A 62,226-nucleotide genomic window follows, 5' to 3' on the forward strand; every position below is an offset into this window, starting at 1 on the left:
TATGGTATTTGATGGAAGAACAAAAAAGGTGAGATATAAAGTTATGATATGGTAGAATGGGAAGTGAAAAAAATGGAAAAAATAAGGTAACAAAAATAAATAAGCCCATGATTTTAGAGCTTATACTTTTTGCTTATTTTTTAATAAAAAAAAAAGTTGAGTTTATAATTTTATTTGATTTTCAAACATATATATTTTATTTTTCAGCTTATTTTTCAAAAAACAAGCATAAGCTACAAAAAAAAATAAGATGAACCGAACATGCACTTATATGCCCAATTATATGATTTATAATCTCTATAAATATTGGATTGAGTGTTGTGAATAAAAAAAGGCTTTTGCATAAGCCTAGCTCCTTAAATAATTTATATTAGAGCATTCACAATAGTGAAAAAACTAAGTTCATAGTTAAATAAGAATGTTTTTCTTCCAATTTTATTATTAGAGAAGAATAGTTATTGTGCTTATTTCACAACAAAGTGATCAAAATAGGCATCGTTGTTATAGTTGATATAACATTAAAAATGAAAAAAATATATTAGAAGAGAGAAGAAATCAATATTAAATAAAATAAAATAAAAGTGAAGAAGAAGAAGATAAATGTGAGATAAGTTTGTAGGGTTCATTTAAGAACAGAAATAAAGTTACACCATTGGAGATAATTTTGACTTAAGGTGCTTAAATTGTTGAAATGTGTAAGCAAATACAAAATGACCAGTACGACTCATTTAAGAATAGAAAATGGGTTGCACTATTATGGATGCTCTTAGTTTGTCTTGAATTAGTTAGGGCCCAGTAAAACTTATGGGGTAGATTTTTTTAAGACAAACGTAAGAATATTATAATCTCTCAAAATAATCAAACCCAAATATATTATCCCTATTGAAAATCCGTATCATGATTATATTCCAATATTAGTTATAATTGTTAGTTGTTTCTTTCTTATGTAAAAAAAATGGGAGGTGTTACTTTATTAAATTAATTGAACTGGTAGGACAAAGACATGAGCATTGAAGAAGTGTTTTTTAATCAGAAATTCTAAATAATGCATTGAAACGGTCATATATCTATGATTTTTTATCTCTTATAGTAGTTTTTAGGTTTTAAGGAGGCTGGTATTAAATCTCACAAAAATATTATATGCTCAAACTCGTGAATGAAGATCATTTGTTTCATTTTTTGTGCTTCAATCCAATAAAAAGTTAGTATCTACTTAAAAAGAAAAATCATAAAAAAGAAAATAATTCTTTATATAGATTTTTGGCATATTAAAATTTTGAGATAGTTCATTTGTTACATAGATTTTTTTTAAAAAGACAATGTGTTTTTTGTAATGTGACATTTCTTAGTATTTGCAAGTCTCGTAAACTAAATCTTTCATATTTTCCCTATGTAACTTTATTTACCATTATGTATGCAAATATTTAGATATTTATATTTTGTGTCATGTCTCTTTATCTTTTTTTAGAAAAAATTCATAAAACTCCCTTCAACTTTATGTGTTTTTTAAAAAGACACTATAAACTATTTTTTGTTCCTAATTATCCTAAAACTTTAACTAATGGTGAAATTGATCCCTACATACATAAAATTTTAAATTACTAATAATGAAATTGGGAAAAACAAACAGAGCGAAGACACATGTGAAGAACCATTCAAGCTTAACAAAAGATGATGGCCATGACTAAGGAACAGAACCAGAAAGTAGTAGTGAAGACACAGGTGAAGAACAACCTATGCAACTGTGATTCCAACACAGAGGAAATTAGTCAAGAGAATGATGTTTGTTTTCCACCTCTGAAGGCAAATACAAATTGGAGAACAAACACTACAATAAATTTTGTATTTAGTGGAGGTTTTTTTGCGATTAGCTGAAGTTTTTAACCTCCACAATTTAATTAATGGAGATTTCAAAAACCTCAACAGTTATGACCGCTAGAAGTGTTTTGCGGAGGTTTTAGAAAACTTCTGGAAACGACAAATTTGCAGCGGTTTATTTGTGGAGGTTTTTAACCTCCACAGTATGATGAGGTTTTTGTAGTGTTTATCATGGTGGCTTTAAGCCTCCACTATTTATAAAGGTTAATTATGGAGATTTCAACATTGACTACTTGAAATAACATATGAAGACCTACTAGAAGGTAACTATTATATGTTTCAAGATGATTTTAACCTCAATTTAATTTCATAATTTTCACAACTTTAATCTCATTAATTTATAATTATTATTTAAATATACAATACTAAGTACAAATGTTCTTAGCAATAATAAAGTTTCATTGCAAATAACTAGGATAGTGTAATAGAGTTAAAAGAGCTATAATTCATCCTTCATTATAAATCCAAATACACCACCCATATGACATTTTCAAAAACAAAATACATAATAAATATCCTGAATGTTGTTGGCTTCAGATGATCCTCTTGCACCCCAAGGTCTATAAGACATACTTGCATCATCATTTGTCTAAAATAATAAAATAAAAATATTTAGTTAGAATAATAAAAAAACATCAATTATCACCGCATCATTATATACATAAGCATATAAAATAGCAATGAGGGGTGAGTGCAACAGGGGGTCATTATGAAAAACCTTAGTGGTAACAAGTGCAATTTCCCTTAAAAGTAAATTTGTCCCTTGAAAATAAATTGAAATTATTAGTTACCTGTGTAGACTGATATCATAGCTGCAATTTAAGACAAGGCTGAAAAAATAGATCCAGAGAGGAATAAAACTCAGATTTTTTTCCAACATAAGTATGCTATCTGAAAACAAGGCTTCCATTCTGCTGCAACTCAAGTTTTCTACAAGTGACTGACATAAAGATTTTAGTTCCTTAATATCATTAACCTACAAAAAATGAAGTGAAGCAAAGCAAATATTATGGCTCATGCATGAGGTATTTGATGGATGATTCAGTTGTGTTATGCATCCTGAGATAGTAGATATATGCCGACTTACGGTACCATATCTAAGTCTTGACTTCTTGTGATTAGAAAATGCTATTTTTCATATTTTTTCTTATCACACATTTCTTACCTATTAAAATGCGAAATTTTATATTGATAACTTGTCAATATATTTAACGTGTTGTTAATATAGAGAGCAATTTCATCTTTTACAAATGGACATCAAGAAGGTTAAAAAACAAGAATGTAAAAGCAAAGAACAAAGTTACACAAGTAAAATCATTCAAAGTCAATATTAGACAATACCAATCATGAAAGTATGGTATTCAAATATACATGTCCAACAGCATGAAAGCTCAACTGTTCAAGCAGACTCAAGTGAGGTGAAGTAGCTTTTGAAATCAGAATATTATATTTTCTTAACATCCCAAAAATTGAAAGTGAAAACAAAACAGTGACATTAATAAATAGAACTTCGATTAAGGATTAATATGTCAAATGAGGTAAGGTAACAATTTGGAATAGAAACTTACCATTTCTAAGGCTCCTCTAATGACTCCACTTAGGATGTTACAGTAGTAAAGACCTTGACAGTTATCAGGAAGCCCAACAAAGTCTACGAAAGGATTATCCTCCAAAATAATACTACAACATGTTCCATCATCATCCCAATTGGTCACAGATGCAGTAATACCAATAAACATTTTAAAACCAACATGTATAGTACAGGGAAAAGAACATGTAAAAACACCACTATGGTTGATGAAGTGTTTTGATATGAAAAGTCGATCAACATTCTTAAAGAAAATGCAACTTTGGTCAATTTGACAAGGAATGGAATATACACATAAAGGAAACTGTCATTTTATCAAGTATTCAAATGCTTCATAACTCTGTTAGATAAAATTTTACAACTTATGAAATAATCAAATAATGTTATAAGGAAATAGGCTAATGAGAACTATTACAAAAATTAATTATAACATTTTTACTAAGCCACAAATTTTTAATAGGTTGATTGATAAACAAAGCACATCTAGCTCAAGTAGCAAGTTTGACTATCCTTGCAGGCTACATGTTAACCAATACAACCATTATCATATTGAGAAGCCAAAATCTCAAAACAAAATAAATCAAAATAAAAGAATAACTAATCAAGCAAATTAAGTGGACAATGGAAATTAACAGATTAAATGGAGTAGATAATTTCAGACAATTGTTTTAGTAACATGTAAACCAATACCTTTGCAATTACATCAATGGCCTCTCTGAAATCAACACATGTTGATACATTAGATTTAGCTAAAAACTCATCAATCAAATGGATTCCAATATTATAACCCTAAAAAAAACAACCAAACATCAAAACTTAAATTGATGAATATAAGTTACTTAAATATGAACATGCATTGAATCATTGAACTAAAATTCCCAAATTAGTCATAACAATTCAAATTTAATGACATTGAGTAAGAATTCTACAACTTGAAATAAATAACAGAACTCAAAAAATTAAGAAACTATAAAATTTACATTTGACCATGCTACTTATTAACCTCATCAACTTCTTCCAGGTCGGTGAGCAATTGACACATGATCGCACCATATGTTAAAGTAAACAATTCTACATTCTAACACAATTCAACTATGAAGTGAATAACGATTCCACAAACACACAAAAAATGAAATAGAGAATGAAGAGAAATTGTTTGGTTACCACGCGTTCGACATTGGCGAATATTGCATCTCCAGTTCGAGGAGCAACGAGAGTCATTGACAGAGTTCACTGAAATTTCGCTGAGATAAAGGGAACTAGAGGGGAAAATGCAGTTGGGCTTTAAGAGAAGAAATGGAGAAGATAGGTGTTACCTAAGACTATGTAAAGAAATAGAGAAGAGATAATTGGTTAGTGAAGGTTTGGAGAAGAGAGAGGAGTGAATGCTTTTTGGAATCATGGAGAGTTTTGAGAATAGGTTTGGGTGTGAGATATTGGGGAAGAAATAGAGAAAAGAGAGAGTTTTTTGTAATGGGAAAGTAGTGAATATGCAGTTTTTTCTCAAATTGATGGGGGAGATTGAAAATCTCCCTAAATTAAATAAAAACCTCTCATATATATTTAGGTAGTCATGTGACTTGCCTCATTTAATTTAGTTGGGAAGGTTTAAATAACCTCTACTAAAAACCCTCAACAAAATGCAAGATTTTTTGTAGTGAAAATAAGGTGCATGAGAAAGACTAAAAGTATATATGATAGCATAGAACTCAATTGATGAATCAAGCTAAGGATAAAAGTGTTTATGTTGGCATTCTTAACATCTCATGTTGACCTCTCTTATGAAACTATTATTTTGGAGGAGGGAAATTAATAGTAGTTTATTGAATACTTACATGATTTAATGTCTTAATTCCAATTTTATTGTTAGTAATTTAAAATTATATGTATGTACGAAACAATTTCACAAATAGTTAAAATTTAAGAATTAATTATAAATAAAAAAATAGTTTACGGTATCTATTTACAAAATACAAAGTTTAAGGATATTTTGTGAACTTTTCCTTTTTTTTTATTTCCTTATCTTATAATTTGAATATCATCACTAGATGTGATATCTAGTGGTTGTGTTAGTATCAATATACTTCATAGAAGGGTTGTTTGTGGTTCATTTGGATCCGACAAAAAATGATCTGGTCCAAACACGTAATTAGCATGCGGTCTTGTCTGTTTATATTAAGATTCTGATCCAATCTGGTCTAAATATTTTATGCGGTTTCGGTTCGGTTTGGATCGGTTTTTAAAAAATAATATTGAAATTGCACTTACATTCAAAACTCACAAAAGTAACTAAATATTAAGCATAAAGCAACAATAAAAATATTGTCCAACAACATTAAAATGTGTGCAACTATAATATAAGTAAACAACATCATAAAATAGTAAGACAATAAAAGCAAAAAATGTCAACAACAAAACATCGATAATAACAAGACAACAAAACAACAAGATACCAATAACAACAATATGAACATTTGCAACGTAATTTTAACCATTAGAATGTTCCACAAATGATTAATAATAATTATACTTTCGCAACAATAAAATTGATAATAAAACATCAATCAAAGTCAACACTTGAATCCTCTTCATTTGGTTGTGAGATTGATTTAAGTTCTAAAAAATGTATCAATTATAACCAATATGATTTAAAACAATAGCAACATATATATGTATATATGTGTCTTATAGAATATAACAAATAAAATATAGGTACAACTTTGGAGTTGAGACTTAATATTAAGTTTGGAAGACACTTAAAAGTGTTACACACTTTACTTTACATACTAATTCGGTACGGTCTGGATCCAAGCGGTAAAACCAAAATCCAGACCGGACCAATGAGTCTTTAAAAAATATATCCAACACGTCGATTTTTGCAGTTCAATCTATTTTGGATCGATTTTCAATTTTATTTTTGGATCGGTCTGGATTTAAACATCTCTGCTTCATATCATATCATGCTATCCAAATTTAATTTATTCCATTCCTAATTTTGTTTTGTCGTGGATTGATGTTCTTGGTATTATTTTAGATATCAGAACTAAATACAATTTTTGTTATAATAAATTAGGGAATTTATTCTTATTTTGTTCTGGGAGCAAGAAAATGTCAGAATCGAAGTTGATGATTTAATTTGGTGTTGTTTCTCTCAAGAACAAACAACTCATACACTGCAATGAATATGGTAAATGGGCATGATGAAAATGCAATGGAACTCCCATACATAACATCATAATATAAATACATCTTCATACCATTACATCATGACAAATGAAGGAAAATCTAAATAGATTGTAATATCCACACACATATACACGATCAATACATTATATAATAATTTTATTTGTATCATTAAATATTTAATAAATATTGCTTATGTAATAATTTTATTTATATCATTTAATTTAATAAATATTGCTTATTAAATATGAAGAATGAATAATTCAATCCTATGTAAAAAAATTATACGGTCGTTATATATATATTTTTGATGATGTAAATATATAATATAATGAATTAGAGTAATATTATATATTTTTGTGACATATATTATTTATAAATCAATTATTAATATATAAAATATCATATTGTTATTATATCACTTTTCTATGGGTAAGAGAATTAGTATGAGATGTAATAAGACATATATAATTTTCCAAAAGATTAATAACCCTATAAAGGACGTGGCTTGCACGGAATGTAACAATACCAAAACCACTATCTAGCTGTCATTTGCTTGTAGTTTCGATGCATGGACCTGAACACCATTAAATTCTCATAGTAACATTTTCTTAACTCTTCACCTACCCTTCACTTGTTCCTATAAATAAGTCCCTTTACACTCTCACAAGTCACAACCCAAGCTTCATGCAGTGAGTGTCACTCTTAATAATTACCTTACCTACATCATCACAATCATAACGAGATCTACTTCTTCTATTCTCTATTCTACACTTTGAAAGCAAAATGAAGCTAGTATTTGCAACTGTGCTACTTGTGTCCCTTGTTCTCAGCTCTTCTATGTTTGAAATCTCAATAGCTGGTCCTGGTATGTCACAAGGTTAACATAGTGTATGTATGGTTTAGCGTCTGCAAAATTGAAATTGACTTAAATTAGAATTAAGTTAAAAGGCAAGTGATTCATGTTGGAATGGACTAGAACTATTTACAATCCATTCGAATCTAAGAAACTTAAATCATCTAAATTCATTCATTAAATTTAATGCATTTAAATACATATTACCTAATTGATCATTTTAATATTATATATATATATATATATATATATATATATTCAATCTATTATATCAGGTGTATATTTAATCCTTCCAAAAATAAACACTCACACATGTTGTCTTTTATTTTCAATTTCTTTTATCATCTTAACTCTCACTTTTGTTGTTGTGCTTCTTATTTCCACTCTCATTTTAGTTTTCTAATAAATAAAGTTCTCATATCGATCCACATTTATTTTTTTGGTAGAATTATTCATATGATCGTGAGATCAATAATAGAATATATGGATGAGTTAGTATTAAAAGCTTGTTTTTGTAAGATATTTAACATTACATGTTTGTAAATTGTTGCAATTTTTTTAAAGTGTTTTTGAAAGTGATTTCTTTGGAAAAAAATTGTTTTAAAACAATGATTTTCTTTAAAAAAATATATACTTGTAGTTATAGTTAACAAAAATAAAGTTATTGGATTTCCATTCAACCAATCCATTAGAAATTTAGAATGGATTGATGAATGATTTGGGTATGTATCAAATGAATAATTTAAAGCGGATGACTTTATATCTATTCTAAAATAGTTTTGTTAGAGAAAAAATAGTGAAAAATAATCAAACATATTTACCCGAAATCCAAACAATACTTACATCTTTAAACCTCATCCTAGAGGCTCCAAATGCAATATAAAATAAGCATAATATCACTCTGTTAATTGCAACCATTTCTAAATGTAGCTTCAATTATCGTTAGTAGAAATGTATTTTGCTTATATATATATATTCATGTTACTAAATTTTTTATACTGTACACATTAACTAATGAAATGTTATTATAAATGTGAATGGAAATAGATTTTTGTGGCTCAAAGTGTTCGAGCAGGTGCTCTAAGGCTGGGAGGCAAGATAGGTGTATGAGGTTTTGTGTGATCTGTTGCGGTAAGTGTAAGTGTGTGCCATCTGGGACTTATGGGAACAAGCACGAGTGCCCTTGCTATAAGGACATGAAAAACTCTAAGGGCAACCCCAAATGCCCTTAAATCTTACAACACTTCAAGTTCCAACCCTTATATGAATGCATGTATCTCCACCTTATGAGATATATTGGTATGGACCCTTGTTACTTTGTTATGTGATTAAGATGGTGTTTATTATGTAATAAAGTAAAGTTTTCATTCTCGTGATAGTATTTGTATGTAAATTGTAAACTGTATCTCTTAGTTTGTGATTTGTGAAGAATAAAAGTTTCCTTTATCTAGCTGGCTTATAAAATTGGCCTTTTTCGTAAGTATCTGTATTCGTGCAATGCTAAAATTACAGGTCCATTTTTCAAGAACTATTTTCGTAAACATTTTATTTATAAAAAATAATAAAATTGTTACGTACTCTCCTGTATGCAAATGATATTTCCAATTCGTTAAAGTATTATTTAAGCTCTACGGGATAGAGATGATTTATTCTAAAATGTGTCTTCATGTATTGAACCAATCAAATATTGTTACATAAATAATAAATAAACTTTTGAAAACAAAACATAACAATCTTATATTATTTTTTAAAATCTGATTTGGTCCGAATAAGACATTTTTAGAAAGATGAGGGATCCACTTATTTCAAGAGTAAGTTTTTTAAACTTAATCCACATTCTAGCCATTAATTTATGGATATCTAATGATTTAGATCTACTCACTAATTTAAATCATTGAATTTTTTTATAATTGATAACTAGGATAAGGAGTAACTTACTTTTAGAGTAAGTAGTTTTTATGTGATCTGTGTCCAACCATTTTGATAAAGAAATGCTGCATTCTCTTAGTACTATTTAATTTCAGCGGACAAATATTATTATCACATAGATAGATGAGATGTGTTAGTAAACTATAATATATCTGATGATTTTCAAGCTTATCATACTACACAAATTCTATTCAATATGTAAAAAAAGAGAGTTAAATATAGGATTAATTGGTTAGTTTATCGTTTAAGGTGCAAGAGATCCAAGTGAGAACAAGCTCACATGCTAGTGGAGTCATAGTATGTAAATGAAAAGGATGCAGCTTTACACGAGCCAGACTCAAATGGAGGCATGTAGATCTCTTATACCTATTGGTGTCCACAATGGTGTATGAAAACAATTAAAATACTTAATTAAAAAAATTATTTATAAAAAACATAAATTAATATTTTATATTATTTTGATAAATACCATTGGTTAAGGATACAAGGACAAGGTCGTCTCAGGACAGAGGATCTTTATCCCAAATAGAGACATTAAGTGTTGTAGAAAACTACTTATAGACGTGTTATAGAACACTAATTATCCCACTAGAATTCTACTTATAGACGTCTACCCCTTAGAGAAGCAAACCCCTTCCATTTTTGTCTCGTTAATATCATTTTTTATCATAAGCAAAGAAAACCCATATTATTTTTGTCAACCTCCAATGAGTCACTAGTACAAACTGCTTCGAGTGTCAATTGTGATAAAAACATATCAATCAAGCTTAAGGAAAATTTCTATCCCAGCACAATAGCATTTACAATGTTATATGAGACTAAGTGTTAAATAATAAAATTATGTATCATATATGAGATTATTACATTGGATGAGTAAAAACAAGATATGATTAGAAATGAGTATATTAGGAAGAAAGTTGGAATAATCCCTATTATAGAAAAGATGCTACAGTCGTACCTTAAGATGGTCTGGACATCTGTGGAGGAAACCGGTAGATGCCTCGTAAAGAGAGTAGATCAAATGGAAGCTAATTCAATTTCTAAAAGAAGAAGATCAAGAAAAAACGAATGGGAAATGATAATGAAAGACGTAAACATCGATACTTTAACAATTAACATGATTTATAATAGAACAATATGATATTGTACTATCTATGTACTCAACCTCAATTAGATAAAGGTTTGATTGTTGTGATTGTTCTAATATAGCAAGCTTGACACACAAAACAAGTAAATTCATCCTCACAAGTCATGATTGGTTTATTGGCCACAAAACAGAGTAATAAACAATGGAACCACAACATTAAACTTGCAAAAATCACAAATCATGTCTAATACCAAAAATAAAATCCAGAATTTGTGGAACCCATTTCAGCCCCTCCTGCAAGGATCATTATATAGCTAGGTCCTATACAGCTCATTGTTCACTACAGTCCAATCTCTTCAGTCCCAGTACCAAGTCCTTCCAAATTCCAACCCATACATGTCACAAAAAATGATAGAAATTACAACAAACACACAACAAATGACATGGGGATGGTTATGAAGAAGAAACCAAAAACAATGTAACTCCTGAGAGGTAAGTATGATCTGGGAAAAATATATAGAAGCTATAGACAAAACATGTCTACATATGCCGAATTTTTCCGCTGTCAACCCGATCGAGTAACTTTTTGCCATAGATATTGCTACGCATCATTGCAGAATGCAGCTGAATCAGCTCCAGTATGGCATTATGAATGGCACCCTGATATTACAGAAAAGGGTTAATGCAGCATATTTGACATATAAAGAAAGTGTATTTCTTAAAGAACTTACATGTGATACTCAGCATACTATGAAGCATGGATTCGTCAAACACCCTAATGTGTCGGTGTCCGACACAGATACGCTCGGATTCGCGAAAGATACGTATCCATAGAGTATCCAAAAATTAAAAAAATAAAATAAAATAAATAAATATTAAGACACGTATCCGATTCATTTTCAATAAAGTATAGGATATATGGATTCATTTTTAGTAAAGTATAGGATATATAGATTCGTTTCCAATAAAACAGGATAAGATAGACTCGTTTCCAATAAAACATGATAAGATAGATTCGTTTCCAATAAAACATGATAACAGATTCGATTTCATTAAAATAGGATAAAATATATTTGTTATGGAGGACAATGATTTTAGGATAGATTCGTTTTCATTAAAATATAATAAGATAGATTTGGTATGGAGGGCAGTGATTTTAAATTTCCATTATATTTTTTACTTGTATATTTTGATTCACACTTATAATTTTATCATATTTTATATATTTTTATTATTTTATACGCGTATCCCTGAACGTATCGTATCTTGTATTTTGGAAAAAATACGTGTCGACGAATCAAATACGTATCGTACCCGATACACGTATCAGTATCCGTGCTTCATAGTCAACATATACTAATGCTTTAGTAAATATTTTTATTAGGCCATGTAGTTCTAATTCTGCAGATGATATAGGACTATCCTCTTTGAAAAATTCACTACATAGGAATTTTATGATACGTGCAATCGCAGCAGTATCCAACAATTCATCTCATTGCAATTTTAAGCCTTTTAAAAGAGATCTACCCAGTAGTTATATTTTGGAACTAAACAAGAAATAATAATAATGGGAAACAAGTACCCTCTTCAAGCAAATTGATTCTGCTAATCAAAATATTAAGTATTCATCAAAAGTTAGAGAGAAAAGCCATTTGCAATTTGGCCTTGGTAACATGCCTATTGCCTGAACTAGAATGACTCCACAAAATTAAAATTCTAGGTGTTGTTTGCTATAAGGAATGTTTTTAGCACATTCCTATAGCACATTCCTAAGAATGAAATGATTTTAACAATGTGATGCATAGGTAAGTTTCATTCCCATTTGCAGTGTTTAATTGATGTAAAACATGACTGATTTTTTCAAAATGCACAAACATAAAAACTGAACAAAACCAAATGTTGGACTAACCTTGGACACCATGAGTGCAGTTTTGGTGACATAATTTCCGAATGGATCAACAAGTAGTCTTGAAACATTTGGATTGTGAAGCAACTCCAAGATTATGCGCGCAGAATATTGTTCTTCTGACACTAGAAAGATCCTCTCCACGACATTACTCCCGTACTTATTGCATGAAAGCAATAGGAACTTCCCTTCAAGCTGTCTCAGTAGATTTTCTGTAACTCGTGGTATTTTCATAGTCACTAAATGTTGCACCACATAGTTTCTGCGGATGAGTAAACCAATTATGCAAAAGATAAAAAGTATAGTCAAATGTTGATTAGAAAAAGAGACAAAATTTGAATGCAAATACAAACCCATAACAGTCTTCTGATAAGAGTGAAGCATTCACTATGATCTCAGCCATCAGTAACTCTTTAGTTTCTCCCTGAGCATAATCAAGGCAATGATGCATTACACAACACCCGCTCTTGTCTGTTGCAATTTCAAAACAGTTGTTCGCCACGACATTTAGAAGATACTGTAATGAAAGTCTACAATCAGAAACTGTAGTATGACAAACTATATACAATTTCCAATAGGACTAGTGATTTCTTCTTTTTGATTTCCTTAGACAAACAGAATGGTGAATATTGTATAAATGATTTATCATTTTCATTGCTTCAATAAAGCTTAATCGAACAACAGCAAATAATGACAATTCTTTTACTTCCGAGCTATACACAACGAATAAGAGGAGTCAATTGATGAACATCACAGCATTATACCCTTAAACTAAACTTTTGTTAATTTGAGAATCAGTGAAGTAGATGAAAGCACGGAAAAAATTAATAAAAACAATGAGCAAAGTAAAAGTTGGAAGATACAATCCAATGCTGGTTACTCAACACAGGGCTGTATCAATTTTCAGGTTCAGAAACTTAACAAAGATTTAGCAGATTATAATTTCGTTTCTTGAGGGTATAAAACTTCACAGCACTTCCAAATATCTAAGTAATGAAAATTCTGGTCCATGTACTGCTACCAAGGTATCAAAACTAAGAAAGCTGAGGTTAAAATGTAATTAATCCTGAAGAGGTGAGAACTGCATATGTGTAGTAAAGAGTAAATACTAAAATGTCATTTTGGTCCCTGAAAGATTGGATGGCCACCAACTTAGTCCCGCAAAGATTTTTGATACCAACTTAGTCCATGAAAACATCAAATGGGCACCACTTTCATCTGGAGACTAAAGTGACATTCCAGATACTATATAAATAGACTAAAGATGCAGACTAATGAATTTTTCACCCTTCATAGTCCATAAATACAGAATATATGTGTATATATATTTTAAATTCGATGTTGCGGTTCCTCATCTTATGTAATGTACTATTGTCTACTAGAATATGCAATAAGAGCAACTCAACATGCAAGGCTCCTACCTCTGTGTGGAGTCCGTGACCTCCAAATCACAAGGAAGCACTTTATGGTTGTGCCAAGTCTTACCCTCTGGAGTAGGCCTTTCAAATGAACTCCCCAAGTACAAGGAGAAATGGAGATTGTAAAATAAAAAAGCTATATACTTATTGTTGTGACTGACTAAAAAATAAATTCCACCTTGAAACTCAAGCTACTGATTTGTCAACATTAGGCCATTAGACAATAGTTATCCAAAATGAATATAAGGAAATCACAAAGTGATGTACATATATTACCCTATTATCTTCATTTGAGAAATGTTTTAGACAATGCTCCACCACATGAATACCATTGATATCCTTGGTCAATGCAACAGCACCCGGGCTTAGTGCTGACATAATAAGAGATCGTTGTTCCTGTGTGGTGACATGTTCCAATAATTTCTGTACAGCACGGGTCCTGCCATGAGAAAAATAAAGAAAGCCATTGTATCAAAATTACAAAAATTACTAGTCCAAGAACAAGATTTCACCAGTGATACCATTCGACACTTTCAAATGCAATAGTTAACAAATTAGCTACAACACAGCCACTGATTTAAGTTGTAGACCACAGTACTGCAATCATGCAGTAATTGTGGTGTGCCGCAAAATTACAATGATTTAAAGAACATTTTTTTAATCACAAAATTATTCATAAACATTGTCACAATGGCGATCACTATATAAAACATTGAACACACGTAAACTAGGGAATAAGCAAATCCAAATTCTTGAAAAGTGGTTCATACCCATGAATGTCAAGACACATAGTGACAAAATGAAAATCAGAATTGGTGACCACTAAAATAATGTGAGTCCTCTGTTGTTCAGAGCATATTTCCACAAGCTTTTGAAAAACATAATTTCCAAAAGGGTCCATCATCAACTCCATCACATTATTTATCAGCTCCACAAAAATGAATGAAATCTCTTCCTCTGATTTCAATCTCTTCATAATTTCCTGCAAAACCCGACACCCACCTTGTTCCATAGCCAAAAACAGAATCCTACCCCGAAAATCGTAGATAGAACGATGATTCAAATTCTGTTGCTGCAGCCACCTTTGATTACGTCTAACATTGTTAGTAACATTCAACCCGTTAGTGTTATTTCTCAACTCATTCAAAGCATCACCACGAAATTTTCGTTGTAACTCAGCACTGCATAATAATTCTTCATTAGAAGAAAACCTCTGAAATTGTTTTTGACTCACAAAAGGAGAAGCATCAGCATAACCAGAAGTATACCCACGATTTTGCGACGGAATTGCTCCAACGTCGCAACGATTAGAAAGAGGAGGTAATCCATAACCATTGAAACCCAATGGCGTGTGGTTGAAAGAGAGATGAGAAAAAGCTTCTTCCAACGAGATTTGATTCATCTGAATGGGGTTTTGGTTTAGCCACGATATATCAGAAAATTCGCCACGGCTATAAGGAACATCAGAAAAAGCATTACTCGACATAGCTGAAAATAACAAACTAGGATTACGAGAGTGTTACGAAAACAACAAGGGTTTAAAGTTTAGGCTTAGATGAAGGGTTTTTAAATAGTAGGTAGAGAAAAGAAAGGGTGATTATTTTAATTAATAGCTTTTATGATTGTTTATTTATTTGTTAAATAATAAGTTATTGTTAAAGAATCAAATAGGGAAATATTAGAGAAATAAATTAAAGGAGTGCGTTAAGTTTTTATAGCAAAAGTGGAGATAGTAATAGGAAGGATAGTGTTTCTGTGAAAAAATGATTCTGCATGCAATATATGGTAAGGTCACATGCGATATGCCGAAACTGACGATAAAAGTTTTGTGTTTGTTACGTTTTAGCGTCAACGCGCTCAATTGTCTCTTATGTTGAGTCAGCAAGTTGATCAAATTGAGTCAAAAAGATTAACACTTAGTGGTTATAAATAGAGACTATATATATATGGTTATATATTTAAATCTAAAGTTTACTAAATTAATTATTTTTATCATTAATTATAAACAGTTAGATATACTTATTAAGATGGACAATCATATATATTAAAAGGATTATTTCCTTAATCAAATGGTGACAAAATATTTATGGTAGTACCAAGAATATATCATAAGTCTAATGGTATGGCATAAAGAATTTTCCTTCTATTGCAAAAATTTCAACATAAAAACTGTCTTTTATAACCAAAACAACAAATAGTCTATTAGTAGATTGTTATGGCAATTATATGTACATTTAATAATGACAAATTCTTTTTTCATTTGAGAAATTAATTTTCAGATCGCTTCTTTTTTAGAGAGATGACATATGGTAGAGTGGAAAAGTGTTGAATTAGGCTATGCATTGACATTGGATAGCATTATGTGTATCTATGGTAAATATTTATTATATGGCAAATGTTAAGTGTATATTAGTGTAATATCTATATAGTATTAATGTAAATATTTATATATAGTTAATATATCATTTATTATTTATTTGTACTTTTTTTAAAAAATTAATAATGATTAAACATAAATAATGCAATAATAAGTTATAAATCTCATACACGATATATTCATTTTTTACAAAGTTGATACCAGATAGGCATTTCCAGACACAATCATGTATAAAGTGGTGTTTAATTTCAATTTGATTAGTCTTAGAATGTTGAATGTGATTCCTAGTTAAGCATATAACACACCAATTATTATCCCACAATATATATGTTGGCTAAAAAGAATATAATAGTCCTCAAGTTTTTAGAAATTTAGTTGAAGTGATTTAATTTTATAAGTAAAAATTGTTACAAATAATAAAATTATAAGTTCAAATAATAACTAAAATGATAAACTTAAATTAAAGATAAATTTAAATAAAGTAAAACTAATAAATACTAGATAATCCTATAATCATATAATCCTATATAACTATAATTAATACATTCCAGATTAAGTTGAATATTATAATAAATATAAAAATTATAACATGATGCAATAAGAATCATTCTAATTATCTAAAAAATATATATTTAATGTCATAAAATAAGAATGTGTTGGCAAAAACGCTAGTATATCTATACTATATATAAAGCCAAAACATGGTATAACTACTACCATGATATAATTTATATATTCCTATTTTGCCCTTCACATTATTTAATTTTTACAAAAAAAACCATATAATCTTAATTAATCATCACTAACATATTAATTAACCACATCACTCACCTTGAACTATATATTATCATAAACACACAAAAATTATAATATAAAATACACTGAAGAAATATATTCTAATTATAAAAAATGAAATATATAATACCACACAATATTGTTTGACAGGCACTTCGTGCCTGTTAACGCTAGTAATAAATAAAGTTAATACTTTATCCTTCACAGTTGAGAAAAACTTGCCGTGGAGGTGTATCCTGCTTGTATAGTAGACAGTGCAATTGATATCTGCCTTTTGCTTGATAACAAATATTAAATTTGATCCAATGAAGTGAAACCCTCAAATAATGCATTTCCATCAAGTTTGTCTCTATCAAAGTTAACATCACAAGATTCTACTAATTTGTATTCATTCGAGCTTAAATAAAATAAAACAAATATTACTAGTCCCAAATAAATATCTGAAAATTCTTTTCATAGCCTTAATAAGAAATTCTCCAGGATCAAATTAGAGTCTAACACATAGACATGCACTAAAATGAAAGGGATGTATGTTTGATATTAAGTAAAATAGATTGCCAATAGTTCCTATATAGACAAATTTGTCTATCCTTTTTTCCTTCCATGTCTTTGCTTAAATTTGCACTGGGTTGCTGCATTCCCAATTTAATATTTTCCATGTAGTTCCTCTATTTATATTAGTTGATGAGTGTACATTCCATCATTTTCATGTTCGAGTAGAAGAGGAATAAGAATTAGTTTGAAAGTTAGATTTTTGAGAGGAATGAATGGAAAATGGAAGATTAAGAGTCATCTCATAAATGTATTTTATGGTTCCAGACTTTTCTTTTCCATTTTTCCCCCTCCAAAATCCAACTCTCAAACGCACTAATGAAGCTAATTCTCCCACATGCTTATCTTAAACTAAAGTTCTCATTAATAGTTTTAAAATTAATATCATCAACCCATATTAGAGTATTATGAAATGTAAATGGTATTATATTTTACCGTGTAAAAAAGTATGGGTGAACTATGGATCCAATCGTGTTATATTGATGGAGTCAAAAATAGTTAATGTTTTGAAACAATTCATTTAACAATAAAATATTAATTTAGTGGTATAAAATTCATTAAATTATTAAGATAATCAAAATCTAAATAACTCAATTATTGAAAATAATATTTTTTAAAGATATTTCACATTTGAAAGGCTGAATCAAAAATATTTTTGATAATACCAAAAACACAATATAATCAGATCCATTCATTGCATATGCGCGATTATAGTACAAACCAGTGAGACACCAATTCTTAATTCTCTTCCCTCCCTAAAACCCCCAAAATCCTCTGAGCGGGAACACTGAAAAAATTTCACTCCAAATTTGGAAGAAAAAAAACTATTCCCTTCCACTGTTAAAACCTTTATTCCCCTTTCCCATTCAGTCTACACTCTTTCTTCATTCTCTATTTCCCTACAAACCCCACTCGCAACCCACTCACGCGCCATGCCCGACAAAGGAAACCGCGTGCTCCCCCATCGCAATGCAAAACAGAGAGCCGCAGCTGCTATTACGGGAACAGCCAAGAAGAAAAAGCGCGTCGCGTTAAGCGCCATCACTAACCTACCACCGGAGAAACCCGTTTCCGGTTCCGAACTAGGCGGTAATGACACCACCAAGAAGAGAAAGCGTGTCCCGTTAAGCGAACTCACTAACATTCCACCGGAGAAATCGGTTCCCGGTTCAGACACTGAGAACAACCGAGTCAGAAAAAGACCCACAAAATCAAAACCCGTGACTGAGTCCAATAATAATACATCGGATCCTCAATTGTGTGCGCCTTATATTTCTGATATTTACGAGTATCTTCGCAAAATGGAGGTATACTACATAACACTAGTGTTTTAAATCGTGTTTGCGGGATTGTGGTTGCGGTTACTGTGGTTGTTGTGATGCATATTGCGACCCTTGCGGTCGTCTTATTTTGTGAGTAAAAAAATATTTTTGATATCTATGTGGTCTGATGCGACTCAAATGCAGTCCAATGCGGTTATATCATTTGATTTAGTGTCATACCACAATTGTGGTGTATGCGGTTCTGGCGGTTACCACAACCACAATATTGCGGTCGCATCATATGATGTAGTCCCCAATTTGAAAGATTGTATAACACTATCATAATTATTATTGTTATCATTATTGCTATATCATGAGTAATTGTTAAATTAGGGTTTTGTTGTAAAATTGTTGAAATGGTGTTATTTTTGTTTTAAGGTGGATCCGAGTAAAAGACCCTTAGCGGATTATGTACAAAAAGTTCAGAGTGACATGAATGCGAATATGAGGGGTGTTTTGGTGGATTGGTTGGTGGAAGTTGCTGAAGAATATAACCTTGTTTCAGATACTCTGTTTTTTTCTGTTTCGTATATAGATAGGTTTTTGTCTCGCAATGCTTTATCCAGACAGAATCTGCAGTTACTTGGTGTTTCTTCCATGCTCCTTGCCTCGTAAGTTTCCAGTTACATTTATTTTCTTCACGTTTTTATTGTTTTATTGTAATGCACATATATATTGTATACTCGGATTTGTCCCGGAAAGAAATGAAACAAAAATCCAAACTATGTCCATAAAAATGGCATATACTGGGCAGGAATTGTTTTGAAAAGGATTATTTGATTGATGTTTAAGGTGTTTAGAGATTGCAGTATGATTTTTCACTAAATAGGGGGAATGCTTTTTCAAATATTAGTTGAATTAGTTCTCTATAGGACAAATTTTATGGAAATATTAGTCTCCATTAGTTCTTATTTTAATGGCATTTGAGATATTTTCCGAGTTGGGTGTCGGAGGTTACGAAAGCATGAAATACACTTGGAAGATTACTTCAAAGCCCCCGTTTCCATTATTTCCCCTCTAAAATCCAACTCACTAATGGATTAAATTGATATTTGTCATAATCTGGGGACTAAATTGGATGGCACATTTTTTAGGATGAAATTGAGATTTGAGTTTTTTTCACTAATCTAATACTGTTACTTTGCTTTGTAACAGAAAATATGAGGAAATTAAGCCACCTGAAGTAGAAAATTTTTGTTACATTACTGACAACACATACAACAAAGAAGAGGTGATTGTTGTTTCTTATTCTGTCTTATGTTTGTGCATAATTAGTTTTGGTTTTAAACTAATTGTGATTAACATTTTTAGGTTGTGGAGATGGAAGCTGATATATTGAAGACCTTGAATTTTGAATTGGGTGGACCTACAGTGAAGACATTTCTAAGGCATGTCTGCATAGAAATTGAATAATTCTTTTTTTTTAAGTTATGAAATTTTGGCATGTTTTCTCACTGTATGTTTTACCTACATGCAGAAGATTCTCTAAAGTGGGTCAAGAGAGTAATGATGTAAGTTAACTCTGTTTTAACCTATACTTGTCACAGTTTTGAAAAACTGAAGAGTGAATTTTCCAAAAAAGCATTTTGCCCAGTTGCTCAGTTGAGAACTCTATGCCTAACATTATAATCTCTACGCACATTTCCATGGCGACAAACATTTTCAGTTATCTGGTGTGCCAAATATGGTGATTTTATCATTTGACTAATATTCTGTCTTCTGATGCAGACTTCTAACCTGCAATTTGAGTTCCTCTGCTACTACCTAGCAGAGCTCAGTTTATTGGATTATAATTGTATAAAATTCTTTCCGTCTTTGGTTGCTGCATCTGTTGTATTTCTAGCCAGATTTATGTTAAGCCCAACGACACATCCTTGGGTAATAATGTATTATTATTACTGGTATTTGATAACAAATGTGGGGGAAATTAGCCAAATACTCAATCATGTAGTATTCATTTGCAGAACTCTGCGCTTTATCAACTCACCAGATATGAACCTGCTGACTTGAAGGAATGTATTCTAAACATACACGACTTGTACCTCAGTAGGAGAGGAGCCACTTTAAAAGCTGTGAGAGAGAAATACAAGCAACATAAGGTAACCTTATTACACTTTTTTACCATTTATTGTTGAATGGATGCTATGACACTCAATTTTTTTACATGGTAGGGTCAAAACAATTCACAATCGTTAAAAATAAGTTCATTTATTTTTTACCATTAAAAATAAGTTTTAAAGGATTATATTGATACATAAAAGATATACTAATACAAAATGATGAAAGATGGTTGTGTTTGATATTTGAATTGTTCCCTTCGTATTTTCATAGTATAAAATATTTTCTTCTTTATGCATGAAAGATTGTTTGTTAATCCTGCGGGATGTATGTTTCAAAAATAAATTAGATAGATTTACACATATCATTACAAATTTATCTCATCATATGGGGCAAGTTTAAAAATATATAACAAGTAGAAGTAAAAAAGTAACCATCATGGGTGATATAAATTTCCATGATTGATGGGAGGCATGTCCCCCACATTGTTACAAGTTGGTCTGTCCCTAAATGGATGTAAAGGTGAGTCTTGGTGCAATGTTAAGGCTATTATCTTGTCATCTAGAGGTCATAGGTTGAAAATTCTGGATATAGTCTGTATCCTAATAAGAGTGGAGCTATCATACGTTCAATATTTGAAAATAATAATTCCGGAAACATTTACCTTCCTAGAGCCCACTAAGTTAAATGGATGTAATCTATCATATAAAGTTTTTGCCTTGTGATTTGGAAATCATAGGTTCAGACGCTAAGTGAGGGCCTCGTGTGTCAGACTACCCTTATTATTTCATCCACATGTCACAATTGTGAAAGTTATGCTAATTCTAATTGCATGTTTTTTGGTAACAGTTCAAATGCGTGGCAAATACACCCTCGCCTCCGGAGATCCCGCTTTATTTTTTTGAGTTCAGAGTGGCAGACCTGAGGAAATTGTAACTTGGCTTTTCTTGCTATAGCTTTGGTTTCAACTTGTGTGAGAGACACAGAAACAGGCTCCCCAACACTAGAAGATTAGAGTTTAAGTTGCACTGGCTGATGCTCCTTGAGGCGTTTGCTGTAAAATGTTATGTCACTTATTGAATCAATGCTGTATTCACTGACTTCATAAGTTCATAGCTGAACCTGTGTATGACTAGGAATCCCACTAGTTAGATTCGACAACTAGGTTTTCATTTTTTGCAATTTCAATCTCTTTGAAATTGTTACTTCAAGACCTTCCTACAAGTTTGGGTTGGTTAAGACACTCATTAGCACTGGATTTGTATATGAATGGTCTGGGAAAATATCTTTGATTGAATATTTAACCATTTGCTCTTACTTAGCTTTCTGCTAGTTATCATTTCTTGGCAGCTTATTCCGGTAATCACAGGCAAGGAAAGGCACATTATTTTAAGTGTTGTTAGGGAAGAAAGAGGTATTGCATATTTCCCTTCCTCTCAGTAATTTTGTTAGTATGGACTAAGGTATTGGGAAGCTCAAGCGGCGAATCTCCCTCTCCACTTGATCGAGCTCCGCGACAAGGTCGGAGAGCTCGTCTCCGGAGCCAGGGGGAAGGTTGAGATCGATATGCCCCCGGCGCTGCGAGGGACCGGCGCCGCTTCCACCCTCCCCTCTTGCTGGATCTTCCATGTTGTAATAGGTATAGCCTCCCAGGCTAGAAAGAATACAAAGAAGAAGAATTAGGGTACCGGGACCGACCGCCTCCCCAATAAGTCTAATAAAAAGGAGGCGGAACGACCTTACCAGTAGCATGGATTGGACTTTGACTACAAAAATAGTCCAATCCAAGCCGAGTAGAATACAGACTAAATAGGTCACGGCAAAAACTATGAAAAGTAAAAAGACAAGTATGGCTATCTTACGTGGAGCTGAATTTGGTTTTTTCGGTGTTCTCGTTGAAAGACGTGGGCCTACTCCTTTCTTCTGGGGACATTGATCCGAAGCTCGAGTACGGTCCGTGCGCCGTTTTTCTTCTCTACCATGACGAATCAATTGATTGAATGTAGGCATCGCTCTTTCCTTTGTCCTTACTCCCTATTTTTGCCCTATCACTAGTGATTACTCCCGATCCGAAGCACCCCTTTTCCATTCATAGAGAGATCCAATCGTCAAAATAAATAAAAAGGCCATCATAGACCAAGATCCAAACGGATCAATCTTGTTGGGAGGTACTGCCCAAGGAAAAGAAAAGGTTACTTCCGGATCAGGAATAATAAATAAAATTGAAACAAGATAAAATCGTATATCGAAACGACTTCTGGCATCACCGAAAGGATTTTTTTTTTTTGAATAATAATTTGGTTGAGGGGCAGGACTACTAAATGCAAAAAAAAATTTATTATAGACTCCATGGTTTTCGACTATGCCATTGATTGGAAGGTGTACCTCAAATTCTACATCCTTGTCTCTGTTTTTGTTATGTTAGATTATGGGATGCTGTCAAATTTTATTATGTATCTGGGTACATGAGAAATCAAGTGGAGCCATTGAAATGCATTTTCTTAAAATGGTGTTAGATTGATGTGTGTATGTATGACCTGTCTATTTTTGCCATTTTTCTTGAATCAAATTTGGTACTTTTGGAGATAGGAGCAGAAAGAAAAGGATCTTATAAAAATTGATAAGGATAAAACAAAAAAAAGGTGAAGGTGGAGGGGTGGTGGAATTAGTGGAAATGAATAGGAGATGGACGTTTTGATTATAATTGCAAAATTGCCAACATATCTTTTTGAAAAATGGTGGAAATGGACTTTTCTTCTTCATGTCTCCAACATTTTTGGAAAAGAAAACACACTTGGTTCTCTAAAATTAAAAACATAACAACCCTCACACTTTATTCATTAATACTTTTTTCTCTTCTACCCACACCATCCTTTCTTATTCACACTTCCAATTCTGAAACCCTCCCCTCCCATTTGCTCCTATATCCGGCAACAATGAGTCCTGTGATTTTGCAATTTGGTATGTTTTGTGTTATTCGTTAGTGATTCTGAATTTTTATTTCTTTTCCGAATTATAGTTGCATAAGCTCTACATAAAACTCATTGGATTGGACAACAAACCTTTGGAGTATATGGCCTAAATGAACAAAATTACATAACCTACCTAAAGCTCAAAATTAGCTCTTGGGGGTCAATTAATGGGCTTTCATTGGGCCATGATGTCCCATACATGGAAGTGGTTGAGTAGGATGCTTTGAAGCTAGTTAGTGCATGCTCCACAAAGGTTTTCTACCATTGGGTTTAACTAAAATTTCACATAAAAGTTACTATCTTAACTCGAAATAAACCTACAAATCATTTTATATCATAAAGAGTGACATATATTACAAATTGTACTCCTAAATATACTTCGTGACAGATGCATTTCTTATATTGTAAGAGAATTTGTATATTCATTTTATAGGAGATATTACTATATTTTTTATCTAGCTCCAATAAAACAGAATACTTTATCGAACAACAAAGGAATCCTCTTTAAGAAGCAGGGGCGTACAAAATAGGACAAATGGAACAGGCCACAAAAAAGAAAGAGAGAATAGGACAAAGGGGATGGGAATAAAAGGAAATTTGCAAGCACTCTAATATAGTACCATCTTTTGCTACAAGAACACTCTCATTATGTACTCAGTTATGCAATCTAATATTGAGTTCACCAAAAAACAAACATACTTATAAAAGAAAGCTTACCCATACACACACATATATAAAATAAAGTTTACACATGTTTCACATATGTAGATATATGTTATAAATATGCACCTTGTATAGCGTGGACAAATAATATTTCCAACTATAAATGCCTATTTTTTTCATTTTTAATAAAGAAGAGTGATATAATTTTAAATTTCTGTTATTTATATAGTTACATACGATACTCATCTATTGATTTTCTTAAATCGAACGAACTAAATGAGTGAGTGAAATAATTGATGAGAAAGAAAAAGATGAATCCTATATGGCATTTAAGTTTTACCTATTTGAGCCTTAAATTTAAGAAAATCAATGAATAAAATTGAGTTTAACTAATGTAACTTAACATGGTGTAAATAGATCTCTCCTATATATATATATTATATTTAATATGTGGTATAACTATTCTAACCACTTTATTACAATTAATCAGTGTTATTAATACCGTACCAGTCATCAAACCGGTTAGAGTATTGATATAATGGTATAATGGTTCAACTGGTGGTTCACTAATTAAACTGTATATTGATTAGATAGAGAAGGTTGAAGCTTATAGGTGGTGCCCTAAGCGCAAAGAAGCTCCCATCATGCTACTTCCACTATATGCTTAACACATGCGAGTCGAACACGCTCTGTAAACAAAGGTCGACCATTCTTATCTAATCGAAAGGCTAATTCGCGATAGACGAGTGGGCGAGACGGAAATGGGGGTCGTGGAAGAATTGGGTTCGAGTCCCATAGCCCCAATGTGTCGAAATAGAATGATTGGGTCGACCAGGCCCAGATCATTTTTATTTGTTTTCCGGTATACCGCTCCGCGAACAAGGAGCGAAAGAGAACTAAAAAGTTCCTATGGTTTTCTTCCTAATTCTGATTTTGGTTTTCGTATCATGGATCTTGGTCTATGATGGCCTTTTTATTTATTTTGACGATTGGATCTCTCTATGAATGGAAAAGGGGTGCTTCGGATCGGGAGTAATCACTAGTGATAGGGCAAAAATAGGGAGTAAGGACAAAGGAAAGAGCGATGCCTACATTCAATCAATTGATTCGTCATGGTAGAGAAGAAAAACGGCGCACGGACCGTACTCGAGCTTCGGATCAATGTCCCCAGAAGAAAGGAGTAGGCCCACGTCTTTCAACGAGAACACCGAAAAAACCAAATTCAGCTCCACGTAAGATAGCCATACTTGTCTTTTTACTTTTCATAGTTTTTGCCGTGACCTATTTAGTCTGTATTCTACTCGGCTTGGATTGGACTATTTTTGTAGTCAAAGTCCAATCCATGCTACTGGTAAGGTCGTTCCGCCTCCTTTTTATTAGACTTATTGGGGAGGCGGTCGGTCCCGGTACCCTAATTCTTCTTCTTTGTATTCTTTCTAGCCTGGGAGGCTATACCTATTACAACATGGAAGATCCAGCAAGAGGGGAGGGTGGAAGCGGCGCCGGTTCTTCTCAGCGCCCGGTCTTGGATCTTAATCTGCCGCCTGGCGGAAGGGACGAGCTCTCCGACCTTGTCGCGAAGCTCGATCAAGTGGAGAGAGAGATTCGCCACTTGAGCGAATCCCGGATCGAATCGCCCGAGGAGGGTGAGGCGCGCCAATTTAGTTTGTCTGGCCTCAAGACCCTCGGTGGATTCGATCCGGGATTCGCTCAAGCGGCGAATCTCCCTCTCCACTTGATCGAGCTCCGCGACAAGGTCGGAGAGCTCGTCTCCGGAGCCAGGGGGAAGGTTGAGATCGATATGCCCCCGGCGCTGCGAGGGACCGGCGCCGCTTCCACCCTCCCCTCTTGCTGGATCTTCCATGTTGTAATAGGTATAGCCTCCCAGGCTAGAAAGAATACAAAGAAGAAGAATTAGGGTACCGGGACCGACCGCCTCCCCAATAAGTCTAATAAAAAGGAGGCGGAACGACCTTACCAGTAGCATGGATTGGACTTTGACTACAAAAATAGTCCAATCCAAGCCGAGTAGAATACAGACTAAATAGGTCACGGCAAAAACTATGAAAAGTAAAAAGACAAGTATGGCTATCTTACGTGGAGCTGAATTTGGTTTTTTCGGTGTTCTCGTTGAAAGACGTGGGCCTACTCCTTTCTTCTGGGGACATTGATCCGAAGCTCGAGTACGGTCCGTGCGCCGTTTTTCTTCTCTACCATGACGAATCAATTGATTGAATGTAGGCATCGCTCTTTCCTTTGTCCTTACTCCCTATTTTTGCCCTATCACTAGTGATTACTCCCGATCCGAAGCACCCCTTTTCCATTCATAGAGAGATCCAATCGTCAAAATAAATAAAAAGGCCATCATAGACCAAGATCCAAACGGATCAATCTTGTTGGGAGGTACTGCCCAAGGAAAAGAAAAGGTTACTTCCGGATCAGGAATAATAAATAAAATTGAAACAAGATAAAATCGTATATCGAAACGACTTCTGGCATCACCGAAAGGATTTTTTTTTTTTGAATAATAATTTGGTTGAGGGGCAGGACTACTAAATGCAAAAAAAAATTTATTATAGACTCCATGGTTTTCGACTATGCCATTGATTGGAAGGTGTACCTCAAATTCTACATCCTTGTCTCTGTTTTTGTTATGTTAGATTATGGGATGCTGTCAAATTTTATTATGTATCTGGGTACATGAGAAATCAAGTGGAGCCATTGAAATGCATTTTCTTAAAATGGTGTTAGATTGATGTGTGTATGTATGACCTGTCTATTTTTGCCATTTTTCTTGAATCAAATTTGGTACTTTTGGAGATAGGAGCAGAAAGAAAAGGATCTTATAAAAATTGATAAGGATAAAACAAAAAAAAGGTGAAGGTGGAGGGGTGGTGGAATTAGTGGAAATGAATAGGAGATGGACGTTTTGATTATAATTGCAAAATTGCCAACATATCTTTTTGAAAAATGGTGGAAATGGACTTTTCTTCTTCATGTCTCCAACATTTTTGGAAAAGAAAACACACTTGGTTCTCTAAAATTAAAAACATAACAACCCTCACACTTTATTCATTAATACTTTTTTCTCTTCTACCCACACCATCCTTTCTTATTCACACTTCCAATTCTGAAACCCTCCCCTCCCATTTGCTCCTATATCCGGCAACAATGAGTCCTGTGATTTTGCAATTTGGTATGTTTTGTGTTATTCGTTAGTGATTCTGAATTTTTATTTCTTTTCCGAATTATAGTTGCATAAGCTCTACATAAAACTCATTGGATTGGACAACAAACCTTTGGAGTATATGGCCTAAATGAACAAAATTACATAACCTACCTAAAGCTCAAAATTAGCTCTTGGGGGTCAATTAATGGGCTTTCATTGGGCCATGATGTCCCATACATGGAAGTGGTTGAGTAGGATGCTTTGAAGCTAGTTAGTGCATGCTCCACAAAGGTTTTCTACCATTGGGTTTAACTAAAATTTCACATAAAAGTTACTATCTTAACTCGAAATAAACCTACAAATCATTTTATATCATAAAGAGTGACATATATTACAAATTGTACTCCTAAATATACTTCGTGACAGATGCATTTCTTATATTGTAAGAGAATTTGTATATTCATTTTATAGGAGATATTACTATATTTTTTATCTAGCTCCAATAAAACAGAATACTTTATCGAACAACAAAGGAATCCTCTTTAAGAAGCAGGGGCGTACAAAATAGGACAAATGGAACAGGCCACAAAAAAGAAAGAGAGAATAGGACAAAGGGGATGGGAATAAAAGGAAATTTGCAAGCACTCTAATATAGTACCATCTTTTGCTACAAGAACACTCTCATTATGTACTCAGTTATGCAATCTAATATTGAGTTCACCAAAAAACAAACATACTTATAAAAGAAAGCTTACCCATACACACACATATATAAAATAAAGTTTACACATGTTTCACATATGTAGATATATGTTATAAATATGCACCTTGTATAGCGTGGACAAATAATATTTCCAACTATAAATGCCTATTTTTTTCATTTTTAATAAAGAAGAGTGATATAATTTTAAATTTCTGTTATTTATATAGTTACATACGATACTCATCTATTGATTTTCTTAAATCGAACGAACTAAATGAGTGAGTGAAATAATTGATGAGAAAGAAAAAGATGAATCCTATATGGCATTTAAGTTTTACCTATTTGAGCCTTAAATTTAAGAAAATCAATGAATAAAATTGAGTTTAACTAATGTAACTTAACATGGTGTAAATAGATCTCTCCTATATATATATATTATATTTAATATGTGGTATAACTATTCTAACCACTTTATTACAATTAATCAGTGTTATTAATACCGTACCAGTCATCAAACCGGTTAGAGTATTGATATAATGGTATAATGGTTCAACTGGTGGTTCACTAATTAAACTGTATATTGACGAAATTAGATATGCATATATAATATATTAACATTAATGTTGAAAAACCAATAAAACCAATAATTTTTATTTTCATTAAAAATTTAATTTTAAATAAGAACCCGCCAATATGACCGATATGACCCGGTACAGTTCAATTGAAAATCGATTTGTATGACCGATTTTAGCTAGTTTTAATCGGTATGATTGCATGACCAATATAATTATTGTACCGTATTGATATTGGAATCGGTTCATTGGTTTACCAATTTACCGGTTCAACCCAACTAGTATGAAACAGTTTTAACAACACTTACAATTAAATATATGCCCCATCATACATGTATTGTGTTTAAGATTGATTTTCTACAATTGTTTGCATGTCAAAAGAAAAATTGTTGGAGGGAGATGCCTCCACCAATGAGAAAGAACAAGAGATGAGAAAAAGGTACCAAATAATTATGACTCACGCAAAACTATAAGTTAGAATATTCTCCCCATTTTTCGATAATCTTTCTTTCTCACTGTTTAGTGTACTCGCCAACGGGTACCTGAAAAAACTTCAAATGTCCTGTAACCATGAAAGTTTGAAGGATATGCTTAGTAATAATGGCAACTTTTGATAAAACAAAACTAAGATTTCTTCTAATCTACATGTACAGTTTTTCTTCCATATTTTCTTCTGATATGAGGAATTACTGTATGCTTTCTAACTAATAGTTTCAGATTTATCTATGTAGCTAATTATGCATTAATATATTAATTTTATATGGGTTAATAAATAATTAAAGATTTAGTTGTGTTTGATATATATGGTGTATATAGAATGAGGGTGATGATTTTATCTGTTTTCCTTTATCCTCATTGATTTGGAACATACTTTGAGACATTAGATTCTTGTTCGAAGAATAGATTCAACCTGCCATGAACACATGTTTGGACAGAGAACCAAAACTGAGAAATTGGCCATGCTTGCCTGCTTAGTGCTAAGGTTCCTATAGGTTTATATAATTAAGAAACATGATAAACATTGCTTTGGGAAAACACCACCTGTCACGGTAGCACACTAGAAAATCAAAGTGTCGAAAATTCCATGAATTTTAAAATGTTTTATATCCACAATCAAGCCATTTATTCAGGCACTTGGTACAATCTGTTTAGTTGATTAGTCTTGCGCATGATATGACCACTCAAAAACATCTACTTTAAGGTTCAAACAATAAATAAACAATTCTAGCTTTTAAGAGATTCTGCAACATTGGACTATTGCATTTGCATGCGAAAAGTGTTGTGTTGGAAAAATGTTATTTGTATAATTTTTCAAGAGTTTTTTATAAGTAGTCTTATGGGTCAATGATAAGAATATAAAAGCGGAAATTTTGTATGAAGAAAGACAACATTCATCACATAAAAAATAAAATGTAATAAACCCTTTCAACATTTTCACCTTTTTATCTTTAAAATGTAATAATTATACAATATAAAAATTTATACATAATTATTATATTGTTCACCATTCATTTGTGTTAATAATAGACACTACATGCAATATCATGTGATTGATGTTTTATTTTTTGTCTCATGATGTGTTAAGATGAAACAAATATGTTAAAATATAACAGTACTATGCTTTCTTGTGTGAAATAAAAGAACTATATTAATATTAAGAACATTTGGTGTACATAATATAACTATTTTTTGTTAACAATAATGTCATACTTACATGGATATTGCATTGAAATATGATTGTTATCATGTATTAAATTAGAACAAACTCACAATATTTGTGAAATATATATAAAACATGTTCTATTTAAATGACCCATACTAAATTTTTAATTAAAATGCATGCGTGCCATGCAACAGAAAACCCTGAAATTAAAAAGTCCCTGAAAGAATGAGAGGGCAATAATGGATGATGGCTAAACTCAGACAAGGACACCCTCCTATAACTATTATATTATGCTTAGCAAAACCAAAAAGAAAAAAAAAGCTGAGGCAAAAGAGACTCAGAACTCGAAACCTAAAGAAAGCTGAAGCAAAAGAGACTCAGAAGTCAGAAAAACTTGCTCATTTCTTAGGTCATAACCAGTGATTCACAGTTTCCTGAACTTAGCAGAAATACCTATAAGAAGCAAGAATTGGCTGCTATATAAAGCAGACAAGTAATGTATGGACAAGGAAATAAAGAAAATCACAAGAGCCAAGATTTGAATGCATATATAAGCCATTTATTGAATTGGACTGACCCTTATTTTGGAGAATGAAAGTGATATCATAAGCAGGACACAGAAAAAATATTCAATATTCTCTCCTGTTATTGGATATGTTTTATAAAGAGTTAAAGACACAGCTGGGTTTGAATATAACATTTACACTTTGTAATCATTCATGATAAATAAATTAATGTTTTGGATCAATTATTTTCATTTATGTTACACAACTTTTACTATCATGTTATATTAAGTAATTTATGTACCCAAAAATTATTATATTAAATTCTGTATGCTTAAATGTATTTCTTTCTCTCTTAAATTTTGTTCATGTGCAAATCTTGTTCCTTGACTTTTTTTGGTAATCAAACTTTTTATTATGAAATGTTAGTCTCTTTATTTATTTTCTAAAAAGATTATGTGGTTAATGGCTTGCATAATCACACCATTATCTTTTGTTAGTTTTTGGATGAAAATTCAATAAAGAAACTAACGACATAACCTAAAACGTTTGAGGTCATAAATTGTTTAAAAAAAGTCAAGAAACAAACTTTGCACATAAGCAATGCATTTAAGCCAAATCTTTATTGTCTACAAATCTTTTACACTTTCTAGAGCATCCTCACATTCATATATGAGAGGTTTTAAGTATTATAAAACATCAAATAAGACTTCTCCTATTATTGTTTTCTCCTTCCTTTTACACACATAAACTTATATATTGAACAACATATTATGCTAAAGAAACCTAAACTCTCTCCAATTCAACCAACACTGAAATATGTACAATCTTATACAAAATTTGAGGCATAACAAAATTTGTATCTTTCTCTTTGTAATTGAATAATCCTATTATAGGATAACCAAACTAAAAAATAAAAAGTTCTCGTGAACACACAGAATAATACATTAAAGCAAAAGTTAGAAAAAGCCATATCGTTAGATGTGCCCCTTGTTTGCAGGGTGTACTCAAACAACACACTGGTCACCTTTTTCCTTCTACACTTCCCAAACAAAGCCTATTAGCTTTTCCTCTCATATCTTATATCATCAAGTGCCTTTTATATGTATATAGATCATATACATTCATTATCAATTTATTTGCATTACTTTTTGTTGGGTTTATTCAAGCCACATTGGTTATGGGGGAAGAGCAAAAAAATTGATAAGTAGAAAAATCTCATGAAACTAATGGTTTTGATTCAAGACGTGACGTCTTACTTGTGACTCTCCACTCTTCTCATACCCTGGATAACAATGAGATTCCTCAATGGTTTGAGGCTCCCTGATCACAGTTTGATTCAACAAGTGGTATCATAGCTATGGTTTAGCTGAGACATGGTGGACTTAAGGAGGATCAGACCAGAGACTATGCGATACCCATACTTGAGGGGAAATTGTTGGGTTTATTCAAGTATGAAGTCTTACATTGGATATGCGAGAAGGAACGAAATAATTTATAAGTAGAAAAGGTGTGGTTGGAGAGCTCCCCAATTGCAATCTGATCCAACACTTTTTTTAAGATTTAATACATAAATAATAGATGATGTAATAACGTATATATCTCCTATACCTTTAAGTCCATAAAATCTTTTATCTTATAGTTTTCCCTAACTTTATCCACCTCTTCATATCTGCACCCATTATATGAGTGCTTCAATATCCCCACACCCTCTTCTGAAGGTATCAAAACATGCACTTTCATCACTGCTCTCATGTTGGGGGGTTGAAAAGGGTAATGTTATTTGTTTTGTTAACATTCTTAGTCTCTGGAGAAAAGAAAGAAGCAGTTTTTGGCCTAAGCAACCAGAAACCAAATATACAAGAGAAGCAATGGAGGCAAAGGAAGCAGTTGCAGCATAAAGAACAAGTTCAAAAGTACCCATTTGATGTTTTTGTTTCAGAGAAGAGGGAAGTTCCTAATGCATCAGACCCTCTCCATAATCGTTGAGTTAAGAATGCTTCATTTACTTGTTGTTTAGTTACTAGGTAGTTACAAGTTGTGATCATCTAGATCAAGCAAATATCCCATAAGAAACTCAATTATCTACCCATTATCTTAAGTCTTCCACCTAATCTCTTTTACGGTGTCTGTTTGATCCTGCCAATAAATGTCGCTCTCAGGAATCGATTCACTGATCTCTTGATCTTTTTAGGGATCTAATAGGACCTTACACCACTAGCTTCCCTCATACATCTACCAATATAAAAACTTGTAACTAAACGTTAGCTAAACATTATAAATTTTTATATTCTTCATAGAATGAGCAAGTTAGAATAGATGTTTGAGGTTTGTTTACTTTGGAGAGTTGGTGTCAAATTCTTTGATGCAGTAATTGGTCAACCATGCTTGCTACTTAGATAGTTCATTAGTTAGCAGTTCTTTTCCTCTGTGTTTTGTACTGCAATGTATACAGGGTATGTAAATTTTGAACATATAGAGTGAAGAAAATGAGTAACGTTTACAATTTCTGATTTATCCGTTTCTACATGTTTTTATTCCTTTCTGGTATACTTTCTCAAAAAAATTGGGGTAACTTTTCCGCACATTTTGGAATTGGTATGGAAAATGGGAAAATTTTGGCTAAAAGGTTGTAAAATGGGAAAGTTGGAAAATTTGGTGTAACTTTCCTTATTAGTTTGGCACCATTTCATCTAAAGAAAAATAATTGGAACTCAATTGTGGATATTTCTATCTGTTTGCACCTCATTCTTTAGGTGTTCACTCATTAATTTTTCATATACATAAGATAACTCTACTAATTTGAATTATATTTTTATTTATGTTATGTTAATTATTAATAGTAGCTTTATTGATCTAAATGACTATAATAAAAGTTATTATTAGTGATTTTAATGATAGTAAAGGCATTAAACTCTATGGTGATGAGACAATGTATTAGAGATCTTCATCCATGAGCTATAACATTTTTCACAAGCTAAGTGAAAGAAGCTTATAAGTAGGTTTGTTGACTTCTTCATTTACAATTGGAATACCCAACGGAACATGATGCATTGACTTCTCATCAGGAAGACTTTCAACACAAGGATCCCTTGCGGGTCTATCGACTACTTGTCACTTCAATACTTTATTGAGTCATTGAACCATCGGCTTTGATACCACTTTCTGGGAGATCTTCATCTATAGACTATAACATTCTTCTATTGGCTAAGTGAAACAAACAAATAAGTCGGCTTGACATCACATCTTGACCAAAAACCTTAAGACATTAGGTCTATAAATCAATCCACTTATATGCTCTTTAACTCATCCACTTTTGCACAACGTGAGACTTCTCCATCACACTTGGAATACACAACATCTTCTCCTCAAGTGTGAGTTATTCTCCTTCGAGTATTAGATACACCACAACTCAACTCTCTATTTAATTGCACTGCCATTGGTTTATCATTTCACCAACGGAACATGCTGCTTTGACTTCTCATCAGGAAAACTTTCAACACAAGGATTCCTTGTGGGTCTATCGACCACTTGTCGCTTCAATACTTTATTGAGTCATCGAACTATCGGCTCTGATACCACTTGTTGAGAGATCTTCATCTATAGACTATAACATTCTTCCATTGGCTAAGTGAAACAAGCATATAAGCATATAAGTCCCAAAAAGAAAAAAAAAGCTGAGGCAAAAGAGACTCAGAACTCGAAACCTAAAGAAAGCTGAAGCAAAAGAGACTCAGAAGTCAGAAAAACTTGCTCATTTCTTAGGTCATAACCAGTGATTCACAGTTTCCTGAACTTAGCAGAAATACCTATAAGAAGCAAGAATTGGCTGCTATATAAAGCAGACAAGTAATGTATGGACAAGGAAATAAAGAAAATCACAAGAGCCAAGATTTGAATGCATATATAAGCCATTTATTGAATTGGACTGACCCTTATTTTGGAGAATGAAAGTGATATCATAAGCAGGACACAGAAAAAATATTCAATATTCTCTCCTGTTATTGGATATGTTTTATAAAGAGTTAAAGACACAGCTGGGTTTGAATATAACATTTACACTTTGTAATCATTCATGATAAATAAATTAATGTTTTGGATCAATTATTTTCATTTATGTTACACAACTTTTACTATCATGTTATATTAAGTAATTTATGTACCCAAAAATTATTATATTAAATTCTGTATGCTTAAATGTATTTCTTTCTCTCTTAAATTTTGTTCATGTGCAAATCTTGTTCCTTGACTTTTTTTGGTAATCAAACTTTTTATTATGAAATGTTAGTCTCTTTATTTATTTTCTAAAAAGATTATGTGGTTAATGGCTTGCATAATCACACCATTATCTTTTGTTAGTTTTTGGATGAAAATTCAATAAAGAAACTAACGACATAACCTAAAACGTTTGAGGTCATAAATTGTTTAAAAAAAGTCAAGAAACAAACTTTGCACATAAGCAATGCATTTAAGCCAAATCTTTATTGTCTACAAATCTTTTACACTTTCTAGAGCATCCTCACATTCATATATGAGAGGTTTTAAGTATTATAAAACATCAAATAAGACTTCTCCTATTATTGTTTTCTCCTTCCTTTTACACACATAAACTTATATATTGAACAACATATTATGCTAAAGAAACCTAAACTCTCTCCAATTCAACCAACACTGAAATATGTACAATCTTATACAAAATTTGAGGCATAACAAAATTTGTATCTTTCTCTTTGTAATTGAATAATCCTATTATAGGATAACCAAACTAAAAAATAAAAAGTTCTCGTGAACACACAGAATAATACATTAAAGCAAAAGTTAGAAAAAGCCATATCGTTAGATGTGCCCCTTGTTTGCAGGGTGTACTCAAACAACACACTGGTCACCTTTTTCCTTCTACACTTCCCAAACAAAGCCTATTAGCTTTTCCTCTCATATCTTATATCATCAAGTGCCTTTTATATGTATATAGATCATATACATTCATTATCAATTTATTTGCATTACTTTTTGTTGGGTTTATTCAAGCCACATTGGTTATGGGGGAAGAGCAAAAAAATTGATAAGTAGAAAAATCTCATGAAACTAATGGTTTTGATTCAAGACGTGACGTCTTACTTGTGACTCTCCACTCTTCTCATACCCTGGATAACAATGAGATTCCTCAATGGTTTGAGGCTCCCTGATCACAGTTTGATTCAACAAGTGGTATCATAGCTATGGTTTAGCTGAGACATGGTGGACTTAAGGAGGATCAGACCAGAGACTATGCGATACCCATACTTGAGGGGAAATTGTTGGGTTTATTCAAGTATGAAGTCTTACATTGGATATGCGAGAAGGAACGAAATAATTTATAAGTAGAAAAGGTGTGGTTGGAGAGCTCCCCAATTGCAATCTGATCCAACACTTTTTTTAAGATTTAATACATAAATAATAGATGATGTAATAACGTATATATCTCCTATACCTTTAAGTCCATAAAATCTTTTATCTTATAGTTTTCCCTAACTTTATCCACCTCTTCATATCTGCACCCATTATATGAGTGCTTCAATATCCCCACACCCTCTTCTGAAGGTATCAAAACATGCACTTTCATCACTGCTCTCATGTTGGGGGGTTGAAAAGGGTAATGTTATTTGTTTTGTTAACATTCTTAGTCTCTGGAGAAAAGAAAGAAGCAGTTTTTGGCCTAAGCAACCAGAAACCAAATATACAAGAGAAGCAATGGAGGCAAAGGAAGCAGTTGCAGCATAAAGAACAAGTTCAAAAGTACCCATTTGATGTTTTTGTTTCAGAGAAGAGGGAAGTTCCTAATGCATCAGACCCTCTCCATAATCGTTGAGTTAAGAATGCTTCATTTACTTGTTGTTTAGTTACTAGGTAGTTACAAGTTGTGATCATCTAGATCAAGCAAATATCCCATAAGAAACTCAATTATCTACCCATTATCTTAAGTCTTCCACCTAATCTCTTTTACGGTGTCTGTTTGATCCTGCCAATAAATGTCGCTCTCAGGAATCGATTCACTGATCTCTTGATCTTTTTAGGGATCTAATAGGACCTTACACCACTAGCTTCCCTCATACATCTACCAATATAAAAACTTGTAACTAAACGTTAGCTAAACATTATAAATTTTTATATTCTTCATAGAATGAGCAAGTTAGAATAGATGTTTGAGGTTTGTTTACTTTGGAGAGTTGGTGTCAAATTCTTTGATGCAGTAATTGGTCAACCATGCTTGCTACTTAGATAGTTCATTAGTTAGCAGTTCTTTTCCTCTGTGTTTTGTACTGCAATGTATACAGGGTATGTAAATTTTGAACATATAGAGTGAAGAAAATGAGTAACGTTTACAATTTCTGATTTATCCGTTTCTACATGTTTTTATTCCTTTCTGGTATACTTTCTCAAAAAAATTGGGGTAACTTTTCCGCACATTTTGGAATTGGTATGGAAAATGGGAAAATTTTGGCTAAAAGGTTGTAAAATGGGAAAGTTGGAAAATTTGGTGTAACTTTCCTTATTAGTTTGGCACCATTTCATCTAAAGAAAAATAATTGGAACTCAATTGTGGATATTTCTATCTGTTTGCACCTCATTCTTTAGGTGTTCACTCATTAATTTTTCATATACATAAGATAACTCTACTAATTTGAATTATATTTTTATTTATGTTATGTTAATTATTAATAGTAGCTTTATTGATCTAAATGACTATAATAAAAGTTATTATTAGTGATTTTAATGATAGTAAAGGCATTAAACTCTATGGTGATGAGACAATGTATTAGAGATCTTCATCCATGAGCTATAACATTTTTCACAAGCTAAGTGAAAGAAGCTTATAAGTAGGTTTGTTGACTTCTTCATTTACAATTGGAATACCCAACGGAACATGATGCATTGACTTCTCATCAGGAAGACTTTCAACACAAGGATCCCTTGCGGGTCTATCGACTACTTGTCACTTCAATACTTTATTGAGTCATTGAACCATCGGCTTTGATACCACTTTCTGGGAGATCTTCATCTATAGACTATAACATTCTTCTATTGGCTAAGTGAAACAAACAAATAAGTCGGCTTGACATCACATCTTGACCAAAAACCTTAAGACATTAGGTCTATAAATCAATCCACTTATATGCTCTTTAACTCATCCACTTTTGCACAACGTGAGACTTCTCCATCACACTTGGAATACACAACATCTTCTCCTCAAGTGTGAGTTATTCTCCTTCGAGTATTAGATACACCACAACTCAACTCTCTATTTAATTGCACTGCCATTGGTTTATCATTTCACCAACGGAACATGCTGCTTTGACTTCTCATCAGGAAAACTTTCAACACAAGGATTCCTTGTGGGTCTATCGACCACTTGTCGCTTCAATACTTTATTGAGTCATCGAACTATCGGCTCTGATACCACTTGTTGAGAGATCTTCATCTATAGACTATAACATTCTTCCATTGGCTAAGTGAAACAAGCATATAAGCATATAAGTCGGTTTGACACCACATCTTGACCCAAAACCTTAAGACATTAGGTCTATAGATCAAGTCATTTATATGCTCTTTAACTTATCCACTTTTATAAAATGTGTGACTTCTTCATCACACTTGAAATACCTAACACGGTGATGATATCGAGAATGTTATCACTGAAACCAATAATATAACATATGCTACTGTATCATTCTTTCTCTATAGCACTAATTCAAATTCTAGTTAGAGAATCATATGAAATTTATATTCAGTTGGTTTTGTCATTGAGAACGAACCACAATTTACAAGTTTAATAGAAATTGTTACTGGTAATTACAATTTTTGTTGAGAAAATTAAAAAATGGAAGTTGTGCCTTCTAACCAGGACTTCCTATTTTCTACATTAATTTAGTAAAATCTAGAAGATCCACATAATTAAAGATGGAAAACAGGTTACTCTTGCTATCTTACCGCTGCTCACAAATACTCGCAAAATTTAAGTGAGTATAGACATGTTATTGCTGTTTTAACAGACAAAATTATATATCATACCTATTTTAAAACAAACTAAATGGTATGAGAGTTGCTCGCAAGTATTCATGAATAATTTAAAATGAAATTGAATAATATAACAAAAAATATTAAATGAAATCGTTGAAGAAGAAAAAACAAAAAGAAAACAATGATTATTTTGTATACATTAAACAAATCACACTACATGATATTTTTTTAATATATTAAATCATATTATATCATAATTTATTTAATTTATATTATTTTTTCCTTACATATGTTTGGAGTCCATTCAATTGTCCAATAAAATTATTTATGAGTTTGACATGCAAAACAAGAAAATGAAAAAAAAAATTGTATGCTCGACCAACAAAAAGTTGCTGACTGAATAAAGGGGCTCACGCCATTACCTATTTTACCATCTACGCCCATGATCATGTACGTTTTAACTAACTAATGTTTTAATCATTTTCGAAACTAGATAAGGAGATTATGGGGGTAAAATTTCCCTTTCCAGAAAAATACTTTTCTATACATGTACATAAGACTTCAAACCTTCACCACATATTTAATGAATTTAATTATCTATTTATTCCTTGCTACAGTTTTGACTACCTAATTTAAATTCGAAAATGTTGGTCCAAAATTGTTTGCATTCAATAATGACGTTATTTATAAATGCTTAATAAAATTAACATAAATATAATGAAAACGTTTTTTTTTCAATTCTCCAAACCAATCATTGACTAATCTCTTGGATCACAACAATAAAAAAAAAATTAAACTTTAAGAAATATATTCTGAAAATATATTGCAGTTATATAAAAAGGTGAGAGAAGATTTATTTACACTAGCAACAAGTTAAAAAATATACTCAATATTTTATTTATATATTATACATTCTGTAAAAATCTTAATAATTTTAATTCACTAAATAATTCAAATCATTTGAACCATTATATTTTTATAAAATATAAAATGTGGAAGAAGTTTTAATGGTGGACCATCCCACCGTGAGATAACTTAAATCTTACAAGGCAAATCCAACAACACCAAACCAAACATTTGGTCGAACCGGGCCCACATTTAATCCTTACTTCTCTCTGTTATTTTTAAATCTGTCCAATTGCGATTACTCTCAACAAAAACAAAATCCCATTTGATCACTTTCTCATAATGTCCGACCCGGAAATCACACCCGCACCCGTTTCCGACCAAGAAACCACTCTACCACCACCGCCGCAAACGGAGGCTCCGCCGCAACAAAACACATTTCCTAATCCTTCCACCACCAAGGCCAGCTCCATCTCTTTCAGCATATGGCCTCCCACGCAGCGCACCCGCGACGCCGTCATCAACCGCTTGATTGAGACTCTCTCCACTCCCTCTGTTCTCTCTAAGCGCTATGGCACATTGTCCTCCGATGAAGCCTCCGCCGCAGCTCGCCAGATCGAGGATGAGGCTTTCGCTGCTGCAGGCACCTCCACCGATGAAGACGGCGTTGAGATCCTTCAGGCCTATTCCAAGGAGATCAGCAAACGCATGCTTGATACTGTCAAGGCTAGAGCTCCGCCTGCCACCACCGTTGATAACGGCGGCGCGTCTGACATCACTGCCGAAGACGGCGTCGTTTCTGCTGCTTCGGACTCTTGATTCGGTTATATTATGTTAGGGTTTAATGATTGAGGGAATGTTATTATGTTTTAAACTGAGATATCTTATCTTTAGAACTTGTTTTTATTTGTGATGTTGCTAATCTTCATGTTATGAGAAATTATGAAAATGGAGAGATGAGAGGATTTAGAGATGCTCTGGTTTGTCCAATTTGTGTGGAAACTGTCTCTATTTATTACTTCATTGCAACCTTTTGTGTGTGTTTTTATGCTGAAGTTTCTTTGTTGCATCCAATTATGTGGTACAATAATTTTCTTTTGCATAGGTACATGTCTATTGTGCACATTTGAAAAGATAACTTACATTATCAGACACTTGTCTGATTGAGTGATCGGATTTTTACTCTAGCGATTCTTCGGATTTTGATTGGTTGTGTGCCGAACAAGGCTTATGTGTGCCTATGAAAGTCTAACTCAATTGTACAACTTGTTGATGATTAAATGAGTTACCACAATAAGGGTTAGTTATATTTATTTAGTGTTTGGTGCACGGACAAAATAGAATAAAACATAATGTTCTATTCTATCCACATTTTTCCTCGAATCAAAATGTTTCACTTTTAAATTTCATGTCATGTTCTGTTCTATTTATAAAACATAACTCATGTTATGTTCCGTTTTAACACTTTTTACCAAGCGTTACCTTAGGGTGTTGTTTTCTACTTCTCTGTGCCAATTGTGTTTTCTTCTATTTATTTGGTGTTGTCTTCATTGAATGGTAGATGGATTTTACAGTTTAGATATCCCATGAGTGAATGTATATCAATGTTTCTTCTGTATCCTATAGATGATGTATATATCTTGAATGTTTTATTTCTTCTATAGCAATTTCCATGAATGTTGGAGTTACCTCAGCTTGAAATTAAAGAATACATGGTTATATTTATGTGAGCATACCCTTGTTAGATTTTAATTCTATTTTGCAGACCGCCGTGCTGGTCAATTGCGATAAGGTGCACTCGATATGTTTGTATGATTTACTTACTGCTTGTTGTAACTTTTAATTCAAATATAGTGAATATCTTTAGGTGAAAGATATATGAATCAACTGTTACCTAAGATTGCAATCAATGGTGAGAAATAATGGTGTTTCTTTGTTTCTGCAAATACTTTTAGAGTTAATTGTGTTAAGCATATATTGTGTAATTGAAGCTATGTAAACTGAAGGTTACCAGATATCTATATCTTTGCACATCCTCCAAAGAATGCAACTTCTGTTTTTTATTGTCCTTTCCTTTTTGTTACCTAAAGGGCATGTAGGGTTTCTCCCCAGATCCTTTTCCTTATGCTGATTAACATCCAAAATTAGAATGCCTCTTTGTTTCTGTAAGCTGGAGCTGCAACCTTCAACTTATTTCTGTAGCAATCTTTGATTAACATATGCATGCTTCAACTATGTGTGTGATTTAAACAGCTGAAAGGTGCTCCACTGTATTATATTCTCTTATGAATTTATGTATGTCTACATAAGTTGTGTTTTTTATGATAGAGTAATATATAGTTGTTCAATCTATGTAGCCGACTCCACCTAGTGAAATTAAGACTTGATTGTTGTTGCACATATGTTCTGTTTTTAGACCTTGTAAAGGTTCCAATTATTACTAATGGCTGCATGATAAACATTCTCCTGTTGTCAACGATCAGATCAGTGCAATATACAGAAACATAGTGATTTCATGTATTCAGATAACACTTTTACTGTGGCTAATATGTCACTTGGGGGATTTTTGTGGGGTTAAGGTAGCATAGGGATTTTCCTAGAAATATAAGTAGACCTCACTTGTTCGAAGCCGAGGCACAAATAAATTTTGATCATAGCCTAAGGTAGTGAAAGCTAATGAGAGGTCAAAGACTGAAGCACCATCCTGCAGTAAATCAACAAAAATATAGAGCCAAAGCGTGAGGCCAAATTGCCTTGTTCGACACTAGGTTTTGATAGAAAGATGGGGGGTGAACACTTTTCGTTAGGATTTGTTTGCAATTTGAGTTGAGAGGAAAAAGGAAAGAGAAAACTTGAGAGTCATGAAATATTCTTGTGAGATTATTCTAAATTTTTTCTTTTCCTTCCAAAACTCAACTTGCAAACGGGCCTGAAGTGTCATTGGGGGCATTTCACCCAACCTCTATCTCAAGGGGTAGTTCAAAATAAGACCTCTTGTCGATAAGGATGGAAGTGCATCAGCAAACCTGAAGCCTTTGAAAAAAATGCTTTCATCTGTTTGATACACATTTTTCTTTAGGTTTTTGCATCTTAGTTGTTAACTACATGCCTTCTCAAATTACATTTTAAGTATATTCAAACATTTTTGCTTCGTTTTGCAATTCATTGAGACCAGGTTGTAACTGTTAAACCAAAGCCAACTTCTGCACTTAAATCACACTCTTGCATACACAATGCACACTCACTCATATGCAGTAACAAAATGACAATGGAATTGAGAAAGAAAGAAAGTATATAGGGTAGTAGAAGATGGAATAGATCAATGAATAACCTCTTTGTATTGAATGAATCTAAACATAACAATACAACACACACTAATTCAAAGTCTTACAACAACTACTATTTATAGTAGTTTTCCCAACCTACTTAACTAACTAAAGTTTCTATATAAGGAAACTTTACTAATTACACAATAAAAGGCTAAAATTACTTTATCTCTAATACTCCTCCTTAATTTCAACCTTTATTCAATAGCCTTCACTCCAATTTGCCATCTGAGTTTCACAAACCTCTCTTTCTTCAAAGCCTTGGTGAATATGTCAGCTTGTTGATTTTCAGTGTTGCAAAACTCAAGCTTTATTCTTCTTTTATCAACTTGATCCCTTAGGTAATGGAATCTGGTTTCAATATGTTTACTCCTCCCATGAGCCACAAGATTCAAAGCAAGATTAATGGCTGACTTGTTGTCAACCATCAACAAAATACCCTCATCTTCTTCTTGCAAACCAAGGTCCTCCATTAATGTTCTCATCCAAGCTGCTTGTCGTGCACACATAGAAGCAGCTATGTATTCACTTTCACAAGAAGATAGTGCTACTACATCTTGTTTCTTAGAGCACCAACTAAAAGGAGCTTCCCCTAGCTTGAACAAGTAACCTGTGGTTCTCTTCCTATCAGATTTATCACCACACCAATCTGCATCAGAGAAGCCAAGCAATTCCAACTTGCAATTGATGTCCTGTATAGAAGGAAACAAGATTCCTAGGCCAAGTGTTCCTATGAGATACCTCAATACTCTCTTTACAGCAACCAGATGAGATTGGAGAGGGTTCTCCATGAATCTGCTTGCTACTCCTACTCCATAAGCAATGTCAGGTCTAGTATTGCATATGTACCTCAAAGTGCTTATCATTTGTCTAAACAAAGTTTTATCAACCAGTTTCTCCTCCTCAATTTGAGAGTTCACAGAGTTTGCTTCTGCTGGTGTGTGTGAGGTGTTGCAATCTGCCATATGAAACCTTTTTAACACATCAGTTATGTATTTGCTTTGATGTATAACTATTCCAAGCTTTATCCTCTTAAACTTAATGCCTAAGAAGTATGTTAACTCTCCAAGATCTGTCATTTTAAACTCTGATTTCATTTGCTGTTTGAAGGTTGCAATTTGATCAGAGTTTGAACAAGTTATCAGCAGGTCATCCACATAGAGGCAAACAATTAGAGACTCTGTCTTGTTCTTACTTTTCACATAGACACCATGCTCAAAGGTGCATTTCAGGAAACCAATCTGTTTAAAAAATGCATATATCCTCTTGTTCCATGCCCTTGGAGCTTGCTTCAATCCATACAAGGCCTTATGCAACTTGTAAACCAGATCTTCTCTGCCATTTTCCACAAAACCTGGTGGTTGAGTCACAAATACATCCTTATCTAGGGGTCCATTCAAAAATGCAGACTTTACATCCATTTGATGGATTTCCCATCTGTTATAGCTTGCCATAGCAACCACTAACCTCACTATTTCTAGTCTTGCCACAGGTGCAAAGACTTCATCATAATCCAGTCCTTGCTTCTGCAAGAAACCTTTGGCAACCAACCTTGCTTTATACTTGGTTACTACCCCTTCTGGATTTACTTTTGTTTTGTATATCCACTTGACTTTGATAGCTCTTTTTCCTCTTGTAATTCAACCAAGCTCCAAGTATTGTTTCTGTTGATTGAGTTTAACTCTTCATTCATTGCCTCAATCCATTTTGGTTGCTTTAAGGCTTCTTCTATGCTTACTGGTTCCTGCTCAGCCAAAAGAGCCATGTGTACAAGATCTCCCTCTTCAGTGATGTTTGAATCATGAAACACCTCATAGTCACTGAACCTTGAAGGTGGTTGTCTGTGTCTATGAGATGTGTTGTGATTGATTGTTGGTGCAGCCATAGGATTAACAACTTCGGTTTCTTCTTCATATTCATCAATTTGCATATGTGTATCTCTGCTCTTTTTTGTGCTAGTGTTCCAATTCCAGCACTGATTTTCTTCAAACTTCAAGTCTCTACTCATCATTACTTTGTTGTTCTTTGGATCAAATACTATAGGATCCCGTGGAATTATAGCCCAAGAAGATCATTTTCTCTCCTCTTTCATCTAGTTTCTTCCTTCTGTGTTCAGGAACATGCTTGAAGCATATGCATCCAAAGATCTTAAAGTGACTCACACTAGGCTTGAGTCCACTCCAAGCTTCTTCTGGTGTCTTTCCATCCAATCTTTTGGTTGGACTTCTATTAAGTATGTGCACAGCAGTAGAGACAGCCTCACCCCAAAATGTCTTTGGAAGATTTTTGGTTTTCAGCATACATCTAGCCATGTTGAGTATGGTTCTATTTGCTCTTTCTGCTGCACCATTGTGCTGTGGTGTGTATGGTGCTGTGATTTCATGTACTATGCCTTCTGTTGTGCAAAGCTCATGAAACTTCGTTGACACATACTCTCCTCCACCATTAGATCTCAACTGTTTCAGTTTGGTTTCACTCTGATTTTCTGCTTGAGCCTTGAATCTTTTGAATATCTCAAACACTTCATCCTTATTCTTCATAAGATAGATCCAAAGTTTTATGGTGTAATCATCCAAGAAGGTTACAAAGTACCTATTGTCTCCAATTGAGTTAACCTCCAATGGTCCACACACATCAGTGTGCACCACCTCCAGAGCCTGCACAGTCTTAGTAGGTATTAGTGACACAAAAGAATTTCTGGTTTATTTACCTGAGATGCACTCTTCACACAATCGATCTGGTGCCTTGATTTGAGGTAAACCTGTCACCATGCTTTCTCTGCTCAATAGGTTCAGACTTTTGAAATTTAGGTGTCCAAACATTTGATGCCACATATACTTTCTCTGCTCAATAGGTTCAGACCTTTGAAATTTAGGTGTCCAAACCTTTGATGCCACAACCATGAATCTCTTTCACTTGTTGACAAGAGGCATCTTTGATCACCAACTTGAATACCTATCTTGAAGGTTCTGTTTGAGGATAGTGGTGCCTTCAAGATGTTATTCTTGTCTTGATCAAAAACTCTGAGCATACCATCCTTCATCTCCATTGAGTAGCCCTTTTCAAGTAGTTGGCCTAGGCTTATCAAGTTGCTCTTCATTTTTGGAACATATAGCACATTGGAGATGTATGCCTTCTTTCCATCTTTCCTTTGTATCACTCTCTTTCCAATACCTTCAGCTGAGATTGCACTGTTATCAGCAAATTTAACTTTGCTTTTTGTAGTTTCATCAAGAGAAGTGAATCATTCTTTCTTTTCAGTCATATGGTTTGAACAACCTGTGTCCAAGTACCACACATCAGAATCTTCATTCGTATTCTTGACTGTTGCCATCAGAAGATAGTGTTCTTCACCATCTGACTCATCACCTTGTGCCAACTTGACCTCTTCATCTTTCTTGTTTGATCCTCTATTCACTCTGCATCCAGCAGCATAATGCCCATAGTTCCTGCAATTGTAACATTGCACTTTGCTCTTGTCACCTCTTCTTCTGGTCACAAGATTTTTGTTTGAATTTTTCTTGTGATCATAGGAATTGGTTGCAGAGTTAAGTTGTTTATGTGATGATGATGTTGAACCTTCTTCACCCTTAGAGTCTAGGCAGTTTCTACACTTCTCATTCTGCCATTTGTCTTTGCTCCTCCTATTCTTATTCCACTGACCAACAAACTTCTTGGATTGTTGAGCTTGTAGTGCATGATCTTCATTGGTATCTCCATGCCTCTCTTTCAATCTCTGTTCATGAGCTTCAAGAGAGCTTTGCAATTCCTCCAATTTGTAATTGTCAAGGTCTTTGGACTCTTCTATGGCCACAATTATGTGATCAAATTTAGGAGTTAGAGTCCTTAGTACCTTTTCAATCACTGATTTCACTTTGAATACTTTGCCACAAGCCTTCATCTGATTAGTTAATGTCAGAATCTTGGAAAGGTATGCTGATATGCTTTCATTTTCTTCCATCTGAAGTAATTCATACCTTCTTCTCAAGGTTTGTAACTTCACTTTCTTGATTTTATCATCCTCTTCATGACTTTTCTCCAAGCTATCCCAGGCTTCTTTTGCTGTCTTGGCACCAACAATCTTCTCAAAGTTGGCTCCATCAACACATTGATGGAGTAAGAACAAGGCTTTACAATCCTTCTTCATTGCTTCCCTATGGAGTGTTCTTTGAGCTTCACTTGCATTGTCTCCTAATTCTTGAAATCCATTCTTGGATTGTTGAGCTTGTAGTGCATGATCTTCATTGGTATCTCCATGCCTCTCTTTCAATCTCTGTTCATGAGCTTCAAGAGAGCTTTGCAATTCCTCCAATTTGTAATTGTCAAGGTCTTTGGACTCTTCTATGGCCACAATTATGTGATCAAATTTAGGAGTTAGAGTCCTCAGCACCTTTTCAATCACTGATTTTACTTTGAATACTTTGCCACAAGCCTTCATCTGATTAGTTAATGTCAGAATCTTCGCAAGGTATGCTGATATGCTTTCATTCTCTTCCATCTGAAGTAATTCATACCTTTTTCTCAAGGTTTGCAGCTTCACTTTCTTGATTTTATCAGCCCCTTCATGACTTTTCTCCAAGCTATCCCAGGCTTCTTTTGCTGTCTTGGCACCAACAATCTTCTCAAAGTTGGCTCCATCAACACATTGATGGAGTAAGAACAAGGCTTTACAATCCTTCTTCATTGCTTCCCTATGGAGTGTTCTTTGAGCTTCACTTGCATTGTCTCCTAATTCTTGAAATCCATTCTGCACTACTTCACTCACTTCTTGGAATCGAAAGATGATGTGCATTTGTATCCTCCATCTATCATAATTCTTGGAATCTAGAATTGGTAGTGTCATGGAGAATCCATTGCTGTTTGCCATCTTGACCCCTTCTTGCACAGTTACCAGCTTGCTCTTTCACTGCCTTCTTCCTCGATCTTCTTGAACAAGAACCACACAGAATCTTGCTCCTCCTAGCTCTTGATACCACTGTTAAACCAAAGCCAACTTCTGCACTTAAATCATACTCTTGCATACACAATGCACACGCACTTATATGCACTAACAAAATGGCAATGAAATTGAGAAAGAAAGAAAGTATATAGGGTAGTAGAAGATGGAATAGATCAATGAATAACCTCTTTGTATTGAATGAATCTAAACATAACAATACAACACACTAATTCAAAGTCTTACAATAACTACTATTTATAGTAGTTTTCCCAACCTACTTAACTAACTAAAGTTTCTATATAAGGAAACTTTACTAATCACACAATAAAAGGCTAAAATTACTTTATCAACTGGGAATTTCATCCAAAAAATTTCTATTTCATTCTGTGTAAATAAAATTCCTGCATAATTTTGTTTAATTATGTGTCCAAAATCATTTCTACATTAAAACAACCAAGATTGCAACATAATCATAAAATCATTCTCACACTCTCATTCGTAACCTATATTCCATGCATTTCCCCCTTTAATTTCATCGTCGAAATGAATATAGACATTGTTCCTTGCAAACATAGAATTTAAAATCTACACTTTATTTCTTTGATTTGGAATTTTTTTAAACTTGTCATGATATAAAATTTGAAGTCTTTTAATTTATCCTAACCCATAGGTTTTAAAGTTTTAGGCTTTGTTTGGGAGTTAGGAGGGAAATGGAAGGATAGAGATCAAATGGTTAGAAAGGGGAGGAAGGGAAGAGAAAATGAAGGAAATCCTTACTTGGGAGTATGAAAATTTAGATGAAGGAGTGTAAACTAATGAAGTGTAAGAAAATTTTTTTTATTTTCCATTAAAAATATAATTAACAATGACAAATGAACAATAATATATAATTATATATTATTACTAAACATATTTACTTATTTTGATATTTTATCTCCAAAACCCCCCAAATTGGGGACTTTAAAAATAGACATATGAAGGGTTTTGAAGGATTTGAGAAACCCTCCAAAAACTTCTTATCCTTGATCCAACTCCCAAACAAAGACAAAGCTTTCCAAAGTCGTCCCTTTCCTTCACTTCTCCTCCAAAACCCCACTCACAAATAAGGCCTTATAAAATTATTTGATTGTTACTTTTTATTTTCATGCTGTTTAATTTTTTGGAAATCAACGTGTAGTCTTATGCGTCTAGATTTGTTACTGAATTTGCATTACATGCTTCGAACTATGTAGCAAGCAGCATGCACATTCTTCATAGTGACATGAAAGTGGATGAGGATATGTTGTCACAAATTTGTTCCAAATCAATCATAACGAAGTAAAAATAAACAAAGTGATGAATATTTAATTTTTTAAATTGATGTGATGTGACATAATATGATTGGTCTAAAACAAACTTTAAGACATGCTTAAATACAACAGATTTCTTGATGATAAGGATAACTTGTATCTCCGATTGCATTCAGCATCACAATCTACATTAGCCAAAGAATAACGCATTCAATTCAAAATTAAAGAATAATGCATTCAACTTAAGAATTCAAAACTACATTTTAACTTGTTAATTCTTGATTTTTAAGTTACTTTTGTCATTTCAAATATAACATATTTTATTTTTTCTCATTTTCTAGCAAAATGAAGAGAAAAGAAAACACATATTTCTTTCCTATCAAACAATACAAAATTCAACTCTATTTCTTCTTTCTTTTTTATTTGTCATTCTCTTTTTCATCTATTTCTTTCTTCACAATTTATTCTCTTCACCCCAACATAACACAACTTTCAGACATATTAGACTTATATTTTTCTGTAAGACCTACCCAAACAAAAATCTATATTAATAACTAGTAAGTTACATATGCATTCGCACAGGGCAATTCACTCTTACGCATGGTTAAGATCAATTATGTCTAAAGTAAATTTAAAAAATATATGTATCAATTAAAGTATATAATAAGATAAACATTAATAGATTTGTATCATAATCAATTATAGATAATATGAAATTTAATATGTTAATATTAATTGCAAATGTTTTAAGATCTTTTTTAATAATTAGTACCAAAATCATTATTTTGAAATAAATTTATTGTGAGTTATTTTTAAGGAGTTAGAATATCAACATATTTCTTTATTAATTTTAATATCATAACTCATTATACGACTAATTGACAAGAGGAAGCAGTTTTGACCATATATTTGTAGCCTCATTATTAATTTTTTGCAAATTTATTATTTACAGTTATGCGAATTTATATCCATAATGAGCATTGCTTAAAATTAGCGAATTATAAATAATTTAATCAAAATATAAATCAAATCAATTAATTATCATAATCAATTATACATAATATGAAATTTAATATGTTGATATTAATTGCAAACATTTTAAGATATTTTTTAATAATTAGTATTAAAATCATTATTTTGAAATAAATTCATTGTCAGTTATTTTTTAAGGGAGTTAGAATATCAACATATTTCTTTATTAATTGTAATATCATAACTCATTATATGACTAATTGAAAAGAGGAAGACAGTTTCGACCATATATTTGTAGCCTCATTATTAAGGTTTCGCAAATTTATTATTTACAGTTATGCAAATTTATATCCATAATGAGCATTACTTAAAATTAGCGAATCATAAATAATTTAATCAAATTCATTAATTATCATAATCATTTATACATAATATGAAACTTAATATGTTAATATTAATTGCATACGTTTTAAGATCTTTTTTAATAATTAGTATTAAAATCATTATTTTGAAATAAATTCATTGTCAGTTATTTTTTAAGGGAGTTAAAATATCAACATATTTCCTTATTAATTATAATATCATAACTCATTTCCACATTCATTGAATACACACAACAAATAAACACAAGGGAACACAAAAAGTAACAAAACAGAAACAAAAGTAACATAATAATAATAATAATAATAATAATAATAATAATAATAATAATAATAATAATAATAATAATAATAATAATAATAATAATAATAATAATAATAATAATAATAATAATAATAAAAAAACACAAGAGGATATGAAGCTTATCACTAAATAATAATAGTAAAGGCACAAAAGTAAACATTACCTTCGAAATTGACATACCAATAAAAGTAGAAAAAACGGTACTTATTAAACTCATTGAATAGCATACTCACCCTAACATAATATCAAAGATAATAAGTAATATTAAATTTTGGTACTTGTTAAATAAACACCAAAATATGTTTCTAAAACAACAAATTTAACACTAAAAACAACAAAAACATCATAGCAAGAGTAAAAGAACAAAATAGATAGAGTAAAATAGTTACAAAAACCAACGAAAGGAAAGGAGAAAAATTACCTTCAAAACTCTGTAAAAACAAATGCAACTAAAACAAAGTTAGAGGTAAAAATGACATCAAATAAAGTGTTATGGTAAAGTGGAAGTATAATAGTTACACAAACCAACAAAAGGAAAGAGTTATACCTTCCAAACTCAAAATGATGAAGAAATGAAGGTGAAAAAATATTGTACCCAATATACTTACCTCAATATATTCTTACCCAATAAAAGGACTTCTCCAAGTATTGGTAAATGTAGTAGGTTCATCACAAAGCAAGGCTTCATAGATAAAGAAGTACAACGATGACACACTCTTTTAAGAATGAAAAAATATGGTGTAATAATGATGAAAAAATAAGAGATGAAAATAAAATCCATGAGATGACCATTAAACAAATGCTACCACGTTTAAGGGAAGCGAACAAAATGACAATTGAGAAGAAGAAAGAAGAAAGACACAACACGAAAGCTTGACTGAACCAGATTTGAAATAAAAATGAAATAGAGTTTATTGGGGTGTTTGATGGGTTGATAGGAATTATTAGAGGTGAGTCGGGTCTTAATAAATTATTAAATGCTAAATATTATATATGTGAGTAAATAACAAGAGGATAAGAAGGGTCAAATGTATGGGTTGACTTTGATCATGTGTGATAGAATGTATGTTAGGAAGTGAAGCTTTTTAGGAGGAAATTTTTTGGTTAAACAATTAATATGTGACATAGATGACCTTCTTTTGTGCTAAACAATTGATATGTGACATAGAGATGAAGTTATGTCAAATCATTTAATCATATTTAGATGAAGTATGTGTCATATTTAGATGAAGTATGTGTCAAAGTAACCAAATCATTTAATCATATTTACATGAAGTATGTGTCAAAGTAACCAATTTACATCCAAAATTACAAGGAAAGTCTTGGCGCCGTCAAGGTGAAAAGTTATGAATAATATTTATAGTATTTATCACATTTTACTATCCACAAACCTTTTTAACTTGAAATGTGAACAATGCATACGATCAGCTACCTTATGCTGTTTGTTAGAGGATTTGATACTATGCTCAAAACCAAACTGTAGATAAACCTTGAGATATTGGACTAAGGCTTGTCTGGTAATTTTTATATTTGTCAAGGTTAAAAAATGAGAGTGAATATACTATCAAAAAATGAACTCAATTATATAAAAGATGAGAAAAAATATATGTAATGAAGTTTTATACATTATTATTACATTATTTATCATTCATATTTAATTATTATTTACTCTTCAAAAAAATTGAAATAATTATGCTGAGTATACTCATAAAGATTCTTCTCACTTTACTTTTTTAACAATAGACTCCTACTTTCCATGGTTAAGAATAATGTTTGTTAGATAATGTACCTTCTAAATATGAGTATATGAAAAAAAGATTATAGAAATAGTCACTTAGCTTTCACCCTTAAGTGGGAGGCTCTAGGCGATTGCCCCCCAAATAAGTTCAAAATTTGATGTTGACATATTAATGGCATTGAAGAAATGCAACATTAGTTGTATTCATAAATGTGTACTTTGTAGCACCTTGTTTTTACAATCAGCATTTCAGCATCTACAAACTAGACTCACCTATTAGATCTGTGTGTAATTGTTGGTCGAAGAAGTTAAACAAAAACAAAACCAAAAGATACAAAGAGTTAGAGACTCAATATCTACGTTCTATGAGTCCATAACCTTAAAGTTATAAGAATTTAGAAACCAAAAATAGAAGAAAATCGAAAATTGAGAGATATTAATAATAAAACAACTAATCTAATGTCCAGGGCCACTTTTGCTTGGCCCAGAAGTAAGTCTAAATTTCAAGCTCCGTGATGAATGATGAGTACTAGGTTTGTTAGAAGAAACATCAAATGTTGTCATTCCAAGTGAAGAGTTTGTTTCATTAATCTCTTCATAACCCTCACCCATCTTTGTCTTTAACTCCATTTGTTGAAGAACTCTGCTTTCCACAAAACAGTACTCTGATGAAATCATAATTACTATAATAATCAACATAATATTACAAAGGATCTTCTTCATCTTCATATTTGTTTTCTATAAGAGGTGGGAAATGTAATTATGTAAGTATGGTATGTAATGTATAGATGTTGAACTTGTTTATGTTGGCCTAAAGTGGAGAGGCATCACTTGCTTTATATACAGAAAGTTTATAGGTGAGGACGGTGAAGGGATTTCCATGTGGGTCCTTAAAAGCTGTAAGCTGGTTTGACTTTGGTCATCTTTCAATGTAGAAAGGGTACTTTTATTTGTAGGGTTTGAATTAATTGGTCACTAGAGAAAATTTCATTTAGATTTGTATTTGCACAGGTTACATTTGTTTCATTTATATAATATTTGATAATATCTAATTCTACTTATATTCTAGTATGGCATTCATTATCAATTACTTTGGTACAAAACATATTTTATATAAAGTAATTCTTAAATAATCTCACATATTACTCTAAATTATCTCATGATTGTTGAAAATTTTAATTAAAAGATATTTTATTTCGTATAAATGTGCATGAGGTGGGTTGGATTGAACTATTTTTTTGAACTCAAGCTCAATCTTAGATCCAATCCAAAATATTGGTTGTATCAAATTATTAAACTCGATTCTAACCATATACTTGATAAAAATCAAACATACATTGATTCAATTTTGATCGGAACAAATCGAATAATCGAGTTGGGTTGTGGTCACCCAAAACTTGCTATATGTGGTAGGTGTAGTATAATTTGAAGGGTAGTGGAGTAAGTCATGACATTGCCATTGGTTCACACTGAGTGAGAAGGGATTGTGCACTTTGAATTCTTGTTTCAGTGCTGTTAGAATTTGACTTTTTAATGTTACCAAAAGGGGTAACATAATATTGAAAAAGAAAGAACGTAAAAGGAAGGTTAGTGAACTACAAAGTCTTATAGCTTATGGGTATGACAGTATACTTTTGCTTGTTCACGTTGTATCCATTTGTTTCACACGTTTTTGCTGATTCATCTGTAACGCGGCCTGTGTATGCTCACTTTTGTATAAGTAAGATCCTCTATGATGTTGAAGAAAAAAGTAATAAAAAAAAACAAAATATAATGATATTTGTATCTTTTATTTATATTAATATGACATTTTTATTCTTAAAATTATATATAAAACACAGAACTCACCTATAGAGAATTCTGGTTCTTTTTATATATACAATTTAAATTTTATAATTTTTTATAACAAAAATTAAATAATGTCTTTCTTTATGTATTTCTCAATTTTTACTATTACATCCTTATTAGAACTCATTAATTGCACCCATGAAGTTTGGTGAAGACTCACAACTCCTCATATTATCAGTCCAAGTGTTCAAGAATAATAAAGTTGTCGTTTGAGTATCAAGTATTTTCAAGTCTAAAAGTTGGAATAATAAGGTTTATTTATTATGAAAAGGGCATGCTTTGGGTTATTAAGTGTTGAACTATCATCTTCTGCTTTGAGTTCGTGGCGGTGCATAGATAAGTGAGGGACAACTGTAAGCATTTGAAATAATTAATATGACAGTGGCCCAACCTATTAAAACCAACGCGGATATAAACTCAACACGAATATATGAAAATTGCATATTAATTAGATCACAATGTTACACCACATTACTGACATGTGGCTTCTCAGGCCCATGAATAGTCCCTACCTAGAGAAACTTTCTACGACTCGAACCTATGATCTCAGAGATAAATTATCACTATATCACTGAGTCGCTATCATTAAGCTGGTGCCTTACGTCTTAATGTTCCCAACGTGGAATTCAAGTTTTCCCTGAAACTTAGCCATATGAACAAAAATATACTACAGATACCGTACAAAAAGATTGCCCGAGACCATGTTATTCGATAAAGATTATATAAAAAATTATATATTGCACTCCATTATCCTCATTCATTTGCATACATTTTTTCTTAAAGATTAATGCATTATGTTATTTCTGATAATCAAAAAATGCATTGTGTTATATTGTATGCATATAATAACGCGATCTCGCATGCATTTGAACATTTTTTAACTTGTTTACTTTATAGGGTTTCCCCCTGGTTTTCTTTTAAGGTTTTCAGAGTGTTGTTTTAAGGTAGAGACCAAGAAAAAAAGTGTTGTTTTAGGTTATTTAATAAGGAATTCATTAACAAGTTTATTAACATAACTAAGGAAGCTGATTAACATAGTTATTATTAGTATTAAATTTAATAATAATTAAACATGTTTTCTAAATAATCATTAATTATTGACATCGAGTCGTTTATTTTCTCTTTTCACTTGATTAATGAATTTTCTTTACACTTAACTAGTCGACATACATTTCATGTCTGTCGACCCGCATTCTTATTTCTTAGTATTAAATATTTAAGAGAATCTTATTGTATTTTTTATGATAAAAGAAATGTGAAAATGAATTGTGATTCTTTTAAAAAACTACATTGATAATATGATATTTTTATGTATATAACTTTCTCTAACTCCTATTAATATTTTTTATTATATATAAAAATATTGTAATAATAGTTAATTAGAATGATATAATAGGAAATAAGAAATTACACTATATTAGGTAGTTATATGATGTTTTGGCTTTATATATAACTAGCATGTCGGCAGTCACTCCATGTCTACTGACTTGTATTTTTACTTTTTAGTATTGAATATTTAATTTGTATATTCCATTTTAGAGAATTATATCATTTTTTTCGTACATGATATTATAATTTTTTGATAAAAATATAAAAATGAATTGTGATATTATTAAAAAATACATTGATAGTTTGATTTAACTTCCTCTAGCCTTCGTTTATATTTTTTATCGTATGGAAAAATATTGTAATAATTATTAGTTATAAGGGCAAAATAGGTAAGTAAAAATTATGTCATATAGGTAGTTATAATATGTTTTGGCTTTATATATAGTATAGAAGTATATATATAGAAATATATTATATATAATATAGGTATAGATATAAAATAAGAGTAGTTTTGGAGTAAAATAATGTAATTAATATATTCAAAATTTTACAAAGCGTCCTATGAGAATAATCAAAATTAAATTCTCAAATGAGTGTAAAATTACCAAAGAGGCAAAGAATGTAGCAGTTAGCCATTTTCTTAAATTCATACTATAAAATATTTAATTCTTAAGGGGCCCTCAACTTAAGGAAACAAAACTTTCCACGAAATAGCTATGAATATTTTCCAACGTGCAGCTTTTTTGGAAGAATTGTGTTGGTTGCACTCTTTTGGTTTTGGGTATAGAATTTGAGGGATGTGAACCAAGGACCAAAAGAGTTATACGCAATTGATTAATAATTATCAAATCTGACCTACATTTTTCAATGCCGGAAAACTTGAATAAGTCTCATTTCATTCACGTTGTTAGAATGAAAAGTTTAAGAAGTAAAGTAATAAATGGATTGAGGGTTCAAATCTCATTCAGTATAAAAATATCAACATACTATATCATTTGCCTATAAAAAATGGTTCATACTCTTCCTCTCTCTATTGTTTGCAAAAGAGCCATCGAAAATCATATAAAAGATCTTCAATTTCATTAGTAAAAGGAAAAAAACATGTTTTATACCTTAGATGACAAAATTGTGGGAAAAGATACCGTGGTTGACGTAAGCAAGTAGGAGTGTAATAGGAAATTGTATTCTCCTATATGCATGGACGGATAAGGGAAATATTAAAAGAAGGAGCAGAGTTTATGAAAATCATAATTTTATTAAATATAGTGTTAGGAATATAGAAAATGGTAGTTTTGTCATTGTTTAGCTAATCTTTCCTTTTCAGTTGGGTTTCTCTTCTTCTATAAATAGAAGTTAGTTGTGCTTCATTAACTAACTTTTGAATTCAATAAAACAGAATCTTCTTCTTCTCTTCATTCAGTTAGTTACTTTTACATGGTATCATGCCAATAGTTGCTTCTTCTTCCTCAGATCCTGATGCACGTGGAGGTTTTCCCTCAAATTCAGTTCCTGCTCCTTCTTCCGCTGCTTCTACACCAGTGCTTAATCTTCCTCTGCCTTCTACGAAACTCACTGAGCATAATTTTCTAGTTTGGAGACAATTCATCCTTGCTGTTCTTCGTTCAAATCGTGTTGAAAGATTCATCACCAGTGATGAAATTCCTTCTCAATTTCTCACTGAAATTGATCGTGATCAAAGTCGTGTGAATCCTGCGTTTCTCACCTGGGAGGAACACGATCAAATGCTCCTTTCCTGGATTCTGAATTCTCATTCTGATGAATTGCAACCACGTGTGGTTGGATGTTGCACTTCAAGACAATTGTGGCTTGAACTTGTTGATTATTGTCAAGCTCAGACGAAGGCAAGAGCTCGTCAATTGCGTTCTCAGTTGAAGTCTATCACAAAAGGATCAAGCACAATCTCAGAATACTTCATTAAAATTAAAGGTTTAGTTGATGCTCTTGTTTCAATTGGATCTCCAATTTCACATGCTGAACATGTTGATTTTGTTTTGGATGGTTTATCTGAAGATTTCCAAACTGTTATTACTGCTATTGAAAGTCAAAATGAATTGCCTACTATCAATGCTCTTCAATCATTCCTCCTTACCTTTGAAGCAAGATTGGATCGCAACAAAAATCGATCCATCTCTGATGCTCTTTCGGTTAACATTGCTGCTGTTTCACCTTTCAATTCCTCTGAGTCTATCTCTTCTGGAAAACCTCTTGTTCAACAACATTCTCATGCTCCTTTTTCTGCTCTTCCACCACGAGCAGATGGTTCTAGATTCTTTCCCAGAGGTTCTGGCAGTTCAACAAATTTTCGAAGTAATTCTCGTGGAGGATATCGTGGTGGACCTAACAATTTTCGTGGCTCCCGTGGCTCAGGTGGCAGATTTCCCGCCAAAAGCGGTTACTTCTGCATTTTTTGTAACAGATTTGGACATGATGTGTCATTCTGTTACTATGCACCTCCCAATTTTGGTACACCTTATTCATTAAGTCACGAGCCTTACTATTCAGGTGGTGGATATCATACACCTCGAAGCACATTTATGCAGTATCATGCTCCTGCTATACCTCCCTATATGGATCCTAACTTTCCATCTAATTCACACTCTCCCTATGCTTTGGCTCCATCTTCATCTAATTCAGGACTTCCTTTTGGTACCACTTCTTCTCCTCAACAATCAGCACATCCTCATGCTATGACTGCCTTTACTGCTAATGCATCCACTTCAAGACCCTCCAACTCCTTATGGTATCCAGATTCAAGAGCAACACATCATCTAACTGCTGATGCTTCCCTTATTCATGAACCTCTTGAGAAATTCTCCACTGATCAAATTTACATGGGTAATGGATCTGGTATTTGTATTAAAGCATCTGGTTCCACCAAACTTTACACTTCCAATAATCCTAAAGTTGTCTTCACACTTAATAATCTTTTGCTTGTTCCTGCTATTACCAAGAATCTTCTAAGTGTCTCTCAATTTTCTAGAGATAACATGTGCTATTTTGAATTCTATGCTAACTATTGTCTTGTGAAATGTCCGGGTTCTAATCAAGTGTTGCTTAAAGGATATCTCACTCCTGAAGGCCTTTATGCATTCACTAATCTTCAATCTCTACATTCTTGCAAATCAAGTGTTGTTCCTAGTCTGTCTTACTTTTCTTGTAATAGCAATAACTCTGTTGTGCAAAAGTCCAAAAACAATGATTCTAGTTCTGTAATTGTTCCTAGTAGTTGTTCCTCTTATTTTCTTTGGCATTGTCGTCTTGGACATGCTCATGAGAAGGTTGTTAGTCATGTTTTAAAAGCTTGTAATGTTCCTCACATGAATAAAACAGTATTAGATTTTTGCTCTGCTTGTTCTATTGGCAAATCACATAAGCTACATGCCCCTGCTTCCACTCATGTGTATGCTATTCCCTTTGAACTGTTATATCTTGATCTTTGGGGCCCTGCTCCTCTGGATTTTGATTCTGGTTTCAGGTATTACCTGTCAATAGTTGATGCTGCCACTAGACACACTTGGATATTTCTTCTCAAAACCAAAGCTGACACAATACATGTTTTCACTTATTTTTTACAAATGGTGAAAACTCGGTTTGCTTATTCTGTCAAGTCTGTGCAAAGTGACTGGGGTGGTGAATTTAGGCCATTCACTAGTCTCTTGCAATCCCTGGGTATTGTTCATAGGTTAACTTGTCCTCATACTCACCATCAAAATGGTACTGTTGAAAGAAAACATAGACACATTGTTGAAACAGGTTTATCCTTGCTTGCTCATGCTTGTTTACCTATGAATTTATGGGATCATGCCTTTCTCACTGCTGTCCACCTTATTAATAGATTACCATCAGTGTCTTTGTCCAATAAAACTCCTCATTTCCTCATGTTTGGCACTCATCCAGATTATTTGTCTCTTAAGGTGTTTGGTTGCTCTTGTTTTCCTCATCTTAGACCTTATAACACTCACAAACTTGAGTTTAGATCCTCTGAATGCACCTTTTTAGGCTACTCTACAACTCATAAAGGCTACAAGTGTCTCACAAAAAAAGGTAAAGTCATTGTCTCTAAGGATGTTGTCTTCAATGAGTATTCTTTCCCCTATGCCTCAATGACCAAGTCTGAGTCTCCCACTACAACCCCTAATGTTGATCATTCATTCAATCTTGTTCCTTTGCCTTTTTCATCTCCTACTTGTCACACTAGATGCTCTAATATACCTGCTACTTTACCTACTGATGTTCCTGCTGTTGAAGTTGGTTTGGATACTTCATATACTCAAGTTGATGACTTCTCAGATGTTCTTATCAGTGACTCAAGTTCTCCTACTGTGTCTCCAGCACAGGCTCCCCCTGCAAATTCTTCTGCTCATCCTATGCAGACCAGATCCAAATCTGGCATTTTCAAGCCTAAAGCCTTTCTCACTCAGATTGAACCTTCCTCAGCCAAGGTTGCCCTCACCATTCCTGTTTGGAAGGCTGCTATGCAAGAAGAATTCAATGCCCTGATTAACTTGGGTACTTGGTCCCTTACTAATTTACCTCCAGGGAAACAAGCAATTGGCTGCAAGTGGGTATTTCGAGTCAAACAGAATCCTGATGGTTCTATCAGCAGATACAAGGCAAGATTAGTTGCTAAAGGCTTTCATCAAAAGCTTGGAGTTGACTACACTGAGACATTCAGTCCAGTAGTTAAACCTGTCACAATTAGGGTGCTATTGACTTTAGCACTAACCTATCACTGGCCTATTGAACAACTTGATATCAATAATGCTTTCCTCAATGGGAATCTGATTGAGGAGGTATACATGCAACAACCAGTGGGGTTTCAACACTCCAACAAGAGTTTGGTGTGTAGGTTGCACAAGGCTATATATGGGCTCAAACAAGCACCAAGGCAATGGTTTGAAAAACTAAAATCAACATTAGTCTCATTTGGTTTTGCTGTCAGCAGGTGTGATAACTCCTTGTTCATTCTCAATACTAACTCCTACAAAATCTATGTTCTGGTTTATGTTGATGATATTGTTATCACTGGATCTTCAATTGAGCAAGTCAGGAAGATCATAACTCAACTGAGCACTACTTTTGCTCTTAAACAATTAGGCTCTCTAGACTATTTCCTTGGCATAGAGGTCAAGTCTCTGCCTGATGATAGGTTGTTTCTATCTCAGTCTAAATATGTTAGAGATTTACTGGAAAAAGCAAACATGAGCAATGCTAAGCCTATCAACTCCCCCATGGTTCACACTGTCAAACTCACAAAAGAAGGCTCTAATCATTTGGAAAATCCATCACTCTATAGATCTATAGTTGGTGCACTTCAATATGCCACAATAACAAGGCCAGATATTGCTTATTCTGTGAACAAGGTTTGTCAATTCCTTGCAAACCCTCTTGAGGAACATTGGTCAGCAATAAAAAGAATTTTACGCTACTTGGTTGGTACTCAGAATCATGGCATCATTTTTCAACCTACAATTCCTTCCTCTCCTCTTCCAATCACTGGATTTTGTGATGCTGATTGGGCTTCTGATTGTGATGATAGAAAGTCTACCTCTGGTGCTTGCATTTTTCTTGGCAACAATCTGATTACTTGGTGGTCTAAAAAGCAAACTACCATCTCTAGATCCAGCACTGAGGCAGAGTACCGAAGTATGGCTCTTCTAGCTCAAGAATTACAATGGGTGCAGTCTTTGCTCTTGGAGTTGAACTTCAGTTTTTCTGCTCCTCTGGTTCTCTGTGATAACTTGAGCACTGTGTCTCTTTCCCATAATCCTGTTCTTCATCAAAGGACCAAGCATATTGAGCTGGATCTCTTCTTTGTTCGTGACAAAGTCCAGGACAAAAAGCTTGTTGTCAAGTATATTCCTGCCAACTTGCAAACTGCTGATATCCTTACCAAAGCTCTGTCTTCAACTCGGTTTCAGTTTCTCAAGCAAAAACTTCGAGTTATTGATGTTCATGAAGCAACAAATTCCTCATCAAAAACTCTCCCTGAGTTTCAAGGGGGAATGTTAGGAATATAGAAAAGGGTAGTTTTGTCATTGT

The 62,226-nt window shown here is 32.7% G+C and overlaps 5 protein-coding genes across 5 annotated transcripts; 3 read left to right on the forward strand and 2 right to left on the reverse strand.

The window, feature by feature from the left end:
- On the forward strand, positions 7,313-8,981 carry LOC109343188 (peamaclein-like). Its single transcript, XM_019581375.1, has 2 exons — positions 7,313-7,517; positions 8,553-8,981. Exons 1-2 carry the CDS (start codon positions 7,436-7,438, stop codon positions 8,735-8,737), a joined length of 267 nt encoding a protein of 88 aa, XP_019436920.1. The 5' UTR covers positions 7,313-7,435; the 3' UTR covers positions 8,738-8,981.
- On the reverse strand, positions 10,681-15,427 carry LOC109343189 (pumilio homolog 12-like). Its single transcript, XM_019581376.1, has 5 exons — positions 14,616-15,427; positions 14,122-14,284; positions 12,781-12,944; positions 12,431-12,689; positions 10,681-11,181 (listed from the first exon to the last, which is right to left on the reverse strand). The coding sequence occupies exons 1-5, from the start codon at positions 15,329-15,331 to the stop codon at positions 11,062-11,064; spliced, it is 1,422 nt and encodes a 473-aa protein (XP_019436921.1). The 5' UTR covers positions 15,332-15,427; the 3' UTR covers positions 10,681-11,061.
- LOC109343190 (putative cyclin-A3-1) lies at positions 18,310-22,207 on the forward strand. The gene is made up of 8 exons (XM_019581377.1): positions 18,310-18,876; positions 19,270-19,502; positions 20,047-20,122; positions 20,203-20,279; positions 20,369-20,402; positions 20,620-20,769; positions 20,856-20,990; positions 21,799-22,207. Exons 1-8 carry the CDS (start codon positions 18,502-18,504, stop codon positions 21,883-21,885), a joined length of 1,167 nt encoding a protein of 388 aa, XP_019436922.1. The 5' UTR covers positions 18,310-18,501; the 3' UTR covers positions 21,886-22,207.
- Positions 22,408-22,959, reverse strand: LOC109342278 (30S ribosomal protein S12-like). Its single transcript, XM_019580292.1, has one exon. It carries the CDS (start codon positions 22,957-22,959, stop codon positions 22,408-22,410), a length of 552 nt encoding a protein of 183 aa, XP_019435837.1.
- Positions 40,294-41,128, forward strand: LOC109343191 (MFP1 attachment factor 1-like). The gene has a single exon (XM_019581378.1). The coding sequence runs from the start codon at positions 40,381-40,383 to the stop codon at positions 40,855-40,857; it is 477 nt and encodes a 158-aa protein (XP_019436923.1). The 5' UTR covers positions 40,294-40,380; the 3' UTR covers positions 40,858-41,128.

Source organism: Lupinus angustifolius, chromosome LG03 (genome assembly GCF_001865875.1).
Source record: "Lupinus angustifolius cultivar Tanjil chromosome LG03, LupAngTanjil_v1.0, whole genome shotgun sequence".
In the NCBI taxonomy this organism is placed as follows: Eukaryota; Viridiplantae; Streptophyta; class Magnoliopsida; order Fabales; family Fabaceae; genus Lupinus; species Lupinus angustifolius.

What these genes read in the sequence shown, in the direction of transcription:
- LOC109343188 (XM_019581375.1), top strand. Translation starts at nt 7,436, where the DNA reads ATGAAGCTAGTATTTGCAACTGTGCTACTTGTGTCCCTTGTTCTCAGC. An exon ending in AATCTCAATAGCTGGTCCTG is followed by an intron (nt 7,518 to 8,552) that starts GTATGTCACAAG and finishes GAATGGAAATAG; the next exon opens with ATTTTTGTGGCTCAAAGTGT.
- LOC109343189 (XM_019581376.1), bottom strand. Translation starts at nt 15,331, where the DNA reads ATGTCGAGTAATGCTTTTTCTGATGTTCCTTATAGCCGTGGCGAATTT. An exon ending in ATGTGTCTTGACATTCATGG is followed by an intron (nt 14,285 to 14,615) that starts GTATGAACCACT and finishes TTCTCATGGCAG; the next exon opens with GACCCGTGCTGTACAGAAAT. An exon ending in CTGCACTCATGGTGTCCAAG is followed by an intron (nt 11,182 to 12,430) that starts GTTAGTCCAACA and finishes CTGTAATATCAG; the next exon opens with GGTGCCATTCATAATGCCAT.
- LOC109343190 (XM_019581377.1), top strand. Translation starts at nt 18,502, where the DNA reads ATGCCCGACAAAGGAAACCGCGTGCTCCCCCATCGCAATGCAAAACAG. An exon ending in TGGGTCAAGAGAGTAATGAT is followed by an intron (nt 20,403 to 20,619) that starts GTAAGTTAACTC and finishes CTTCTGATGCAG; the next exon opens with ACTTCTAACCTGCAATTTGA. An exon ending in AGAAATACAAGCAACATAAG is followed by an intron (nt 20,991 to 21,798) that starts GTAACCTTATTA and finishes TTTTGGTAACAG; the next exon opens with TTCAAATGCGTGGCAAATAC.
- LOC109342278 (XM_019580292.1), bottom strand. Translation starts at nt 22,959, where the DNA reads ATGCCTACATTCAATCAATTGATTCGTCATGGTAGAGAAGAAAAACGG.
- LOC109343191 (XM_019581378.1), top strand. Translation starts at nt 40,381, where the DNA reads ATGTCCGACCCGGAAATCACACCCGCACCCGTTTCCGACCAAGAAACC.